At 39.0% G+C, this 71,112-nt stretch overlaps 4 protein-coding genes, 2 long non-coding RNA genes and 3 pseudogenes across 7 annotated transcripts; 7 read left to right on the top strand and 2 right to left on the bottom strand.

Annotated features, from left to right (window-relative positions):
* The first annotated feature begins 19,220 nt into the window (after positions 1 to 19,220).
* On the top strand, positions 19,221 to 29,917 carry chrnb4 (cholinergic receptor, nicotinic, beta 4 (neuronal)). Of its 2 annotated transcripts, XM_075464048.1 has the most exons (7): positions 19,221 to 19,481; positions 23,893 to 24,038; positions 25,045 to 25,089; positions 25,337 to 25,446; positions 26,766 to 27,523; positions 27,611 to 27,819; positions 29,215 to 29,917. In XM_075464048.1, exons 1-7 carry the CDS (start codon positions 19,433 to 19,435, stop codon positions 29,377 to 29,379), a joined length of 1,482 nt encoding a protein of 493 aa, XP_075320163.1. In that variant the 5' UTR covers positions 19,221 to 19,432; the 3' UTR covers positions 29,380 to 29,917. The 2 variants fall into 2 exon arrangements, with proteins under 2 accessions (XP_075320163.1, XP_075320154.1); XM_075464039.1 differs by having other exon boundaries at positions 26,766 to 27,819.
* Positions 29,918 to 31,792: 1,875 nt separating this feature from the next.
* chrna3 (cholinergic receptor, nicotinic, alpha 3) lies at positions 31,793 to 40,204 on the top strand. Its single transcript, XM_075464025.1, has 6 exons — positions 31,793 to 31,918; positions 32,294 to 32,433; positions 34,987 to 35,031; positions 36,428 to 36,537; positions 36,711 to 37,911; positions 38,047 to 40,204. The coding sequence occupies exons 1-6, from the start codon at positions 31,858 to 31,860 to the stop codon at positions 38,173 to 38,175; spliced, it is 1,686 nt and encodes a 561-aa protein (XP_075320140.1). The 5' UTR covers positions 31,793 to 31,857; the 3' UTR covers positions 38,176 to 40,204.
* Positions 40,205 to 42,548: 2,344 nt separating this feature from the next.
* Positions 42,549 to 42,963, top strand: LOC142385337 (uncharacterized). The gene is made up of 3 exons (XR_012770160.1): positions 42,549 to 42,619; positions 42,712 to 42,747; positions 42,836 to 42,963. It is a non-coding gene; the product is annotated as an uncharacterized LOC142385337 (long non-coding RNA).
* Positions 42,964 to 42,978: 15 nt separating this feature from the next.
* Positions 42,979 to 44,159, top strand: LOC142383734 (uncharacterized). The gene is made up of 5 exons (XM_075469418.1): positions 42,979 to 43,138; positions 43,217 to 43,555; positions 43,646 to 43,738; positions 43,915 to 43,942; positions 44,027 to 44,159. Exons 1-5 carry the CDS (start codon positions 42,979 to 42,981, stop codon positions 44,157 to 44,159), a joined length of 753 nt encoding a protein of 250 aa, XP_075325533.1.
* A 178-nt stretch (positions 44,160 to 44,337) lies between these two features.
* LOC142385334 (uncharacterized) lies at positions 44,338 to 45,764 on the top strand. The gene is made up of 3 exons (XR_012770159.1): positions 44,338 to 44,417; positions 44,644 to 44,714; positions 45,522 to 45,764. It is a non-coding gene; the product is annotated as an uncharacterized LOC142385334 (long non-coding RNA).
* Positions 45,765 to 47,095: 1,331 nt separating this feature from the next.
* LOC142383733 (UDP-glucuronosyltransferase 2A3 pseudogene) lies at positions 47,096 to 48,586 on the bottom strand (annotated as a pseudogene).
* A 3,458-nt stretch (positions 48,587 to 52,044) lies between these two features.
* Positions 52,045 to 61,700, bottom strand: chrna5 (cholinergic receptor, nicotinic, alpha 5). The gene is made up of 8 exons (XM_075464013.1): positions 61,459 to 61,700; positions 61,003 to 61,143; positions 56,446 to 56,597; positions 56,201 to 56,245; positions 54,475 to 54,584; positions 53,364 to 53,541; positions 52,595 to 53,281; positions 52,045 to 52,439 (listed from the first exon to the last, which is right to left on the bottom strand). The coding sequence occupies exons 2-8, from the start codon at positions 61,091 to 61,093 to the stop codon at positions 52,281 to 52,283; spliced, it is 1,422 nt and encodes a 473-aa protein (XP_075320128.1). The 5' UTR covers positions 61,094 to 61,143; positions 61,459 to 61,700; the 3' UTR covers positions 52,045 to 52,280.
* Positions 61,701 to 62,840: 1,140 nt separating this feature from the next.
* On the top strand, positions 62,841 to 68,753 carry LOC142378961 (UDP-glucuronosyltransferase 2A2 pseudogene; annotated as a pseudogene).
* On the top strand, positions 65,033 to 70,665 carry LOC142378969 (UDP-glucuronosyltransferase 2A2 pseudogene; annotated as a pseudogene).
* The last annotated feature ends 447 nt before the right edge of the window (positions 70,666 to 71,112 follow it).

The following is a 71,112-nucleotide window of genomic DNA, read 5'->3' as shown; positions in this document are numbered from 1 at the left end:
GCCCTGGATTTAAAAACCCAGCCTTGAATACGGGATGATTTTCCAAATTATTTGAATGATTATCTTATGATAAAATAATTTTATTTTTAACATTATGCCATATGAATAATACTTATACTTTCAAATTATAGTTATAATAAGTAAAACTTACTTTTAGGCTACTCAAGTTGCCTACATTCTTGAAATGGGACTCTGTTTTGAGTATTGTGTTTTATCCAAACTTTTATCAATATATGCGGTGGTCAATTAATTTCCCACGGATATATTGCGCACTACTCCCCAACATTTATTAGACAGCATACCGTCTATTTTAGAATGAACCCAATTTGTTAGCTTTGCATTGCTGAATATGAAATCCATGGCTTCCGATTGTTTGGCTTCTGACCTTTTACAAAATACAGTATTTTGTTTGGTTCACATTCTATGTGTAAGCTGCCTACTCTCAAATGTCAGTTGGTCCACCAAATAATGAATTTTCCCTCTACTGCCTCACTGTGACGGGGTTCCTGGTTTGAATCTCAGTGTGGGATTTGCCTGTGATCCCTTCCAGTACTCAGGCTTTCTCCCACATTTAACAAACATACATGTTAGGTTGATTGGTGAGTCTAAATTGACTGTTGGAGTTAGTATGAACTCTGTGGTTGTCTTTTTTGTCTCTGTGTTGGCCATGTGTTTTGTCCATGTGACTTGTGTGCCTGGCCTCTCTGCCAATGGTAGCTTGGATTACGATAGAATAATTTTTATCCTTTGTAAGCTCACATTATCATAATAATTTCTACTTCTGTGTAACTGCTTATGTTGCAGATATTGCACCTATGCAAAAGAATATCTGCACTCAGAGGTCGCCATTGTCTGCTCTCAGTGCTCTCAGAAGAGAATGTCCCACAGCCTCGGTGGTATAATGTCTGCTCTGAGAAGAGGATATTCCACAGCCTCGGCATAATCAACACCACTGTCGGCTTCCAGACGGGCAGAAGGGAATGTCTTATGACTTGCATAAACAAAATGCAAGCCTCTGCCTGTTTACCCTATAGAAGCTTGCTTAGAACTTTGTATCTTTGAGCATTTGCATCACAGCCTCTGTATGTAGATGTTCCCTTGTTGAAACATGTTTTTTTTTTCTCATATTTCTCTAATGTCCCTGTATATAGAACTTTACTTCTCGCAGGTACAAAGGTACCATGCTACTTACATACTGATGCTTCAGTTTTACTAGGCCAATGATGCAACTTATATTGGTGAGGACGACCAACCAGAAGTTTTCATGCAGGATTTTTACCAGTATCAAATTACTTTTACATAGCTTCATTGATATTTTCATTCCAAGAGAGTCTACAGAAAAAGGATAATGATTTCACCATCAGTTACTTTACAGACCCCTGATCAAAAAGTACGTGCAGCTAATTTATCCAACATTTTCAAGTAGGGGGAGCACAGTAATGTTTTTACTTGGCATCTTTTTTCTGTTTGAAAATAAACATGATGTCAAGTGATTATTTTTAATAGCTTTTATCAATGATTCATTTATAATTTCCCACAACTAACAAAAGCAAGTGATAAAAAAAAATTACCCTTTCACTTGGTTTAGTACGACCCCTTGCAGCATAATTTGGCCGTCAGTCAGTCCTTTGTTGCAATTTTTAGTCCAGAAACATGCTTGCTTTTAGGCGACATTGTCACAAAGCCCAATCACGTACATGCCCGTGTAATACAGCTGTTATCGCATTCCAGATGCTTTTAACCCTTTAGTTATTGACTGTTCCTTAATATATATTGTTTACCATCAAATCATTTTTACAAAATCTTAATTTCTTTGACTACTCTTTATCACTTGGCTGCAGTTTGAAGTTAACGATCAATGCTTAGTATGTGAGCTTGCTGACATAAAAAGGTCATCACTCTGAAAATGTGCCTATGAGCAGTAGTGATTTAAATATGGCAGCAATAAAAATAGGCTTTATGTGCCCAGAATGTGAAAACGTGAAGAATCTTTGATGGACACTTTGATACTCACAGCTAGATTTTGGACTGGTCGATTGAACACTTTAAAGAGGAATTGAGCCCTAATATTCACTTATATACATGTACATTACATTGATTATTACAATGTCACTGAATTTGCTGACAGTTTTGAGCATTTAAGTGTGATTGCCTAAACAATGTCATTATTGACTTTTTGAGTAATGCTAAACAAATAATGAGTCTATATCAGCCAGACCCCTAACCCTTACTGGAAAAAATACCTCTTATGTTTTGATTTACTCTGCATTGTAAAATGCTTTATCATGCACTGTTTTACTTGCTCTCCTTTACAACCTTTTAAGGAGTTCACATGGCAGATTGAAAAAAAAGAGATAGATAATATTTGTTGAGGTCTGTCTGGTAGGATATTTATAATAAAATTAAGTTGAATTATATTGCCTCAAAGATGATAATACTATAAAAAAAAAAAATCTGAATCTTAGATATTGTTTTACTGACTGCATCATCAAACCATTAGTATTAGTATCTGCAGCCCACTAGGGTGCAGTGTTGGCTCAACATCATGCCATAGACAAGATTATGTTATGGATAATACCCATAGTGTTGGGCAACTGTCTGTTACTGTGTATCAGGCTAAATGTATGTCTGTAATTCAGATCTCAACCGATATTTTATGGTTAAGCAAACTGGCAAAGTGTTTCTAGATTATATGTATCAAGGTAAGCTCTTTTATCACTGTCACTTGGAAAAAATGAAATCTTCCAAATATTTTGGAGTTTTAGGTTCAAAGCCAGATGGATTTTGATGTTAGGAAGATCACATTAAGCCTTCAACATTCAAACCTTTTAGTCCTTAAATATAGTTAGACTAGACAGGGTGGGTTGCCATCAGCGCGCAGCAGCTTAAAAGCAAACTTTACATGCCATCTCTAATATGAGTAAGTCTGTTATCGGTAGATATTTTGGAGCAGTTGACTGGTCCAGATTAGTGCTTTTCTGCAGCTTCTAATTAGGCTATCATAGAGTGTCGCCTTAAATACACTCAACCTCTCTTTTATTTGGCCTTCTGCAAATTAATATTCCATTATAGGCAGACGACAATGTAAACAGCCCACTGAAATATTACTGGTAAAAATTCAAAGCTTCATGTCAAATTTACTCATAAGCATGCACATCTTAGAACTGTTATTACCTATAAGTCAATTCAGTAAATATAATGTAAATTTAGTGTTCGTCTATCATGTTGCAGTCATGTTTGACTTGTCATTGTTGTTTAAAGGCCTATCAAAGAAGCTCGTGGTGTTGGTTGAAATATCCAAACCTGTGCCAGCCACTGATAAAATACCATAGACCTACAGCTTCAGAACCAGGTCTAATGTGAATGACAGGATTACAGAATTCTCCTATGAACACATCTGTCTCATTTTTCTCTAAGCCAGCTGCAGTTTTATTCCATTTATATTTATGTGATTGTTGACCAACAAAGTCACCATGGAAAATATTGCATCTGAGTGTGATAAACTCTAAGAATCAAACTGAACTCTCTGAGTGTGCAGTGAGGTCAGGGACTTTATTATTGTAATGGTTTTCCTGGAAAGGTCAGGGTTCCAGTCTGGTAAACATAATAATTCATTTGAAGGTTTTGGGTCAGTAACTGTGGAAGTCGGGCTATATTATCAACACAGGTGGGAGAGCTACCCTGCTCTCGTGGTCAAATGTGAAATAGGCACAAACAAAAATCCTTATCTGTATAGAGATGGTATGTTTGTTTATTTAATCATCGAGTGATACCCACCGTGCCTTTTAAAATACAGTCTTTCAGTGTCTACAAGAACGTTTGTGGCCTCCTAATGAGGTCGGAATTATCACCCAATAATCCCGAATAACATGATCTGTAACACTTAATAGATGCGATGAAAAAACAGATTGTGTTCAGTCAGAGGCTCCTTCAGCTCTGCTGCAACATAGAACTATACAGGAGGTCAGTCCAGCTTACAGCAACAGCCATAAACAATGACTGTTTACAGTGAATAATTCTGAGTTAATTTCTAATGAATAATTATGCACTCTAACACAATCATTTCACTGTACGATTAATTGAATATTTTTAATTAAATTCAGTTCAATTTAAAATGGGCTTTCTCAGTTAGTGACTTGTACTGTTTAATTTAAATTATAAAGGCGCAAAGTTTCTTGAGTTTTGTGTTTTCACATTCTAAAACAATCATATACTTTCAGCCTTTCCACCTGGTCGCATCACTTCATTTAATTGCCAGGGTAATTCCAAAACCGACCCTATGTTTACCAGGTTGACTTTTCATTTGCAGGTTTAATCGATAGTATCCGTTCTGGATGAGGGCTAATTACTCTACATTGATTGCTTATTATGGACACTGTGAGACACTGTCCTCTATATGCATTGGCTGTTAGAATGTCATGTTATAGCAGAAGGCAGATGTTGTATAACATTTCGCTAAATCCAATTAATCTATCCAGCTAAACAAGTTACATCCACTGCTGAGAGGGTGACTCCATGCTCCAATATCAATTATCATTGTCTTGTTTTTATAAGCAATCATTGTCTTGTGTAAAATACACAATCCACCTGTACGTATATTTCCACAGATGATAATAACATTTTTCATGAGCATCAATATTTCACAGCTAAGAAAAATATTGTATGCTGTTCTTTATTGGCTGCATAGACGGCTCCACATCTAATTCACTCAAGAAGAAGACAAATTCAGGGGGAGGACACAGGCGAGAGAATCATAGAAAGGGGCACCTCAGTGTTCTATATTTTAGGCTGAGCATATATGACATAATTCAGGCAAAGCACATCCGAAACTGTCACAAAGGCAAGTCCAAAGGCTGTCAAGTGTAAGAACACACTTAAACAAATATCTTCAATTGCATCCTGATTGTCTTTTCTCTCTAGTTTTATGATTGAGCGGTGGACATGTAGTTTGTCAAAGCATGGTTCTGTACGCACTAATAAAGAGGCAGATTGCTGTTGTCCTCTGTGATTTATCCCACTCTTCTGTCCTCCATCTGCACGAGAGGAAAACTTAATTAAAACCCTGTGTTGTCACCTCATCTCATCCCAGACAGCAAAAACAAATCATTTCCCACCATTTACAACCTTTATTATTTCTCCATGAAAAACACCACCGCTGACGTCAAAGGGGGCAGCATCAAGGCTCTAAATGTCATCTTTCTCGGGACGAACTAAAACTTAATTTTACGATGTAAACACTCAACTGCTGGCACGTTTTATTTTTGTCATCCCACATCTCTACAAAGTACAACTGTTGACAATTAGGTGGTAGTTTTCTAATATAAAAGAATGTCTATCTTGTTATTGGAACACAGAATTAAACCATGCCCTATTTAATGCCACGCCTTTTACAATTATCTTTGAAACAAATTCTAGCCAGGTTGAGCACTTGAAGTTTATCAATGCTAAAAACAAACATCTGCATCTGAAGCAGGTGGTGTTAAACCACTGTCTTATGGGTATTTGGAGGCACTTAGATGTTGAGCTTTGGATCACTGAAGCCATTCTTCAAGCGCTTCTACTGCTGATTCACCACATACAGAGGAGCTGTTTGTCAGAGGTGACAGCGCCATCCTCACCAGGGAGGAGCACTATATATCCAGTATTCCTCTGGGAGACAGTGAGCATTCGAGGAGAGGCAGAGAGGGAAGTTCATATCCAGGATGCAGGGCCTGGATAGTAAGGGCTGTCGACAATATGTCTTGGATCATCCACACAAGAATGAGATTTCAGTTTAATTACAGAGAATGTTTATCGCTTATATCTTTTATCCGTCATGTAAATACACAACTATCTGGACAAAAAGCCCCTTGGTGGCTTTAAAATGTTTCTCAGGGTGGGCAAATAATGCTTGCTGTACCAGGGGAAAACTATACGGAACACTGATATGTAGAGGGAGCCACTGACCCCCGTCCACTATCTTTCCTTAGAATGGGCATAGTCGAAGATGTGCAGATATTATTTTATATTCTTTTATCATTATAATTATGATCATATTATATTATTTTACATATATTTTCTAATTACAGTAGATATGGTTTTAGCTTATTATGTAAACGTTGTTCAGAATTCACTGATTTTTTGTACAGATGGTGTAATCATATGTGTGTTGACTGAGAGGTATTTTACAATGAAAAGATCATCAAGATTGAATGAAAATACACATTTTCTTTGTGCACCAGTGTCTCCAAAAACATAATTACTTTAAAAAGGCACTTGTCAATTCCATGGGTCTTAGTCAGTTTAAGTGTCTCTTTAATGAGGCCACGGAGGGTCATTATTCTCAAATAGTACCAAATAAAGAGCAAATGTCACCTTGAACTGCAGCAGCTTCACCAGAAGTGCCAGGGCACTTCATCAAAAGAAAAAGTTAAAGCTGTAGATGGAGTCAGGTTTGAAGGACAAGTGGAGAAGATTAAAATAAAAGTGCACTCAGAGGCATGTGGAAATGTAGAATGAGGTATCACATGGGTGAGCTGATCCTGATCCAGTGGTCATGATCACACTTACAAAAAAGTAGATTACAACATGAAAAGATGGAAAGATGGCTTTCACAATATTTCATAAAGTAATGTATTCTTCATGAGTTTTTCAATGTAATGGAAAAATGCGGTGTTGTGCCAGCCTAATTTGATAAGGGTTATCTGTGGAGCATCACTGTTCAGTGGGATCTGTTGTTCCTCATATGGGCTAACCAAGTAAACTGCTACCTAATCACATTCAAGCCAGAGTCTATTTACTTTCTGGGGCACTGCTGCTCTGGCAATAGGCAGAATGGGTAGGTGGAAGGGGTCTCATAAATGCGTGCACCATTGCCAATCTATCCATCCTAATGCAAATATAGTTTACTGGGCCAGAGAGAGACCTTGACAGGCTGACATGTGGGGGAGGAGGCACAGCTTAAATCAATTAGCTAAGAGGACAAATATACTCTAAATCATACTCTATCTGGCCCTGGCCAACAGGCCTGAAATGGAAGGCACATGAAGAAAGAGAACACTTCCTCAGTCCTGGCCAGAGTAAAGAGTAAAAGTACTGTTTCAGCTAACTCTGATAGGAGCATGTACTTAAAGTTGAACAATGGGTCAAGCTTAAAGAAAAACCTTTAAATCATTCACGACCCAAGTTCAAGCTCAACCTTTTAGGCAGTAATGCCAATTGGTTAAGGTTGGAAATTTTTTAAAATTTTTCGGCTACATTGCCTTCTTTTTACAACATGATGACACCCTTGTGGATTCCATTTTCTGTTTCCATGCCAGTATCTTCACGCGGTTAGACATAGAAACCAAAACTATTTGGTGAAGGTGAGAAAATGATTAATGGTGGGGACTACAATACTTCTTAAGATTTCAGCCGTCACCCTCACTAATGCCATTTTTATAATTCCCATGCAGTTTCTGTCACGACCACAAGAAATTGCACACGCTACAAATGTTTTTTATAGGCCCTTTCGCCCTGCATGAGCATACATCACAAGGGACATATTTGGCACACAATTGATCATATCTTTTGAATAATTTTTATGTAAATGGGGCACCTTGACTACGTTTAAGGCCGTGATATGTGTCACATTTGATCCTTTTTGTAATTCTATACATCTCAGTCAGTGGTGTATGACACAAAATATCTCACCTTGGCTTTGTTTCATTCCACATGGGCTGATAATGGCATTTCATGCCTCGTTCATGGCTACTATAAATGTTTCTTTGACCCAGTTCTTACTCTAACGTAACGTAACTTAACTCAGCCAAACACCACTGCAATGAGCTATTTAAGCAGCATATTACAGTTACATTTGTGTGAACCGCTGAGCTCAGCAATCCTCTCAGCACAGCTGCCAGAAGCATACGCTAAATTATTTATTGTAGGCGGAGTACTACAGTGAGTGAACAAATCCTACTCCCTTTTCTTCAACAAGTCCCTCCAAGCACAACCCATTTTGTGTCATCTCAACCGTACAATTAGCTACATAGTACGTTTCTTGACTGACAGAGCATGGCTGAGGAGGAATGCAATCAAGAAACTTTCTTTCAAGTGTCGACCCGTCTTCCATCTTGTCCTGAGAATATGGCAGGGTGTGGGGAATAGGGAGGGGTATCATACAGTGAGCAAACGTGGGGACATATGGTGGCTCTGCTGAGAAGCTGTAGGTGGTAGATAACATTTTCCACAAATGATTCTGATCACAGTGGAGACTTCGAGAAGGAGAGGGTCCCAAGGGGAGAAACACACCATCTGGAGTCCTACAGTCAGTGACACATCCAATTTACCTCGACCTGTGGACCAGTCAGTAACCTCTCTGTAGAGCTCACCAGGGCAGAGGCAAGAACTGGAGAGGTTAGATGTGGTCAGAACTAAGAAGATACTTTTAGGATTACTCAGGTTTTGCTCCAAAGTAGAAAAGAGCAGAATTAACATTTTGTGAATTCATTTTTTTTTTCTGTTTCTGAGCTGTATTTGCAGTCTCTTATTAGCTTGAGACCTTTTCAAATGGCAAACTTCTCCTCTAATTGCCCTCTTCAGCTGCCATGTTATAAATAGATTGCAACATAATTCATTTCAATATTTTGATTACAGAATAGATCTAATCAAGCCAAGGACATTGCCCTAATCTTGCTCAGTGGTCCAATGCTAAGGAGGGGCACTTGCTTTCATACCAAAACATAAAATGATTATTAAGCTGGGATTGAAAAAGTCATCAGTCACATTTGATAGCTGGAAGATTTCTCTCTGTAATTATTTCTCTTTCTTGTCAAATATCAAATAAATGCGTTAGTATCAGTCAATCAAAAAAATATATAAACAACAAAGTGCCATGTTAAAGACATTAATCACAGCCAAATTACATTAGATGTTCCAAAACATTGAAACTCAACATCTAAAGTAACTAAGAAACAACTTCTAACCAAGTGTTCTAATGTTCGGAAACAGAATCTAGGGATACATAATCATCCCCACCATACAAAAATAGGTACCGAACCCCATTAGAAAGCCTGATAACCTCAACGCGAGGAGAGCTGACCTGAGATTGAACATCATGGATTACCTGGATACTTGGAGTCTGCGTGGCCCTTTGCCAAGGCTAAGAGACAAAGTACCTTCTGAAACTCTTCAAGAAGATGTGAATGCAGCATTACATACTATACCTACGAGGACCATCACATGTAAACACGTGTACACAACAGCTGCAGTTATTGCACTTTGAGAAATTATGATGACGATTCTACAGAGCGGTGTATATATATCTATAGATATATATACTGCCAATAAATACATAGATTTTGAAATAGACCTTAATGGTTGGATATAACGTATCTATCTATACTACACTGCGGTCTGATTTCTATGTTAATGTCTTCCTTTCTTTTTTCAGGAAAACCCCAAACGATGTGACATTTATGCTTGCTCCTTCCTCCCCTACAGCACAAGTGGAGTGGAACACAAAGCCGCTACTAGCTTAGAAAAGAAGAATGCTAATGTCGACAAAGATCAAGCTCTATAACAAACTCAATTAAAAAGACAAAAAGAAAGAACGAAAGAAAGAAAGGGGGTTGATAGCCCATCACAAAGCTTCCTTTTTGTGGACTGAAAACTGAATAGCAATTGATCAATACTGTTAAAAAAATGACTTCATGCCCAATAAATATGCAATTGTTCTTGTTTCTGCTTCTTGTTTACCAAATCATAATGATGGGTCAGTTTTCCTCCTTTTTCGGTCATTGTAAAGCCTGCTACTCCTCTTGTTCACTGCTTTTAAAGTTGGTCCGAAATGAAAGAGGTGATACAATAATGATGAATCACCAAGGTTTTCACAAAAATGTAATGACAAGCAGGAGAAAAATAATTCAAATCAAGGTTAGTCTGTACCATTCTTAACTGTCAACAAGTTTATTTTTGCTGTTTTTACCATGAGACAACAGTTGATAGAGTCTTTCACCAGTAGCCTACAGCTTGCAAGGTGTATTTAAATATTTAATTTGCCTTCTGGGTTCATAGCTGCAGGTACCTGTGATCTGGCGCAGAGGGGTGGATGTTCCCAACAGAGAATCAATTGTCAAGCGTTTTTCAGAGAGGGCAGAATTAGCGACCCTTTATGCACGTTATAGTGTGGCACCTGCAGAGGAAAAGCTGGAACTCCAAGAGTAGATGACAGGGTTAAAGGGGAACTCCGGGGCATTTGAAGCGCAATCCCATTGCTAGAGGTTGTCAAATACTGACGGTAGGACACAGACCGGTGCAAATCGGCGCTCCCTGTGCGGCGATTGTGCTGTTTGCACAGCCTGTTATGCGAGGCTAATACGTGGTGGCCAAGGGGCAAATTCTACACCTTCCACGTAAAACAACAACTTGCACACTGCAGAAACGTCACACCACTTTATAAACCATCCGACAATAAAGTCACAAGCCTTACCATCAAAACCATATGCATGGTTCTCACATTACTGGCATGGGGACGTTACAAAACAACTTTATAAACAGCATGTCACTTACCGCTTGTTGGTATGCGCGCGCATGTGAAAGCCCAAAAGAGTCAATGGACGATAATCCCATATACAAAACAATTATCTTCTCTAGAAAAACTGCGTTCAAGTATTTAAAACATTACAACAATATTACTGGGCATGTATTGTTGGTTTTGATGGTAAGGCTTGTGACTTTATTGTTGGATGGTTTATAAAGTGGTGTGACGTTTCTGCAGTGTGCAAGTTGTTGTTTTACGTGGAAGGTGTAGAATTTTCCCCTTGGCCACCATGTATTAGCCTCGCATGACAGGCTGCGCAAACAGCACAATCGCCGCACAGGGAGCGCCGATTTGCACCAGTCTGTGTCCTACTGTCAGTATTTGACAACCTCTAGCAATAGGATTGCGCTTCAAATGCCCCGGAGTTCCCCTTTGAGAATTCGGGCAGCCTATTCAATTTATGAGCAAGATGCCAGTGAGTCACATTCAGTCTTCCTAACTCTGCTCAAGAAGTTATCAAACTTACATGCAAAAATGACAATTGACGTTTTATTGAAAGTTCAAATTTTTCAGTAATTTCTTATCAAGCTAATATTGAGATCTAGAGGTGAAGTACAGTTGTTTGGCTACTGTTTGACAAAGTTGGGCTAACTGCTTCCCCCTTTACAGTCTTTCTGCTTTGAGCTTCTTATTTTTTTGCCAAACAGAGGAAAGGCGTATTTTCCAAAGGGGAAACCGTACTTTATTTTAACTAGAAACTGATTAATGTGCAATTAAAATAAGGTCAACAGTGAAATTTGCTTTCAATGTTTTCACAAAATGGAAGTTGCCATTCATGGACTTTATATGAGATTCAAAAAAACATTTTATTCTTTCAATAATTAATTTGAGTATGGTTTGTTACGGGTGGGAATGCAGCATCCTTTCAATGTTTACTTGTTACTTGCTTCCCAAGCAGTACATGCATTATTTGTTGTGACAAACAATTTTCTATTTTTCTCTGTATACCTCATCTCATTTCTGACACAGACTAGATGATCCCATAATTCAAGATCACAGTATCTGATGTGATTTGCATGACAGACACAGCATGGAATGCAACAATGTTGGTACACTTCAGAGCTAATACTCCACCAATCCACCAATAACAAACTAACCTCTTCCACCTTGGAGTATTTGCTTTCAGCTAATTGATGGATGGTCAGATTTCCATGTGGGAACTACAGTTCTGTATCCAATCTGTTTCACTTATTTTCGAGTAACTACCAGCCACACTGCCAGCGGTTGGCTGATTGTCTCTGCCCTGCATCATTAGCAGCAAGTCCAGGCAGACGTGCTGCAATCAGTCACCATACCATCTGAACCCAGCCCCCCTCAAGGGGTTCTCCGGAGTGATGAGGGCCTCTGTGGTCCCCAGGGTCCTATGGATGACAGAGACGGTTTGTCCTTTCAGTCTTTTCCCCCTGAGAGTTGGTTTGATGGTAACACAGACACCCAATTGAATCACAGAGATACAATCCTGGCCAAATGTACAGACACCATTAACTCAAATCCACTCAGAAATGTCTTCAAGGGTAAAGTTACGTCATGAAGGCTCGAGTCGTATACAAGTTAGTCAAATCAATCACACAGCTATTTCCAGGTAAAACGTATTACAAAGAATATGTCACTTGAAATTCAGAAAAAAATATATAAATCTTTGACAGAGGCCTGAACATTTTAACTCCAAACTATTTCTTTAAGATTCCTTTAAGTCATGTTTGTTTACTTGTTTGATTTCAGTCATGTTGAACTAATGAATAATAACTTCATCCCACTTCATTCAGCAGTGGACATAATCTTGTAGTCCTCCCACAGGGACCGCCTTTCTAGTGGGGCAAAACCCATCTGACACTCCTGGTCAGGCCCATGTGTGTCATTTCCATGTGCAGCATTGATAGACATTGATCGAATCTGTACAGCTCTGACCCTACTATGAGCCCCAGGAGGTCCATAACACCGGAGTACTACTGTCAGTCCTACTCCATCATAATTATGTTCAGCCAGCACCAATGTCTCCCGTTCTTCCTGTTTAGCACAAATGAGTTCAGGGGATTGAGTTTTGCATTAAGATTTTTCATGTTGTTATATCAATGGCAGACAGGATATTGCATTTCCAAAATGAACAGAGTGAACCACAATTGTGAGCAAAAACACATTCTCCACATACGACTGGCTATGTTTTTTTATAAATACACATTTTTATGTTGTTTGTTTTGCTTAATGTTCGTTTGTGTTAAATGTCTTATGTTGTATTTTCTGAATGTTAAATCTGTGATGCTTTTTCTATACAACACATATATTGACTTATCTTATACCTATAAAATAAAACGTATTCTGAACGTACATGGAATCTAAATGGATCTTCAGCACATTACATTTTACTGGTCACTAACTAAACATTTGTTTTTCTGCCTGCATATGCACATTTACGAAAATGTGGTGCATCCATAAATATTATTTTTAACCAGGGTTCTTCTGTACTAGAATTATACATCAGGTATTTTATGACAATATTATTATCATTTCTATTTTTCAAGTTGTCGTACATTTAATTTTGCCATGCCTCTGTGCTCTCTCTCTACTGAATGAATGAGGACAGGGTGGACTTGAAATAATCAGCGTCTTATGGGACAGTGACATCCTCTGATATTTAAGGTTATGCAGTGATAACCCTGGGCATTCTAACACCACTATCTCCATCTTTCAACTCAAGTAGTCTTGCTATTTTTTAGTTTTCTCTTACACGATAGTGACTTTTGTCTCTTTATTAGTTTTGTCTCACTCTTGCCTGGCTTGGTTTTCTCTGTGGTCTCGTCTCGAAGCTCTTCGGCACACCTTTCTAAGCACATTAAGATCTCATCTAGGGCAGAAAGAATTGATTCCAGTCAGTTACAATTGTGGGGATGGATGTCAGTAAATTGTGCCTATGTAAACGATCCCACAGTGACAAATGAGTTCAATTTTACAGTTCTCTTCACATAGGAGAGCCATAGATTACTCACAGGCAAACAAACTGATGTTTTACTGCATGTACACTTATTATCATGCATACTGCATATGCAGATTTTATAATGTTCAGTGAGACTGTCAAGAGCCATTCACAGTTTTTTTTTTTTTCTCAATCTTTTATTCATTCTGTCTTGGGAAAACCATTTAGGGAGACGTAACTAATTTATTTCCTGCAGTTCCTGCTCTGCCAGTCTTTCAGTTAATAATGTTTGACGTGCAGTTTTATAAGCCAGGCTTTCAACTTCCAGTCTTCTTCAGAGGAGGCTTCGATGGCAAAAAAATAAACAAACGAAAAAAAAAAACCAACAACAACAAGCTCCTTGATTGTGGACGTCGGGAGAAGGCTACCTCTAAATCACACTTCTTGGGGTGTCGGGGGAGATCAGAGATGGCCCGGACCAATCGATCAATATGCGGGGGTGTGCCTCGAGACAGGTGTTGTTTAACACCTCTCCATGAGTAAAAAAAAAAAAATGGTACTTGCAGAGTACTTCTGCAGGTGTCACCTAAACAGCCTCTATCTTCTTCAATGTTGTTGTATGACACATGAGACTCTGAACACGGAAGTGGTGTCACTTTCCTGTCTATCACTGAGAAGCAGGATACATTCATGGATGGATAATATGTCCTCTCCAGCGAATACTCATTACTGACTGCCTAGTCTAATGAAACAGATGTGGACCACGGAGATATGGCTTTGCGCTGGCCTTCCATTGTAGAGCTGTACTCTCCCATCCAATATTTATTATCCACTATTTATTTGCTTCCTTAAAGAAACAAATCCCAGCCATAAGGTATGTACAAAATGATATCACCTGTCAAAATGTGGCCCTATTGAGGGTGCGTGTTGCTGACTTTCACCTCGTAAAAATGCCCTCAGATAGGCCTATGCATTTATGCATATGCATTCATTATTTATACCTGTTAAATGCAATATGATCCCACGCAGCATCTCCACCATTAATGCATATTTTTACATAGCCTTGACAATGTCAAAAAGATTAGATTCTATTCTATGATTATTTTCAAAGACATAATGGGGGGTGGACTGTACGATATTGCATCCAGAGGCGTTTCGTGTTATACAGGATTGGACAAGAAGCACTTATTTTTACCTGCCAAGTTTTATGGGGTTTTTTTTGCAGCCACACAGAGTTTGTGGATTTGTGGTTCAGGCCAAACAGAGGCGGAGATAACTGAGTGTCTGCCAGTGAGCAGGTGCACTTAAAGACATGCCACAAACCATCAAAGAGCTTGCATTGATTTGAGTGTAGAGATATCAAATATACTGTATATCATGATATAATACAGTATATGCTATTGCAAAGGTATGCATCTACAGCAGGGAGTTTGACTCTTGGGAAAATAAACATGAACTAAAACTCCATCGGCTTTTGAAGTCCAAAAAAAAGTAAATTTTAAGAACCAAAGTTTACCAGATAGAGAGATTTCTGAGGACCTCAGAACAAAAAATGGTTGACATTCACCTGACACAAAGTTATCACGAATGAGTTTCAGACGGATTGTTTACAGATGGAGGAAATTCAAGGCGACTATTACCCTCCCCAAGAGAAGTGGAAAAACAAAGATTACTCCAAGAGCAAGATAAGCCTGAGAGGTCACAAAGGAACCCAGAGAAAGGACCCTCTCACATTGGCTAATGTTAAAGATGCTCATTAGTCTGTCAACAGGAGAACATTGAATAGAGATGGCAGGGCTACAGTGCAACTATTGGGACTACAATCAAAGTTGTTGTTCAATTAATTTCTAAAACTCTTAGTAATTATTCTTTCCATGTATTCTTTTTTAGGGTCTTCAGATTTTAGTTTTGAAATGAATTAAGTGGGTATAGAAAATGGATGGGTGGAGTAACAGTCTTACTCTAGTACACTCAAATGCTCAATGCCTAATGCTTTCCAAATGAACTCACACTTAGACAAGTCAAAAACGTTCGGCTGCGTTAGTAGATTATAACACTTAAATATCCAAAAAACAAACAGTGGGATGGGCTGCTCTTCCTGCAGGCGATGGGACAGTGCAGCAGGTGATCAATATCTACACATGAGCCTGAGACTCTCTGGCATGGGAGCCAAGCACTTCAGGTAATGAACTGCCTGCTTGATATATATCCCTCAAAGGGTTGGATTGCAGTGGAGCAACATGGTACTGCAACAGCAGCAATTCTTTGATTAGCCATTTCTCTTCCATCACGCTTCTCTGGCACAGAGAAAAATCTCTCTCACACACTAACCACCTGCCTGTGTCACCACACCCTCTCCCACAACCTTTTACATATGATTTGTGAAGACAGGCAATGGGTGTGTGTCGCTTTTCAAATTTTGCAGCTTTTATCTAGACAACAGGGTTTCTGCATAGAATTAAATTCTCCACATGAAAACAATACATCCAAATGTTCAACATCTTGTGATTCTTAAATGTCTCTTAGGGTGCTCACTGTTAAGCAATTGCTTTCCTGTTTTAATGAATAAAAGTAGCTCTGGAATGGAATATTAAAGAAGATACCTGGTACCTGGTCTTATTTCACAGTTGCCATGATCATAATTGATATTTTTCATGCATCATTCAAATATACAGGGAGATTTTACACTCTTTTTACTTGTACATAGCATGTATTCAACAATTCCATATGATTCAAGTCATTGTCTCATTTAGGTACAACTTAAAGAGTTGCATTTCTAATATATCAATCAATCAATCATTACATTAACTTATCTTTTTTCATAATCATCTTTGTTTGCCGAGCAATCTGTAATTACAAGTAAACAAAACAAACTCAGGCTGATGATGTTGGGAATTTTATTTGTTTCAAAATTTGGTCACGAATTAGACTATTGACCAAAACTTTAGATGTGATCCAGGTGCAAGCTCATATATCTGCGAAAGCGTTACAATTCACAATGACTTGCACAGGCAGAAAAATGTAGCAGCAAAGTTGTTCTGTGTTCTATATGTTGCTACACTTTCAAAGATCAGATGGACCAGGGGGAATGTTTCCCTGGGGCCTCATCACCGAGGTTAATAAAACAGTGTGCTGCCAATATCTCACTTGATTTCCTCAAATAGAGTGTCCGCCTGCTATACATGAACTGCAATATGTGTGGGTACACGTGATCATTTACAACACGTTGTAGGGGATTGAAGCAGGATTAGCACATCATAAAATTGCTTGTTTGACATTTAAATGTATGAGCAACTGTGGCCCACCAAGCTGTTATTATGCACCTTAAATTCAGTTCACTCTTTCAGAGTAAACGAGAATTTTTCTTAGTAAATAAGGAAGTTAAGTTATTACCTGGGATGGTGCTAAAAGCTTTCTTCTTTTGGAATGAATAGTGTAATTATCTTTCTGCCAATCAATTAAGATGTTTTGGATGAGATCCTATTACTGATCCTGGGCTTTAATCCAATGAACAAACAAACTTCCTGCTTTCCAATTAGTAATTGTATTGTAGATATTGAGCATGTCACAGTATGAGTCTCTGTAAATTGCCACCACTAATATAATGAAGTATGCAGCCATTTACAAAATGAACTGGCTCATGGTTCATTGAGCAGTCATGTTTCACCACTTATGACAGTGCAGTTGTTCTCGGCATTTTCTGAGCTGGCTGTCAAGTCCTATGCAAACAAATGGTTTATTGAGGCATTTTGTCAATGCTTATTTGCTGAATAAATGAAAGCATGATGTAAAAGAAAAAAAATTACTCTTATCAAAATTGGAGATCTGGGGTTACAGATTAGTATACAACAGGGTAAAAGACGGTTATTAAATTATAACACTGTATAAGCAACTCAGTTTCAGCTAGATGATTCTGAGACTGAACAAAAAATGCTTAAGAATTATTATTTGAACCATTTTTTAAATGTCAGTCAAATGATAAACGGATTTATGATGACTGCAATGTGTTCATGGAAAATTCTGTAGCTGTAAGTGAATTCAACTTGAATGGCATACAATTGTTCAGTTTGTGCTCAGTCGATCAACATGGAGGGGAAAAAAACTTGAGAGGTTTGCAATGAATAACTTCAATTCAATTCAGTTTATTTATATAGCGCCAAATTACAACAAATGTCACCTCAAGACACTTAAATAATATAGTTCAATTCAAGCCAATTGGAGTTCAAGTCATTGTAATCATAATTAATTTCAAAATAGTCCAGTTCGTTCATATAGAGCCAATTCAAAAACAATTTCCTAGCTAACAGATTGCACCGAAACTTGTCTTCAGTCCAATCTCCCGTCCTGAGCGTGCCTGACTTTGGAAAGGAACGACTCCCTTTTAACAGGAAGAAACCTCTGGCTGAACCAGACTCAGGAAGGGTGGCCATCCGCCTCGATCAGTTAGAATAGGGAAACACAAGTTAATGACCACAATAATGTCACATGTACATAATATCATTTGAGAAATTAAACGGGGGGAAAACAGAGTAAAGTGAGGAAAGGTGTGACAGATGAGGCCCCCCAGCAGATTAGGCCTATAGCAGCTTAACTATGGGATGTTTCAGGATCACCTGAGCCATCCCTAACTATTAGCTTTATCAAAAAGGAAAGTTTTAAGCTTAGTCTTAAAATTTTAAAGGGTTTCTGCTAAAGGACATTTACTGGCAGCTTATTCCACAAGAGAGGGGCCTGATAACTGGAAGTTTCAAGTCTTTGCCTGTGAATTCAAAGTGATACAAAGGGATGAATGGCTCTAGTCGAGTTTAAAAAAAAATCAGTGTCATATATGTGTCATGATTTTGTAAACAAATAAAGAAATTGTTCAGTACGTAGCTCTGTCAACTCAAGACTGATTAAAAAAAAAACAAAAAAAAAAAACAATACAATATGAAAACCTGATCAGCCCCTATTGATCTGCTTGCAATGATCCAGATCAGAGGTCTTTGGGGTTCAGATTTAAAACCGCAGGAGAGTCCTTGGGCCTGCTCTCAATGACTGATACGGGTCCTTCACTGGTCAATATAATGACGCTTTTTGCAGCTTGGTGACTGTAAATCTGCTATGCTAAGATTACTCTGCTGCTGGTCTGACTGCTTGGCCCTCACCATACTAAATCTCACATCCAGAGAATAATTTATTGTCTTCCTCTGAGGAAAAGAAAGTCAGCAAATGATCTCAAGCCACCAAGATCGGCAAGTTGTGTTGGCTGTCTGGAGGAGAAATGAACCCAAATGTGACAACAGACATCTGTACCTGGATACTTTGGGTAATCTTACTGAGGATACTGATTGACCAAATCTGTGGAGGATACTTGTGTCATGCTGACATGTATATAAATGCTGAATTCAAGATACCCTAATATATTGACGGAAAAAAAGTGTTTAGGGAAGCCTGACATGAGCTTTTGAAATGACTTCTTGGGGCATTGGTAGACGATCCAACCATTTATTGGGGGTGTGGGGACAACAGAGGTCAGAGAAATAAAGATGGGTTGCGGAACCACTTTGATAGGATCACCTCATTTTCATTTCCTATTTTCAAAATAGAGCGAACAGCATATTTGATGATAGGCTACCGTTTGACGAACCTATCATGTAAAACCCATCATGTAAAGCAGCTGCTGCGCTGGTGTAAACTTGCTGTAACTGATCACAGACCCGGGGACAGGACCTGAACAGAAACAGCAGCGAGCCAGAGCAGGGTCCTGCTCTTCTGCTCTTTAGTCCCGTGAGGTTAGCGGAGGATCGGTGAATTCCACAAGGTGGGTGGCAGCGAAACAAGCCCACGGTGGGGCAACAGGCATCAGCACAGTGCTGCTGAACCTACCCAACCGGCATGTCCGATGGGAAGACTGCTGAATACCGCAGCTTTGGGGCTTCGTCACTTACAACTCCCGCGGACCAGATGATGCAGTCAAAATGAGTCGGGCTCTCCTCATCCTCGCGCACTTTTTCGCTTTGATTCACTGTAAGTATGCCTTTCTTTTCTTTCCGTGTCTGATGCAAAGAATGAAGGCAGATGCTTAGCGTGCGCCTCTGTCTGCGCGTCAGCGCCTCCTTTAAAGTGTTTCTGCAGAGAAATGATTTATCTTGGCGTGATGAAGTTGAATTGCAGGTTTCGAATAAGAGCTAAGTTTCCAATGTAGTGGCTGGAATGCGTGGAGAAAATGATCAAAGTTGCAACTATTCCAAAGTTCTTTGGTGATTGTTGTAATAAGAAAAACGAGATAAGATTAAAATGATTTATTTCGATTATAACACTTATTTTGATGAGTCAGTCATGCCAATGCCATCAAATGTGCTGTAGTGACCGAATAATCAACTTTCATACGACCGTAACATTAAATGTACCCAACATTCAAAGTTAAAATGATCACAGCTTGGCATTCTTCCTTCCTGTTCTTTAGAATTTCACATTACCCATTGGAGTGCACTCGGTAAAATAACATAGTTATTATTACAGTTTGCACTTCCTCACAGGATAGGACTAATTCATGAAATGGAGAAAAAAAAAATACCCCAATCTAAAACTTTTGTCATCAGTGATGGCATTTATATGATGAGTCCTCTTTAGTATCACAGAAAAATATCTTTGTTCTCAATATAAGGCATTAAGAAAAACACAGAGGCATAGATAAATGCCCCAGTTTTATTAACTCAGATTATTATAGGGAAAAGAGGAAGAGGGAAAAGGTTCCATTGCACACGTCATTATAACCTCAATTATCCAACTGTGTAATATTTTCGCGGAATAATGTTTGATTCTTCAGCGTGCTGTACAAAATGAAATTATCAACACTAAAATGGCTTACTCTGGCATTGTTTTAACACGCCTGTCCTCACTCTCAATCAGTATAACGTCAATGTAACATTTGCAAGAGGCTGGCTCTTTTATTTTGCACGTCAAACCTGCACACACATACAAACAGGCATTAGGGACTGTATACAGCAGCCGACCTCTGCCAGACTGGTTGTCCTGCAAGTGGCCTTCACCTCCGGGGAAAGAAGAGCTTGTTTGACTCTGTTTTCCAAGAGGTTTGACAACTCACCATCTGTTGAATGGTGCCGTAGAAGTCACATTTGGTGGGATCTCAGCCAAGTGACTGAAAAAGCCACAGTCGTGGCAGCATGCGCTGACCTGTGGGGGACGATGCTGCTGGTACGCCGCACACTGCAAAGCTGCAGGAGTCCACGGGCTCATAATGACACGCACAGTTTGATTCTTAACAAGACCAGCGCTGAAACCACAAAGCAACATTACACAGCTTTATGGAAGACACATTTGATTCATTTTTGTAGCCATAGATACTGCCTTGCTGTATGGTGATAGTCGTGGTTCTTCTTCAGTGATCCTCTTAGCAAGTGTCACTTCATTTGAGTGTTTCCCCTGACTTTGTCGACTCAGCTGCTGCTCTCCACAATGAATGGGGGTATTAATATTCATCTACATATAAAGACGATGGAGAAGGCAGTGCCACATACATCCATTCTGCTCCAGATGAGAAGAGCCAGTCATCAGTTTTAATCAGGCTTGTCCTCACCTGTGACTTTGGCAACATTTATCAGGAATGGGCCTTTAGCTGTGTTTTGGAATTTATATTCTCATTTAAAAGACAACATGGTTTTGCTTTAGGCATATATCCAGAATTATTCACAGCTGTGATAATATCTACCCAAATCCCACATTTGATTACTCATTTGGAAATTACTTTGGGGCCTCCATAACATTTCAGTTTCATTTCCATAAAGTACAATCACAGGCCTTCTTAATTGACAGCTGCTGCCGTCCTTAAAGGGGATATATTATGCCTTTTTCACAAGCTGATACCGTTTCCTGAGGTTTTAAAGAAATGGCTGTTACATGTTTTGCCAACATGACACAGAGAGACACTAAAGCAACTCCTTTTTCTTCCATTATTTAACAGCTTTATTCCAACAAATCATTTTTGGGAGAAAGGGCATGTACAGTGACCCACACAACTCCACAGGGCCCTTCTCTTCCTCAGGGTCTGCCTCATTTCTGTAGCACTCAATAACCATTGTTATGGTATCGGAGAACTTACAGTAAATTGCCTGAGAGCTCAGACCACACACACAAATGAATTTGAATAAAAATTCTTGGCTGACATTTTTGTTCTCTAATACTTTTCACATACATTTCCCTTGTCTGTATGACAACTATGGACAGCTGATAGGGTACTGTTCCCTCTGCTGGACACAATCTAATAAAGAGTCAAGTGTTTAACAGCTCAAGTTGTTAAAATATGCACTGCAGAACATAACAGCTGCTGGCCGCTTAATGACACCATTGAGAACTCATATCATAATTCTTTCATCACATGTCGGCTCCATAAACTCTGGACTTCACTGTTGCTCTGTTCCTTTGTGTTTTGTCTAAGGTTTAGTAGTTAACATTAGGACTAGCATATTTGGATGACATATTACCTGTGTTTATTTTTTGTAACAACTGTTACTAATGCTGTACAAATGGAACATTCATTGACAAATGGGAAATCAGAATATATAACTTGCAACAGGTAAGAAGTGAAAGAACACTAATTAGAAGTCAGATTGCTGTTTCAGGATATAAAACATTCAACAAAGTTGACAAGCATTTTTAGCTATTTTATTTAATGAGTTTAGTTTAATATATAACTAATGAAATCTGATATTACGAGCAAAGCAAAAAAGCAAGAGCTGAAGAGTGCAGTGCCATCTGAAGTTGAGTTTAGGTGGAGATACAGCATGAGGAGGCTGGATTTGTACACTTGTAGAGTGTATATATATATGAAATATTTTCACAATCCACACTTTAAAAATTGTGAGTTGACCATGTTTTGGTAGGTAGTTGTTTTGAGTACGGCAGCATCATATCACCTAACAGGAACAATGTATGGTTTTCTATCCCCAAATATGTATTCTTTTACATCTAAACCTAAGCGTGTTCTTTAAAATCCTACAATAATATAACATTTTTGTCCTGGTCAAGAGTTACAACTGTCAACATCATTACCTTATGAGCATTAACATTGTTACTACAACAAGAGTGAAAAACATCATTAGTCGCACAATGGGAGCTGTATTGCAGTAGAGAACTGAGGCTGGAAAATATAGCTACTGTATTGAACTATTTTTTAGCGTTTACTGTGATAGTTCTACTTTTTTTCTATGGACACACATTCGTATTCCACAATTATGAGATCTTGTTGCATTATCTGATGTACTGAGCTGATAATGACATAGTGTGTTTCAAACCTGACTAAGGTTTTTTCCTAAATCTAACCGAGTTGTTTTAGTGCCTGAACCTATAACCAGGAAAAGAAACATGTAAGTGGTCAGTGAAATAATGAAAACATAGGAATGGATGAAAAGTTGTTTCATGTTTTTATGTCATGTTAACTCTCCTTCAGCCACCCAACAAGGACTTTGTCATTTGATCAGACGTAAACACTTAAAGGTGGGGTATGAGATCTTGGAAAAACGGTTCCTGCAAGCTATATTTTTGAAAATACACAACCTTGCCTCTCCCTTCAGCCCACCCCTCGAAACCACGCCTTCAAAACACATGAACGAGTCCCGAGTCTGTGAACGCGTAGGGGGGAGGGGTGAGGGGGGCTGACGGTTGATTGGCATGTCAGAATCCAATAGAAGTAACTCTCATCATTACTTCCATTGGTCAGACATTTCCTCTTGCTACACCCTCTACAATGGACTAAAAAATTTTCCAAACATTCTATTTTAGTGGGTGCAATGGGGTCGTGAGGAGGTTTTCAGACAATATGATAAAAAATGCTCCAGAAAACATCTCATACCCCACCTTTAATAATTATAGCTTTGTTTGTTAGTTGCGTCTAATACATGACCAATGCGTTAATACTTTGAACACCTTGTACATATCTTAGAAATGCCACAGACCTTGACAGAAGAGCAGTATTTGATATCTTGAAAATATCAAAAATGTAGTAATTCACTTTCAATTGACATTATTTCCGCGATGCTGTCATGTAATACACTACATGCCTCGTCCATCTAAGGTTGTGGCTTTTCATTTATTGTATGCAGGTACATTTTGTTATATTTTGAGGTTACCATGAGGAATAAGAAACAATTTATTTGTTTCTTTTTTTTTTCTCCCATACCTGATTTGTGAACTTACCCTGAAAACTATTGGTTGTATAAAAGCATAGCCATTAACCAACAAACTGTGTTAGATGCATATACATCGACAGCCAGCTGCATGTGCAGATACTAATTTCTCCACAGCTCTACTACTGATAAGAGGATTTGATGTTGTGAAGGGTTGTCTGGAAGCATATGTTTTGGATGTGCAAACATGACACGCCTGTGAAAATGATTGTTGAACAAAATTGTGTCACCAGGTAGCAAAAGTGCTGATTCAGAGGAGCGTTTAATGAACTGGCTGCTGGGAAAGGATCGCTACAACCCACTCATTCGCCCGGCTGTCAACAGGACCGAAAGAGTCACAGTGAAGATACAAGTGTCCCTTGCCCAGCTAATCAGTGTGGTAAGGCGGCGAATGCTCAACACGTGAAAATATGTACATATTTGTTTATGTTTTTTATTTTTATTTGTGCATCTATTAGTGTGTGAGAGAGGGAGCGGGAGAGACAATGTGCTGAGACAAAGGGGCAGGCTGGAAGTCATGGACGGGATGACACAAGGAGGATGATGGAAAAGACCAAGCAGGGGCCTAAAACCTTTGTGAAAGCAGTTAATTGCAAAGTGCCCTCTGCTTCAGAGCTGTAGTTCTAAATGGATGGATGAAGTGGAAAATAGATCTGGTCAGCTGTGACTTCTGTCTCTGTCATGTCTGGATAGAAACTTCAGCACATTGGATTAAAAGAGGCCATAAAGCTGTTTTAGCCGCAGTGATCTAGGCTTCCTGCTGATTTACGGTGGAGGCTCCTCCCAGTCGCAGACCAAGACAGGAGGCTCCTTCACAGCTTCAGTTTATGAGTTTGCATTGCACCCCTTGGGGTAATTGCCATTTGGTATCACTTTATTGAAAGTGTACGTTATAGTTACGTGAAGGCAATGCAATCAAAAAATATGTTAACACATAAACTGAGAAAAAAAAAAAGCAAAACATGGACCCATTGGTTTGTGTCTTTGCATTCTAAAGCCCCAAGTCTTGTATTTTCATTGTTGCCGGTCTTCCCTTGAAACACGATATCATGAACAGTTGTTGGAAGTGATTAAAAACTGCAGAAACTACATATACCCAAAAAGTTGATGTTTGTCAAAAGGTAGCCCCACCCTAAAGCAATTCCTTCTTAATTGTATGTTTTATTCCAAATTGGACCAAAATAAATGCAATGCTGTGAAAGAGGAAAAAGTCAAGCTAGTCCATAAACTCAAAATTCACAGAATTCACAGATGGGCTACAGTGGTACTGAGTTCCAATAAAAGAAAAACATTGCACATCTTTGTTATTCCCTCTGGATTGATGATTGTATTTGTGCTTTAAACCTGTACTGAATATAATTTTTTCCGAATATGTATTTCTTCAGAATGAAAGAGAACAGATCATGACCACAAACGTTTGGCTCACACAGGTAAGCATGATAGAACACAGCTTCAAATTCTCTGAGAAGCCTCATGTCTTTTAAATGTCCTTCCCCCTGAACTTGAATTAAACCATATCCATTCTTCCTCCCTCAATGTGGAACAAACTGCTTTGGTAATTGTGCTTCAAACATATTTCACTGATAATGAGGCATGTAATTAGAAATGAGCTGGTACTGAGGAAGTGCACTGAATCCAGAAATAAGACTTGAGGATCAAGTCCCTTTGTCTCTCCAGCACTGGGTTGATTACAGGTTATCTTGGGACCCTGCAAAGTACGAAGGCATCGACAAGCTGCGTATTCCTTCCAGACACATTTGGCTGCCGGATATAGTCCTATACAACAAGTAAGCTTCCACATGATGTTGGTATATATGTTTTTTCTGAAGGATTCTCTGAAACCTCTGCGCTCTCAAGCATAATTAAGGTTTCAGTCTTTACTGTATGTGCTAGTATTTTGGTTTGATTGATTAATTGGAGTGTCATTAGCTTAACCAGTACTGTAGTAGGGGTTACCTGTCATGCAGATGACACGCAGATATATATTTTACAATGTCACCAGGAGACCGAGGCCCTGTACAGGCTCTTGGTAAATGCATTGAGGAGATTAATGACTGGATGTGCCACAACTTTCTCCAGCTAAACAAAAACAAAACTGAGGTAATTGTCTTTGGAGCCGAAGAGAAACAATTACAGGTCACCACAGAACTTCAATCTATACACCTAGAAACTACCAACCAGGCCAGAAATCTGGGTGTAGTGATGGACTCAGACCTAAATTTGGAAAAACACATTAAGGCAATAACAAAGTCAGCCTACTATCACCTTAAGAATATATCAAGGTTAAAGGATCTGATGTGTCAGCAGGACCTGGAAAAACTAGTCCATGCATTCATCTTTAGTAGGCTTGACTATTGTAACAGCATCTTTACAGGTCTACCTAAAAAGTCAGTTGGACAACTGCAGCTTATTCAGAACTCTGCTGCTCGAGTCCTCACTAAGACCAAAAAAGTGGACCACATCAGTCCAGCTCTGAGGTCTTTACACTGGCTGCCTGTCCATCAAAGGGTAGACTTTAAAGTTCTGATGCTGATCTATAAAGCTCTGAATGGTGTAGGACCAAAATACATCAGTGACCTCCTGACCCAGTATGAGCCTTTCAGACCCCTCAGGTCATCTGGATCCAGTCTTCTATCAGTTCCCAGAGTCAGAACCAGACACGGAGAAGCTGCGTTCAGCTGCTATGCTCCACATGTCTGGAACAAACTCCCAGAAAGCCTCAGATCAGCTGAAACACTCAGTGTATTTAAGTCCAGGTTGAGGATACACCTATTTTTAGCTGCATTTGAATAAATATCCAAATCTGAAGCTTGAGTTTCAAAACTTAATTATATTTTAACTACGGATTTCATCTGATTTTATCGATTGTTCTTATTTCTTTCTTTTTTGTTAAAAATTTAAATCGTGCTTTTTATTTTTACTGTTTTAATGTATCTGTAAAGCACTTTGAATCGCCCTGTAGTTGAATTGTGCTATACAAATAAACTTGCCTTGCCTTGCCTTACCTTTCTTCCTATCTTCACAATGATTGCGGTGTAGACAATACTTGCCTCAATGGTCAATTAACAAGCTCTTTAAAATGTCTTTCTTTTTCCTTTGCCTGCAGTGCTGATGGAACATATGAGGTAACAGTCTTCACCAATGCCATTGTCCTTTTCAATGGCAGCATCAACTGGCTTCCTCCAGCCATCTATAAAAGTGCTTGCAAGATTGAGGTCAAGCATTTCCCCTTTGACCAGCAGAACTGCACCCTCAAGTTCCGCTCTTGGACTTACGACCACACAGAGATTGACCTGATCTTGAAGTCTGAGATGGCGAGTATGGATGATTTCACTCCCAGTGGGGAGTGGGATATCTTGGCACTGCCAGGCAGACGAACCGTCAACCCTTTGGATCCCACTTATGTGGACCTCACATATGACTTTATCATCAAGAGGAAGCCCCTTTTTTACACCATAAACCTTATAATTCCATGTGTTTTGATCACCTCTTTGGCCATTCTGGTCTTTTACTTGCCTTCAGACTGTGGAGAGAAGATGACCCTTTGCATTTCTGTCCTCCTGGCTCTCACTGTGTTCCTGCTTTTAATCTCAAAGATAGTTCCTCCTACATCACTGGATGTGCCCCTGATCGGCAAGTACCTGATGTTCACCATGGTGCTGGTGACGTTTTCTATTATCACCAGTGTTTGCGTGCTCAACGTCCACCACCGCTCCCCAAGCACCCATTCCATGCCCTCCTGGGTCAAGTTGATATTTCTTGTGAAACTGCCTGCCTTACTCTTCATGAGACGCCCTCACAACTACTCTGCACGTCAGAGACTGCGTCAACAGAGATGCCTACGGGCCAGGAGAGCCATTTTGGGTCAGGGTTACCCAGTTGACTCTAAAACAGGTTTCACTTTGTCCTCCTCTGCCCTACTATCCTCTGACTCTGCCTTCTCCACTCCAGGACACAAAAATGTAGCTGCTCCGATGGGATACGGCAACACCAACAGAAAAGGTGACTTGCGCTCCTCAGATTACCTTCACAGTGGCTTCACTTCCACACAGGACCTCCATCAAAGAACCAACTCAAACTGGGCTGCTGATGTCCAGGAGGCGGTCAATGGGGTGCGATTTGTAGCTGAACACATGATGGGAGATGATGACGATCAGAGTGTATGTATACATATTCAGACCAAATTGTTTTTTGAATCCTTTTAATTCAGTTTTAATTATATAATACCAAATCACAACAAATGTCATCTCAAGGCACTCTCATTCAGGGTTGTGTTAAAGTCAGATTTATTTTACAACTTGATTATTTAAAATTAATTCATTCATTCACATTTATGAAGGACATGAAGGACAATTTTTCATTGATTAGGTAGCTACAGGTTTGAACATTTTCTAGTTATAACATTTATTCCTGTAAATGGTTACATTTGTTCTTTTCCTTATTGGATAACAAAAGATGGTAGTGGATCTCAGTGGAACTGGAATAGTCTTCTTGACCATAAAAGCAGAAGTAAAAGCAATACCCTGCCAGCTAAATGGCTAATGTCACTATCTGAAAGTGAGCAAATACCTTTAATCATCTGTTTAAATGGCAAAATCAACGACATTGGGCTGGAGCCACGAGGTGGTTAGCATAGCTTAGCACAAGGCTTGGCAACAAAAGTTAACAGCTAGATTGACTTGACTCTATCTCGTTAAAATATCAAACTACCAATTAAGTTTCTAATAAAAATGTTTCTCCTTATTATTTTAGCAGCATGTATTAATATAAAGAACTCATTACTGTAAGAGATAGTAGCATGTGATGTTTTTTCTTCCTCCATTCTTTGTACTATGATAATAGCAAATTTCCTAGTTATAAAACTGTTGTAAAACTGCAGCAAATAGAATATTTTTCCATTAGCACTAACAAGACTCTCTCAAATATTTGACATCCAGGCCCAGCTGGCAGTGCAATCCTCTTTCATTTCTGGCTTATTTATTGATGTAATGTAATTTATTGTACACTCTGTGACCCTTTAGGTGTAGGAAGGAATACTACTAACCTCAAATTGTGGTTATGTCCTATGCAGGCAGACTTTGGTTAGTCGATTGCTTTGATGACAAATCAATCAAAAAGGGAGGGAACCAAGAAAGAGAAATTACTTGTCTCAAAATCCTGGGAAAGTAATTACAATGGGGTGAAAAGGTCAAACGCTTGTCAATGTAGATCTCAGCAGTGTGGAGATGGGACATTTCAGAATGTTTACAAAGTGCATATCCAAGTCCAAGCTATTGCTATAACTGGATGAAACAGACAAAATGTTATGTAACACTGTCAATTCAGTTAAATAAGAAATAAGCTCTTGTTCAGTCATTTATTCACTCTGGCAGTGTGTTTTGAGATGTTGTCTTTACATTTTTATTGTTTTATTACTCCCCTTAACACAGATATAATCACAGATGTACTTTCTTGCTGATAGATATCTATGAGAGGTTTGCTGTTAAAAACAAAAAAAAAACAAAAAAAGAAGAACAAACATACTGCTTATGAATATGACCTTTGTGTTTTTGCAGGTGATAGAAGACTGGAAGTACGTGGCCATGGTGGTAGATCGTATGTTCCTGTGGATCTTTGTGATAGTTTGTGTGGTGGGCACCCTGGGCCTGTTTCTCCAGCCTGTCTTCCAAAAGCAAATTATTCCCATCCAGCAGCCTAGCTCAGAGACCCCGCGCATCTGATGAGCATCGAGCGTAACAGAGTACCTTGTGGGCTTTCATTAAAGCTGTTGGGATAAACAGTTCCGAGGGCATCCAGTTCAGTAAAAGTTTCTTAATGTTTGCTGACAGCTTTTAGGGAACAGATGCTGTGACATGATGTCCTTTTTGCCAAACCTTCCCAACACAACACCATAGGGGATTTAATCAGAGTTATAAACAACTAATGGGTATATCAGCTGACCAGACAGTATGTTTGAAAATATATGATATAATATATGATATAAAAAGAGATCAGGATAAAGCAATAAAACAGCCCCTGTTTTTAGAAAATGGCACACCTGCAGAGGACCTAATTGAGCATCACTGCAAAGAGGTCCTGTGAATAAAGTTTGTCACATCTACAAAGGGCAGCTGCAGAACTGGACTGAATGCGGCTTCCACTGCACTGAGATATGCTGAACTGTGGTGGGAAAAAAACAAAGAAACAAAGAAATCTTACATGACAAAGATATGTCTGCTGTTGTTGATGTTGTTTAACTTCTTATTTGTGTTACCATGTCACTGAAATATAATAAAGACAAATTTGTGTCCTCTTTTAGTCTGATTAAGAATATATCAAATGCTCACAAAAGTCTTAAAGTTGTCAGGGTCTTGCCAAAGTGCTTTGTTAATCTGTTTAGCTAGTGATAAAATTTGCTCTCTGAGCCAATATGCTCAGTGAAGATGTGCCAGGTAGGACATTTTATCATATAGATAAGACGGCCACCCATTTTGAATATGAGAATGTGTGACCAGGCAAAAAGAAAACTGTTGATCCAACAAGACTGTTGGAGCTGAAACTAGTGTTGATTATAATGACTCAACTGCTTTCAGAAAAATTTGTAGAACTGGCACAAATATACTAAGGTTTTCAAATGATGAAAAAGAGGGAACCAACTTAGTTTATTTACTCTTGCGCTGATCCTTGATAAGTGCCCATTTTAACAGATGATCACAGGCACACATAAATTGAGCCACACAAAGTAGCAAACACACACACAGACCCACTCAAGGTTTACTGCTCAATAAACAGTGCTGAGTAGGCTCGTTAGAGATTCTGCAGAGTGTTGGTTCTTTAGAACTTCCTTTAAATCAACAGATAGCAATCAGTACTTGTGTTAACAGACAGAATTGCTGTCTTTGACTCTTGGAGTTTACAGTTTTCAAAATCATTTATTCCCTTTTCACTCACCTCATAATGAAGACAGACGTTGCACTGTTACTGCACATATCCTTCCCAAATACATCACTTGCTACAACACACACAAATCTGGTGGAGCCTTACTTCATCACTCAATAAAAGTTTAAATTCATCACAAGCCCTGAGTCAGCAGCAGTACTATGTCTTAACTTAAACCGTATGTCTCCAAGAAGGACTTAAAATTTAGCATAATTCAGTCCTCTGAGGATTTGAATGGCATGTTTAAATCGAACGGATAAACTTTGAAACAAGTTAGTTGGAAATTGTTTATCGTGAAAGACAGTTTTGTTGAGTGATTCAAACACCAGGCAAGTATAGGTGTATAAACAGTCTAAATTTCATTCTGTTTTGTCTGAATCAATGAAAACTTCCTGAAAGGGAAATTAGTCACTTTTATTATATAACGCAGACCTTTATAAAATCCAATGTGGCTGCTCTCTTTTCACTTCCCCCTTTTAGAGGAGTTTCAGTGCTGCTTCCCTGCTTCCAGAAAAGATTTATTTATCATCTAAGGACGCTTCAATGGATGTCAGCTGAAAAATACTTGACGTTCCCTTTCTTCTTGATAAAGGACAGACCACTGGGCTGCAGTGCTGTCCAACAGAGACAAAAATACAACTCTGGACAGACAAGGACAGAGAGGTCATGAAACACAGAGCGACATCCTTACTGATGTATTTCTAAAAAAAGAAAAACTCGTTATAAAAGAGACGAAAAAAGAAAGAAAGAAAGAAAAATATGTTATGCTGCGGGCCATCAAACCCCAACCCGATGGCATAGTAGCACATTATCTTGTTTGAAGTCTACATCTTAATTTGATGTTTGGGAGTGAAAACACAAGTATATACCACCTAAGTTAAATGTCAGTAAAAGAAAAAAAAAAGGAAGCTTATTTGTTTTCCAGAGCTCGATGAAAACTTAATTATTTATGATAACATTTCTGTTGTAAATCAGCGGAAGAAAAACCTAATTTTAGTTGGATTTCATCCACCTTTTTTTTGTCAATTTCAACTCATTGGTGACACATCCTATTATCACATATGCCAAGGAGGATTTTCACAGAAAAAGTCCTGTTTTGGGAAAATCAGTCTCTGACTGGCTGCACGCCGCGGTGTGGCTCTACCTCCCTCCCCCTGCTCTCTGGTTCTGTCTGCAGCTGCAAACGCGCTTTCACTCTTCCCACTCTCTCCCTCTGTGTGCTTCACGGATCTCTGCTGTCACTGACCCTGGATTACTTGGCATCTGTCAGTTGGGACAACATGAATGGCAGATTCTGGTTCATATTTCCTTGCTGTTTGTTCCTTCTGTATCTTCTATCAGGTGAGTAATAGCTGGATTTCTCAAAGATGTAGTCTTACTTGTTGCTTTACATAAGACTGTTCTATATTTGTCTAATTAATCACAAATAGGCCTGATGGTGACAGTTCAGGTAGATTACCTTCAGAAAATTCATCACATTTAATGCATGAATTAAATAAGAACACATATAAACCTTTCATTTTAACTATGGTAACAGTAATTTCATATAATTTTTGTTGCTATTCATTGAGAGAGACAAATTGTATTTGTAGTTGTTCCAGATGTTATTCTTTGAAGCACTTTAGCAGCTTTCAGAAATAACTTGAGAATGTGAAATTTGCCATATGAACAATATAGCAGTAAATGATCCAAATCTGATATTCTTTTCTGGTGCAGGAGGCACGTGTTCAGAAGCAGAGCATAAGCTCTTTTCTGTGATATTCTCCAACTACAATCAGTACATAAGACCAGTGGAAAATGTGTCTGACCCAGTCATTGTGCAATTTGAGGTGTCCATGTCACAGCTGGTCAAAGTGGTAAGTGGCAAAAAGGTTTTTCCTCTCTTCTGTGCTGATGTCTTTTATTCTTGTTATTCACGGGGCACCACTGTGAAAGATATTGTACATCACTCTGCTCAATCAGCATGACCTGGAAAAAGAAAAAAAGCAACATAAGGAGTGTGAGGAGAGTGGGAAATCCAAGCTCAGAAAAAGGCTCTGATTGGTCTGCTTTCACTCCTCAAAAGACTAGCTAGTGTATCCATTTGTCAACTTATGTAGACAAAAAAAATATTACAAAAAGACAAAATTGGGATGCTGTCTCAAACACCTGCGACACTCCCTGCTAATGCGCAGTACCCCCCCCCCCCCAAAAAAAAAAAAAAGAGGGGCTGAGTGGCAGTCTGTCTGGCCAAGTCAAGATGACGAAATGTCAGCTGTCTGAGCGACTCTGATGTTAGGCAGCCTCTATCACTCAGTCACTGCTGGTTAAGATGAGCAGCCCTCATTTTAAGGGTGGATTTTGCTGTAATTAGTTGATTGCAGACCAGCCGGCTAGTCAAAGGAACACAGACTCAGTCAGATCCAGAGGGTGACGATAATTAGGCAAAAATGATTTTGTTTGATGGGGAAATCTGGCTTCATTCACAAAATGCACAGCCTCAGATATACTTTATATTTGCTGTGTCTGCTTGTGTTCTGCTTCAGCATTTCACCAAATTAAATATTGAAAAGACAGTAAGATAAATGTTTATTGCCTCTCTCAAAATCATTTAAACTTAAGTAACACTTACACATTTTTTGTAATTCACGGCTAAATAGAAATAAGTAAGACTGCAAATCGTCATTTATCAGTCTTTTCTTTTTCTATTGTTTAAACAAGCAGATAATAGTTAGTCAAATAATGAGTGTTCATTTAGTGGTGGCTGTTTCATTCATGATATAGTTTGCTAATATGTCATGTACAGATTGCTGTCATCTAACTATTGGCAAAAAGCAATGTGTTAGAGAACACAATAGTATTTTACTATCTGAAATCACAACCGCAAGGTTTCTGTAAGACAGTTTTATTCGCTAATGGGAAATTCGACACCGTATTGCTCATCTATCATCTGTTTTTCTTTATCTGTGAATAAGCAATATGAGCAATTTTCCCGAGAGACTAAAGTCACAAATAAGGATCTGTCTTTCTCAAAAGAAGAAAAAGAGACAAGAGAAATTCATATAAATAGTAGTAAGAAACATTTTTCAAATAAACCCAGGAAATATTACTGATAGTGTGTCAAGGTGCAACAAAATGATGTACATTGCTTTATTTAGCAGGTGATGGATGAACATTTTCCCTCAGCAACACCTGGTGCTCCTAACCGGAGGCTGTTTATATTAGTCGGCCTACACCAATTACAACATGGCTATATGGGTTCATTTAGACCATCAATAGCTCATCGGCTGGGCTGCTTGAGTCATTATCCCACTATCAGGGTTCAGATTCTCTGGGCAGTGACAGTGTGTGTTTTGTTACCAGTGTTTGTTCTTTGAGAGAAAATGGTTTGTCATTTTGTAAAAAAAAGATTTATCGACTTTATTTATTAATTGATAAATGTATTTTTGCAAGAGTTGTGCATGTTTGTTAACTAAGCATATATCATATTTGCAGACATGAGAGTTGTATCCATGTATCTCTATTATTCTTGTGAAAAAAAAGGAAAGGGAGAAGAAAGAAAGAAAGAAAGAAAGAAAGAAAGAAAGAAAGAAAGAAAGAAAGAAAGAAAGAAAGAAAGAAAGAAAGAAAGAAAGAAAGAAAGAAAGAAAGAAAGATGCTTTTCCAAATATTTCAGGACAATAAATTCTTGGTTTGATCATCACATCTGATCATGTAGTCAGCCAATGTCTATAAAAGAAAAGTATTGCTGTTTTATGACTTTCATAAAAACACAAATAAAGACAAAATTGAAGTGCTCTTTAATTCTACACCATGTAAAAACTAAAAACTGCAAAATACACACACAATTCAGCTGAATCAACTGATTCAAATCAATATATATATTCCCCTTATGTCTTTGCATTCTGACCAATTTGGTGATGAGGGATATGTATGTTCGCTATAAAAGTGTGATGAAACTTCTGTTCTCCCAAAGATAATCAATATAGATTAAGCTTGGGCCGTATGTCCACCTGTGCTTACCATCGAGCCAGTGAGCTCTCCTGGATAAAAAGTGGTCACATGAATGGTTAATGTTATGCACTGGGTCATGAGATTGGTTCATTCACGGTCTAAGTCACACAGAGGCCTGACCCTCACAGCTTCTTCCCTCCCCTCCTTGGTTCCTTTGCTCCAGCTTTACCAGTGAGCTGTTAGAATAAAAGTTAAGACTGTGCTCCCACCTCCTGGCTCCAGCTGTCAAGTGTGCTATGCGCCAGACATGGAGGACTCATCGAGGCCTGACCCCGCAGAAAGCACACAAACAGTCCTCAGTGGTGAATTGCATGATCACCTGTGACAGTAGTCTTCCGGTTTTGACTGAAGATGTTAACATTTATCTGTTTTTCTTTGGTTTAATGTCAGTATAATCAAGTTTACTCTGTTTTCAGGATGAAATCAATCAGATCATGGAGACCAATCTATGGCTGAGACATGTAAGTTTACGGCCCATGACTGTTAAAACAGACCTTGAACAAGGGCATCAAGTATGGATCCAGACTGCTGTCATACGTGATTCTTTGGGGCCAGACTGACAGGATGAATTATTCATGGGAAGAAGCTGTTTGAATACATTGATCAATGTGATCGTACTTATGAGGAAAAATATCAAGCATGTGCACTTAGATTCAATTTCATTGTGTTTTTTAAAAAATTTGACAGCAGTTTAGAAATCCTAGAAAGTCAATCAAATATATTTCGGTTGCGTGATAAAAACCTTCTACATCAAGCTGAACCTGGGGTTTTTAACCTAAGTTCAAATCATTTGGATTTCATCATTTTAAAAATCAAGGCTACCACACAATAAAAGCTAGTGTACACACCTAGGTAAAAAAGATAGCATCAGGCTTTTTACCACGTGGTGCCTCTGAGCACTGAACCAGGTCTGAGAAAAATTATGCAGGTGTCCATTTTACAAGCTCTCAGCTAATAAACCGCTGTGTCAAAGCTGTGATAACTTTTTGGTGTTCATAGGAGGGACATTTATTCTTTTACTTTAAAATCAACCTTTTTTCTTTGTTGCTATGTCTTTGGGGGTTGCAAAAAGTACCCCAGTGGGGAATATTGCATTTCCCCTGCCGCACATCCCAGTTTGACAAAATACTCTAGATATATACAGTTTTGTAATTAAGTGAATTATTTATAGCACTCTGAGGCTGCCTTGACATTGCTGCTTCATGAGTCTCATGAGGATCACTGGCTGTGCTGAGCAGTGGGTCAATCGCAGTGACCAAAAGGTCCATAAAACCTACTATAAACTATAATCTCATTGATCTTATCACACACACATTACGGTATAAGCTCTGTTTATACGTGGCAGGAGGAGATGATGAGTTTTAATTGCTTTCATGTGGGACATTTTACAGAAAATGCATAAAAAAAAAATCAATCAAATGAGATAATCACAAGAGGAAGCCAATGGTGACTTGTTTAATTTTAAGAGGTTTTCAATTTAATGCCAAATTGTTTGAATGGTAAAAGACTGTTGATACAGGAATAAATGTTCCCCTCGTAATAAATTGTTCATTGGTGTTCCCATAACATTGGATCTGACTTGTGGGGGTCAGAATTTAAATTTGTCCGACACTAAAGTATATGAGTGCAATTCATTGCTATCAAAAGCATGTTAAATTTTTAGTGAGCATTCAGCAACCAAAAGTAAGTACTGCCTCACATGCACGTGGTCCGTTCTATCTGTTATATTATGGACTGCTGCTAAGACATTTTAGCTTTATTTAAACTCAAACTGAAAACATGAACTGTTATTGTTGCAAAATTCTGCCTGACAATATAAATGTTTTAGATAAATTGATCATTTGGATTGATTTTCAGATCTGGAATGACTATAAACTCAAATGGAACCCAAAAGATTTTGGAGGGGTTGAGTTTATCCGAGTACCGTCTGACAGGATATGGAAACCAGACATTGTCCTGTACAACAAGTAAGTTTACTAAGTCAGTTTCCATTGCTGATTTGGGGTGCTTTTTGTTTTGAAGGTATACTATTATCAAGTTTATTTTACTTTTAATTCAATCTGACCCTGCCCTTCCTGTTCAACTTTCACCGTGCTCCTGTTGTCACGCAGTCTTTCTGTCTGTCTTTCTGTCTATACAGTGCAGTTGGGGATTTCCAGGTTGATGACAAAACAAAGGCCCTGCTTCGCTACAATGGTGATGTCACTTGGATCCCTCCTGCAATATTCAAGAGCTCCTGCAAGATAGACGTCACCTACTTCCCTTTCGACTACCAGAACTGCACAATGAAGTTTGGCTCCTGGACCTACGACAAGGCCAAGATCGACCTGGTGCTGATTGGCTCAACTATCAACCTCAAGGACTTCTGGGAGACTGGTGAATGGACGATAATTGATGCTCCTGGCTACAAACATGACATCAAGTACAACTGCTGTGAGGAGATCTACACAGATATCACATACTCTTTATACATCCGCCGCCTGCCTCTTTTCTACACTGTCAACATGATCATCCCCTGCCTCCTCATCTCCTTCCTCACAGTGCTTGTCTTCTATCTGCCCTCTGACTGTGGTGAGAAAGTCACATTGTGTATCTCCGTCCTGCTGTCTTTGACTGTCTTCCTCCTCGTCATTACAGAGACCATTCCTTCCACCTCGCTCGTCATTCCTCTGATTGGCGAGTACCTCCTCTTCACCATGATTTTTGTCACCCTCTCTATTGTCATTACTGTTTTTGTGTTGAATGTCCATTACCGCACACCAAAGACGCACACCATGCCCTGCTGGGTACGGAGTGTGTTCTTGGGAATGCTGCCTAGAGTGATGTTCATGACCAGGCCAGAGAGGGACCCGGAGAAGGTGACCGTGGCTGGCAGTGTTCAAGCGATGCATTCGAGAACCTGCGCCGTTCATTCGTCAGGTACCCAACAAAAGCAGCACAAGCCGCAGGCTCTTGCCTCCAGTGTGGTGTCGAGCCTTACAAACCGCCAGCACCATTTTAACAACACAGAGCTCTCCAATCTCAATAGTTTGAGCGGAGATTCAGCCAAATGTGCTTGCTCGGGCTTCTTGTGCTGCGAAGGGCGGTGCAACTGTTGTTGGCAAAAGAGATCTGGCAAACTGCCTTTAGACTCTGGAGGAGGGAGCGGAGGACTCGGTAGCCTGGGGACCCTCACCGGTGGCGGTGCTGCTGGGGTCGGAGGGGAGAGTCAGTGCTCCAGCTCTGAGTCTCTGGATGGAGGTATAATGGCCCTTTTGCCGCTCTCCCCTGAGGTCAGGGAGGCCATCGAGAGTGTTAAATACATAGCAGAGAACATGAGATTACAGAATGAAGCAAAAGAGGTGAGGAGATATTCTAAATATGTATGTTTATATGCTATGTTTGTATTCTGAATATTTATTGGGCAACTTGCTGTCAAGGAAACAACGAAAATGTCACTTTAACACCAAAAATGCCTTACTGTGATCCTCTCACAGGTTCAGGATGACTGGAAGTATGTTGCTATGGTTATCGACAGGATCTTCCTGTGGGTTTTTATCCTCGTGTGTATCCTGGGAACAGCTGGTCTCTTCCTTCAGCCTCTACTACTTTGGGACGACATTTGATCGAGTTTAAAAAACAATTGAATACCAAAGTTCTGAAATGCACAGAACCTTTTTCTCATTTGATTGTAGCCATGCCTTAGAATAAGTAAAAAGAGAAGATCTAGGAGAAAAAAGTGACCATGGATCAGTGATTTTTGTTTTGTCTGTTTGTATGTGTATTGGTCCGTTGGCTGAAATATTTGAAAGACTCCTCAATTCTGAGAAGATGGCTTAAAAAATGGGTTTGCTCTAATTAAATCTGAATAGGCTGCAACCTCACAGGAAATCCCATAATCTGATCTTTCAGTGTGGAGGCATCCACCACCAGGACACGATCGGGAATAAAAGAGACAACGTACTTAACACACACAATGTGGTGGCTATCTTTGCTCTTTGGAGAGTTTGTCTTCATTCTAAATATTTTCCGTCAATAAACACTTTCCATGGATGACGAGGGCTGAAAACAAAAAGTTGTTCTGAGTTAAAGATTTAAAAAAAACAGAAGAAAGAAGTCAAAAATCAAACATACACAATAAAATTACCTTTCTTACTAGGAGATGGTGCTTCCACATAGCATCAGTCACAGTTAATAGGCCATTGTGTGAAATTGTATGACTAAACTGATGTGAAAGATAACATGCATCTAGTAAAGCTCTGTCATCCATCCTGATTGTTTTCATTTGGCATAGTGAGAAAGTTTCTGAAGTTTGACTTGAATGGAGGACATCATTAGACATTCTACTATGTACAGTTTCACTCAGGATTGTATGACACCCCTTGCAGCATTAAAGATCCAACAAGTCCTCTACTCGAAACACCAAATAGATTTTTTTTTTCTTACCCTTCAATACAACCTATAACAGCATCTCTAAACTGTTGGCACACATGGCAGGTGGTGAATACACCTGAGGAATTGTGATTTTTATTTAAATAAAAAAAAAGTAATTATTGCATTCACATGGAGAAAGGTTGTAGATGTATTCATAAGTGCAACCACACTATTAGAAACCTCAGCATTTTTTCTAACATCATTTTCCAAAACAGCAAAAGTCCGCACAGATGGTCTTGCTTCAAATTTATGATTTTTAGTTTGGTTAAGTTGAATTATCCTTCATATTTCCCCAAAGAAATATAGATTTGTCATTATGTGAAGTTATTGCAGTGGGCAGGATTGACTTTCTGTAGTGATTCTTATTGCAGTTGTGCTGAAGAAGCCTCTGGCTGAAGACGCTATGTTGCTCAGAGGGTGTACAGTGTTGTTGTTCATTGTGTTGTGAAGCTTGTGCAACATTCTTCTTTTGACAATCCTCTCCAAGAGCTCCAGAACAGTACGCAGCACACAACCAGCTTCACCCTATGAGTTTATTTACTTTTTAAAGTCACTGGGTCTAATGTTTTAAAAATGCTGTAATGCTGTTTTCAAAATTATTGTCATGAGCAGTTTCTAATAATCTGTTTTCTTCATATAAAGAGACTAAATACTTTTTTTTGTCTAACATTACCAGGCTGGTTGGAGTATTTTGGAGCATTTGAAATCTTTCTTTCCGGCTGTCTCAGCTGCCTCTCAGTTACTTTTGTCTTGGCTCCATGATGTTGAGATTGGGACTCTGTGGTGGTCACACCATCTATTGCAGAACTCCTTGATCTTTTCATAGCTGAAGTTGGTTTGCTACAACTCTGGCTGTATGTTTGGGATCACTGTGATGATTCAGACTTTATCTGGGACTGCTTAAAGGCTTCCTCAATAGTATATGTATGTTGGATAAGAATTTAAGAATACAGTGAAAACATTTGAAACTAAAAGATATTTGCAACTATGCTAATGTTTGATTCATAGGTATGTTTTGAATTGGCCATTATGTTTCATCTGACTAACTAAACAAGTGATAAAAGAAAAAGCTAGAAGGCAGGAGACTATTTGGGTTATTTATATCTCAAGCACAATGCCTCCTACCTTCTGCCTTTTTCTTTAATCCCTTCTTTTTCGTGTCTAGGTTTTTTGAGTTTCATTGGAGTTCCATTAAAGAACATCATGTTCATTGTTTTTCTATATATTTGCCAACAAGTATTTACGTGTTTCTACTCAGATTTTTTGACCACTCCTCTTTGGCAACATTCTACACGTCCTTGAGGTAGGAAAGCTCCCTTGCCATTACAGAGGTTTATTGTTTCCTCAACAGATTCTCTGTGTGATTCAGACCTTTACTCTTGACTGTGAAGACGGTGCTCTTGGGAGCTGAAGGCTCATCCCCCCCCTTTTTTTTCAGGACCATTTGAAATCGTGTGGTGTTTTGCTTTTTCTTATAGTTAATATTCTTTTTTTTTTTTAGATAATTGAAATAATTTTGTCATATACCATACATGTATTCAAATATTTATTTATAATGATTTTTTTTTACATTGAGCAATAAAAATCTCTAGCACAGTATAATTAATCATAATATTCATCTATTTTCCAGCCAATAGAAGTCTGTTAAAAAGAACACTTCTTTAATTCTGGTATGTGTTTGAATAATTTCAGGCTTAGCATAGTGGTTAAAACATTTGCACAGTTCTTTATAAAACCATTAGAATACCATTACAGCGTGAAATTCATCACTTTAGTTTGGATTTTTTTTTTAATAGGCCAATACAAAAATGGGTGAATAGGATATTTCCTCCCCTGTTTAAAGAAAAGTGAACCCCAGCAATGATGTGGGCTGTTAAAATGGTGACACCATGTGGTAATATTTTGTTACTACAAGTGATTTACAGGTAGTTTTTGAAGGGATGAATCGACCATGGGGTTGCGGTGAGAGAAAAGACACATTTTAATAGTCACAGAAACAGAAGCTCTATAAATCACATTTTTCCACATCCTCTCTCTCCACCATGTGAAATTCCATCCAGATTTGAGCAGTCTAAGTAATGTAGTTTCCATACAGGCCCCAGTTCAGGGTGATCAGAATGCAAAAATAAGCAGTAAAATGGCCCTATTCTGCATTTTCACAAATCAGAAAAAGGTTTCACAAATCCCAAACAAGGTTTTAATGAATCTATAGCCTCTTTAGAATAATTCCATCCAGATTTGAGCAGCCTAACTAATGTAGTTTCCATACAGGACCCAGTTCAGGGTGATCAGAATGCGAAAAAGCAGTAAAATGGCCCTATTCTGCATTTTCACAAATCAGAAAAAGGTTTCTCAAATCCCAAACAAGGTTTTAAAGCTGCAGTCTGCAGGATTTGTTGTTGTCATACGTAAAGTCCTACTTTTTGGCATTTTAAGAGTTTACATGATCTATCAGAACGCTGTTGAAAACGGTGACCTCCGTAGTCGCAAAATGCAAGAAATGCTTATTTTTTAACCGAAAAATAAAAAGTTATTCAACTTCCTGTCCCGCCCCTTCAAAACACATGAGAACTCGTGCACGTCTACGTGCATACCAGATGCGCCCACACGACTCCTCATTCATCAACTCACCTGTCATTTGCGATCATGGAAGACACAGTAAGTAGACAAGCCCGTAATGAAGTTCAATAGTCCAGATAAATAAGCGTGGGGACGAGCCTACCTTGTATCGCGCGTGCACAATCGGTGATTGACAGGCAGCAGAGCCCAGCTCGTAAACGTGATTGGTTACCTTTTACCGGTCCGGTCTGCAATTTTGTAAACAAACCTGCTGGCTTTGGAGGGACCTAGCGGGACATATAGGGGACCTAGAGAATTATTTTTTTTTTTTGTATTGGGGTATTTAATGTACTACTTTCAGAATCCCCGGACAGTTCCAGGCATTATGCTTGAAAAAGAGTTGCAGACTGCAGCTTTAATGAATCTATAGCCTCTTTAGAATAATTCCATCCAGATTTGAGCAGTGTAACCATTGTAGTTTCCATACAGGACCTTGTTTTGGTCGATCAAAATGCAAAAAAAAATGCAGTGAAATGGCCCTTTACGCCCACCCCTTTAAAGCTGCGGTCGGCAACTTTTTTTTAGTCGTGTACGCGCATCTGAGGAGTCGTAGACGTGCACGAGTTCTCATGTGTTTTGATGGGGCGGGACAGGAAGTTGAATAACTTTTTATTTTTCGGTTAAAAAATAAGCATTTCTTGCCAGCCTGTAAAAGGGCTGTGTGTGCGCTTACACTGGTGTGAGCTCACGTGCACAACCTCGTCCACAGAGGGGGAGGGGTTTGGGGGGCGATACGGAGCTTGTTAGAGGTTGGGGGAGGGACCTGAAAGTTGTATTAGTTCGAATTTTCCGACTTTAGACTCCTAATTTTGAAAACCTGCCGACTGCAGCTTTAATTCGCGAATCGGATGCCAACTTCAGCATCGTCACAGGAAGTAGTTTGATATAGACTCACATTGTGGGTGTAGACGAGAGTTTAAAAGTTGCTCCTACAAAGCATCACAAGGTCTGCTGGAGAGGCTGTGTATGCGTGCCATAATTCTTATATCATGATGAACACATTCACCTTTCTCCTCTGTAAGTAAATGTTCAGTTTGTTTCAACAGTTCTCTCTGCAATCTAAAGCTGGAAAAAAAATTCATGTTATTTTGTACTTTTTGTCTTTTGAGGTGCTTTGGTAACAGAGGTCATAAGCCAGACTAAAGGTGAGCAAAATCCCAAACACTTAAAGGAGAAAGTCTGCTGTGTTTTTTTTAAATTAAATAGTTCAGCAGTTTTCATTGTGTCATGCAGATATTTCTCCTGCAAAGATCCTGGCCCCGCAGAAAACTGTAAGCGAGAACGACGACCTTTACTTAACCTGCAGCACATTCGGGATAAAAAAAGACTCCAGGGTTTTTGTTTATTTGTTGAAAAATGGACGTGGATTCAAGAAAATGACACAGAAGCAAGATCAGAATGATGTCATCTTCAAAATTTCTAAAGTTGATATAGTTGATCACAGTGGAAACTACAGCTGCGTGTATTCCCCCCAAAATTACACACTCTCTGCAGTTGCTGAGAGAGGAGACAACATCATTCAGATTCTGGTCATTGGTGAGTTTTTCTCTTCTTATGAAAATTTGACGAGGTTGTAATTTCTTTATACTCATTCATTCTCCTACTGCCATGCAGCCAATTCTCTTCCAGCAGACATTTCAGTAGCTAGGCCGCCAACTGTTTACGAGGGAGACCATGTTGAATTCAAGTGTACGCTTTCCGACACGCTGCATACACTCAATGAATGTCAGCTCATCTACTCTTACCTGTGGAAGAATGAGACCATCCTCCAAGTGAAGGCATTTGATGTCGCTCAGATGGAGGCCTCTTTCACTATCGATGGCGCCGTCCTGAGGGATTCGGGTCATTACAGCTGCACTGTGTTGCCATCTGAATGCATCCAAGAGCATGAGAAGAAATTCTATGGAAAAAATACAGTGTTTCTGGAGGTCAACAAAGAGGAGGAGCCACACTGTCTGTTTGCCTTTTTTTTCCCTTTTTATTTACTTTATTTATATTTAATGTTTTGGGAAATATAGCTCATAATATCCGTTGGTTTTCTAGTGCTTTTGCGTCCCCTGGTGATTGTCCCTTGTGGATTGACAATGCTGTTGCTGCTCTTTGGATTGTTTCTATGGCGCATCTCAAACAAACAAGGTCAGAGGAGTCCAATAAAACAAAAAAAAAAACAATTTTACATTCAATTTTAGAAACATTATCATTTAAAGTAGTACTAACTTCTACAGCACACTGTATCACACATCTTATCGGAGCATAGTGACCTTAATCTGTGTGTCGTTTTGACGCGTTACATTCTATTTGTTTTGTGTCAGCAGGCCACACAGTTTCTTCAGATCCACGGTGAGCTCTGGTTTAGTCTTTTGGATGTGTCCAAAGCAGCTAAGAAAATGGCAGGATAATGATTAAGAATCTGATTTCTTACAGTGAAATGAGTTGGCAGGCAAATTCAGACGTGCTGGAAGAGCAAGAAGATGTGGAAGAGCGAGATGATGTGGAAGCACAGAGTGGTGTGTTTACAGTAGAATCACACCTAGCTGTCCTGTTTTATTTCAAGTAAAAAAAAAAAAAGACTACATCCAAAATCCAGATTTTACGCCAATTTAAAAATGTTTTTAAACTACTTCCTGTAATCGTTACCAATCAGACTTGATAAAGCCTATTGAGACTTTCTTGGGACAGATTACTGTACACAACTACAATGAATAATTACTGATTGTCATATAATAAAAGCTATGATAGGCTTTTACTTATTGGTCTCATTCCTTTTTTATTATTCAGAAGAAGAGGATTCATTCAGCATGCAGGATGCAGCAGAGTAAGAATATGAATCTATTGCAAAACTAACTGTACCATGTTATGTTACCAGTGTATACAGATACAAATGAGCCACATCAGAAATCTTGAAAAAAATTTCCCTTTGACTTAAATTTACACATGCAATCACTTCTGATTTGACAAAAATCAGAAGTTCTTTGTTATATTAACTGTAAAATCTAACATTATTTTTTTGATTCCCCTTGTCAACCTTTTTATAAAACCAGATACGACCAGATTCCGACTGCTGAGGACTGCCCTCAGTATGACGACTGTGAGGGAGCGTACAGTCAAGTAGGTAAGACTGAACCTTTTAGTGTAGACCTACTTTGCCCTCTTGTAGAAGTCATTAATATCATCATTGTCCTATAACAGTCACATATATGACTTTAATTGCTAACATAATGATGAAGGTAATAATAAATTTGATGGCATTGATCATGTGTTCCACCGACAAAATTTGAGTACTAAAGGTACTGAAAAATTCATAGCCGTTCTAACAATCCCGTATTTACACAATTGGCAATGTGAGAAACAGGGTCATTCCCATTTTTTTTTGACAAGCAGACATCTGTCATTGAGTGGAGAAGAAGAATACTCTGTAGGACTAAGTATAATGAAAAGAATGTCTTTAAAATACTAAAATAAGAGTACCAAAAAACATGAACCCTGTTACTGGTATACCATTATACACTATACCGCCTGCAATCTTGTCAAACCAGAATTTCTAACATTTCCAATTGTACCAATCATATGGCAATGTGGATGTTCAAAGACTTTTCATTTGCAACAATTTAAAAAAAGCTGTGAAATAAATGTTCCACTTCCAAGAAGAACCATGTTTTCCTGGGAAATTTAGAAGAAGTAGAAAGTGTAACAGATAGACTTGGTTGAAAAACAAAGCTGTTCTCATGTACAGCCTTTTGTTATAGTTTATAGATAAAAATATCTCAGAGGAAAACCACATGTGCATTTTCAGCAGCCAGGCAGATGTGAAAGATGTTGTGTCACATGATTTTTGACTCACAGGAGCTAGATCTGACCATAAAATGCAGCAACAGAAATAACTACTTTGTCTGTTAAACCGTACACTTTGTAACCACAGATGATGCGCCTGTGAGACGAGATCCACCGTGTCTGTTGTACGCTACATCCGTCAAACGTTAAAAAAAAACATCCCATCCAGCGTTCACCGAAGGTAAATACCTACATGGAACATCTGGATGTGTTGCAGCCCTGTTTTGGAACATTTCTCAGCGACTTCATGAATATAAATCAGTGGTTGATGTTCAGAGTGAATGTTATCTATTGTCGTCTTATATGAATATTACAAAGACAGGAATTGGGATGCACTCTGATCAAGTAATTGAACTATTTGATTAAAAGAATTGGTGTGTTTCCCATTTTCAACAGTTAGTGGGGTTTTGTTTGTTTGTCCTCATGAATGTCAAGATTTTTCATTCATTCATTTTGAATTGTGAAAAACAAAGTAAGCCATATTTACTGTTTTCTAATTACCATTATTTTGTCTTATATAGCATAAAATTATGTAATGATGATGTAATGATATAATCGGTGGCTGATATCAACAATACATTTTGATTGTATTCGGATATGTCTTATTGTATATACTGTACATCACCATTTAAAGTTAGACCCCATTTTTAGACTCAATCATTTGTATTTTTATAAAATACATCTAATGTATTTACATGTCGCAAATAGGTGAGCAGGGATTCTACTTGAAACCATTACTTATATCTAATGACCCCAGCTGTGTTAAGTTACTACAGACATTTTCTGCTGTTGCTGCGTCACATTAAAATGACTCAAACCGCAAAATGTGTTGCTTTCTTTGTTATACGTTTGCCAAGAAAGCAGTCACCAATGTTACCTCTGACATCATCAACCAGAAAGAAAACCTAGATGAAGGAAATAAAAAAAATTCTTGTACTGAGGCTGAAAGTCAATGTTCCATGTTTTATCTCATCATCACAGGCAGGAGGCTGCGTGTAGGCCTCTTGTGGAGAGTTTTACTTATATAATACATATACATATATATGTGTGCAACCTATTTTTAGTGAAGGCTGCTTTGCTCCTCTCTCTAACTGCTGCTGCAACTCTCTCGTTGGAATACATTTAGGCAGCTGGGGAACAACTGGAGTTACTCTGTCATCAAAAACTACTGGGCACAAAATGCATTGGTGTCTGCCTTGATGTATTTTAGTGCGCACTTTAGGATGGAAATATAAACAAGTTTTTCATTCAGTGAATGAGATGGCCCTAAAAATCAGAGCGACTTTTGCATTCATTGTCAAAGTGTGACTGAATTAAGTAAAATGAATTATTCAACTAAGTAATGATAATCTAACATAAGAAATAACTGCTGGTCTCATTGTTACACAGCTTTGGTAAAAACTCGATATTTCCAGGGATGTATGAAAACAAAAATGAAACAAGAAAAGTTGAATTTCATGTTCATCTTTGTTAACAATTGACTTACAGCTGAGTCTAACATGGCATCAAGTCCACCACTAGATGTGTTAAAGCCTGTAGGCATAGGGCTGCCACTGGATGGTTGAATTTTGTTTGATACAATTAACTGATTTTATTAAATTAGACTTCCCTTTGAATTTAGAAATACTCTTAAGTTCAACTGACAGAAGACAGATGACAGTTTCATTTATTTTTTTTATTTGTTTCATTATGTCTTCTTTTCAGGCATTTCTTAAGGCATACAAACCTGAAAAACATAACAGTTACAAAAGTAATCGCTGTTAAAAGCGTCAGAATAAACAGCACTACATCTACAGAATAATAGGAGTACCAGGGCATTCTGTAGGATTGCGCTTTCAGGTGAGCTGCACCTTTGTGTCTCATGACGAACTCTATCCAGAAGAGGGCGGCATCCATCGGCCTCATCGGCTGATCTCTGTGCAGCCTGGAGAGTCTCTGCATGTTCATCCTGTAGGACGGCTCGTTCAGGACTTCTTGTATGGCCTTCAGGAAGTTTTCATCTTTGTCTACTGTGGCTAATGTTAGCATTTTAGCTGCTCCTCTCTCTTGCAGACGGAGCAGGTTGTCATACTGGTCATAAAACAAGGGTAGACCCACAACTGGGACTCCATGATATATGGCCTCTTGGACTCCGTTTGTTCCTCCATGAGCAACAAATAATTTAGTCTTAGGATGTCCTAAAAGGTCATTCTGTGGCATCCAGTCGACCACCAAAGTGTTGTTGCCCAGAGTGGACGGTCTGCTACCTTTATAGCTCCAGATGACTTTCTGTGGCAACTTAGCAAAAGCAGTAGCAATTTCATTTGCCATGTCATCAGGAAGTTCATTCACAAAAGTTCCCAGAGACATGATTATGACACCATGCTCTCCAGAGCTCTGCACAAACTCCTCCAAATGCTCAGGAAGTGGTTTAGAGGCCTTACACTGAAAGCCTCCAATATAGATAACATTAGGCATGGTGGGGCGAGGAAATTCAAACACAAAGTCCACTCTCATAAGCCACAAGTCTGCTCCCAGTAATAAATCACTGTATCTGACTCCTGGGCCAAAGAATTGATCACAGACAGCTTGATACTGAGGGCGAATCAAAAATGTATCCTGTGCTTCCCAGATGGCGTAGAAAATGAGATTTTTGACTCTCTGTGTGAAAGTCATTTTGTCTGTGAGTCCTGAACCTGTCATTGGAACATAAGATAAAGGAGAGGGTGCAATTGCCAAGTGCCCCTCCCCACTGGTAATCCATCGCACATTATAGACAAGAGGTAGTTTGAGAGCATGAGCCAACAATATACCTGCACCCCATGCTGGATCAGTTATAACCATGTCGTAATTCTTTGTCCTTAAACTGTTCATCAATTCTTTATCCTCAAACATGGTGGTAGCCATTTTGCACATCATTCCATGGACGTCAAACATTGCATCGAACATTTCAGCCTGCAAACTCACAAAACTCACAACAGGGCTCTCCCCCCTCTCTATAGCTATGATCTTTTTGAGGATGGGGCGAATAAAATCATTATTAAAAGCTTTAAAGACAGGAACTGTGATGGTTTTGTAGTGCGGGCAATCATCTTTGATGTACCAGCTTTGATTGGTCCGTATCACATCGATGGAATGTCCTTGCGAGTGGAGAGCCTTGATCATGATGTCCATGTTCACCCAGTGGCTTCCCTCCAAAGGAACAATTAAAATCCGGCCTCCAAGACCACCTCGCCATGACAGGAAAATTGCAGTTAGAAAGAGAAGAAGGGTGGCTGCATTTCCACTGGAGGTCATGTTTAACCTGTAAGGAGGAAAAAAGCTCAGGATGAGTCAAAAAATAGCGATAAAAGTATGTTGATGTTAAAGTATTTTCCATATTCAAGCTTTACTACGAAAAAAGTGATACTGAATTACACACAGGACAAACTGGAACTCACCTGTTTCAAATGGAGTAGCTGCCCTCTTGCAGTTCCCCAGATGCTTGTGTGAAACTTTCTGAGTGCTGCACCAGTCAATATGTAACTGCACATTCTGAAAAAGCTTACATAAGCCGATTATAGATTTACTGTTCTTTGAGGTTTTTTTCCGTTCAACTGGAATGGATAAACAAAGGTGGCCTCTTTGTTGAAACCATATTGCACAGGCTTGTGTTAAATCTGCTCAGGACTTTATGAAGTTTAACTCTATGTAGCACTCGTGCTTTTTGGACATTTAATATCTGCCGCTCAATTACAACTTGGATTTATGCACTTTTAACACTATTTCTTTTAATCTTCAGAAGTATTTCGTCTTAAAAGTATATTTTCTGTCCACTTATTGATTTTAGTTTGAGTAAGTCAAAGTAAATATTAGCCTATACAGTCTGTGAGAGAGGGACATCCTGCCCAACCTTCTCGTTTCACAAATAACCTCTAAAGTCTAAAACGAACTGAAAATGCATAAAGAAAAAAAAAAAAATAGGCAGCACATTAGTGTATTGGTATGAGGGATTTCTCACAAAAAATCTGAAATACGTATTCGAAAGCCAGTGGTTCAAAAACATCTACCTCTCATTTTGGCACGTGTGGTAAAGGTTTATCACCACCTCTTACACAACTGTGAATCTCCGCTTTATGTAACTTTTTGACTGGATATGCATAGAGGTTGTTATCTATATGTGATGTAAACATGCATTTCTTAGAGAAATCATTAACACTGTTAGTGTTAAAGTCTGATCTTCAACAGTAGTTTATGGAGTATTTCTGGGGTCTTTCATTGAAATAAATGCATTTTGTTAAATAATACCATAAAAAAGTCATTCTAAAAGTCTTAGTCTGCTTTATTCACTCGTGAAATTGTAAGAAGTGGCATTAAGTTGTTAAGTCCCTCAAATGCCACACTTCATTGCTCAGTGGGATTTAGATTGCAGAATGTGTTTGTTTCCGTGTCATTCATCTGTACTCTCCACAGTATGACTGATCCACATAAACTTTAACTGACATGATCTTGTTGGGACTTAATTTAGCAATCATGGGATGTAAAACTTAAGTTGGATTTATCATTTAGGGTTTTATCCGCGTTGCAAGATATAGATGGTTAGGTTGGTGACATACAGCAACTTATCTCATTAAAAATATGAACTAACAGATGCTTTAAGGTGTGCAAAGGAATATATTCAATAAAAAGGTGTCAAATGTCAGCTGCCACCTTAAACCTCTCCATGTTCTCTGTACTAAACCGTCTACGTTCTTTACAAGTGCAGGATCGTGTTAATCAGTTGTACTTTTAACTTCTGTATTTAGTGTAGGAGGTTTTAAAATATCACTGTCATCAACAGTAGACCCAATATGTTCAAGCTTGAGAGGCCTTAATGTTTTCAATAACGTTTTATTTCTTTTAGATGTAGTGTGGATATATGACCACTCAGGGGCAGTGCATGGTCCATTTAAGCCTGAAGCACAGCTAATCTTCCACACTTTCTGAGTTATCTACCTGAAGTAAGAGAGATTTATTCCAATCCGTGTTAAGGCCTATTTTGTACTTGTTAATTAGAACTAGGTATTTTGTGCTAAGCTATTAGTGAGCATAAAGCATCCTGGACCTATGCCATTTCATTACAGAGCTGTTATCACGGATTGTTTCACAGTTCTAAAAGAATGCAGGATGTGTCCTCAGGCTGAAGGGGAGTGCTGGGAATTTCAAGTCCTGACAAGAAAATCTGAAAAGACTGGTGTTTGTTATGTCTCCCTCAGAGAATTTTGTTTTCCCAGAAAGTTTAATGACTATTCAGATGTGCCTGACTCCAAGACAAATCATGGTTAGACTTGCCGGAGACTTCCCTCTACATTGAGATTAACATGCAAAAAAACATCCCAGTGCATTAATCGGTTGTGCTATTTCTCCAAGGACCATTCTCAATATATTGTTTGAGTCTACTCCTGAAAGAATTAAAATGTAAATCTCCACTCCATGATACCAGTGAGAACACAAGGCCAAATGAATGTGTTCTATTGTACTGCCATTTATTTGGGTGGACAGTTGACTGGAACAAATGATCTTAAAATCATCTTTACTCTCAGAAATTCACATTCTTAAAACAAATCAAAACTTTGTTGTAATTTGCAGTGTCCTGTATTTGCTACACATATATGTTGTACCAATTGTCTCTGTAGATTGTTTGAACTGTTAAGCTGTCGTGTTCCTCATATTTTTGTGTTACATCCCCATGAGCATATACTGCCGAAGATCTTTAAGCTTTGTGCAGCTCGTCTTTCTCATCTGTGCATTGATTTTTTGGAGAATATTGTTTATTGAAAGCTCACTCACAACGTCACAATATTTTGCATGCAATGCTGTTTGCCTTGAACATTCTTTAATTTGTTGCATTTCCAGTCCGAATGCAATCTGTAATTCTGCTTAAAGGATAACTGCAGTATTTTCAACATTAAGCCTCTTTTCTGAGTCGTCTGCAATGTTTTAGAACCCCCCTCACCGCTTTTTTGATGTTTACTGCTGTCTCCGGTATTTGCCCAATTTTGATTCATCTCAACCTGCTTCAGAACGGCAAGTCATGCGCATGTCTACAAAGGTCCGTAAAAGCACCATAAACGTCCGTTTTCAAAATCATCAACTCCCCGGAGTGGTTACTGGTGTGCACTGGTAATCCATATCAAATTTCGTTGCGAAAAGTTGCTTCTGTCGTGTTTTATTTGACATTTTGTATATCCCATTGAGTTCTATTGAAGACTGGATGTTCGTTGATATTACTCCGCCATCAAGTGGTGTGGAGTATAGCAAGTCAGATTCAACTGCTGAGCGGAAGTTTATCCACGGCTGTGAGGTGGCTAAGAAAATAGTTCGAGCATGAACGAGCGCCCAAATAAAACACGACAGAAGCAACTTTTCGCAACGAAATTTGAAATGGATTACCAGTGCACACCAGTAACCACTCCGGTGAGTTGATGACTTTGAAAACAGACGTTTATGGTGCTTTTACGGACCTTTTTAGACATGCGCATGACTTGCCATTCTGAAGCAGGTTGAGATTAATCAAAATTAGGCAAATACCGGAGACAGCAGTAAACATCAAAAAAGCGGTGAGGGGGGTTCTAAAACATTGCAGACGACTCAGAAAAGAGGCTTAATGTTGAAAATACCGCAGTTATCCTTTAAGATCAATTAATAATAAGGACTTGGGACACAGTGTGTGTAAGTTCCCTCAGCTAACAAGGTCCCCCACACAGTTGTAGCCTGCAGACTGACGATGAATGTCCAGAGTAGGATTGCTCTGGTATTCTCAGTATCTTGTTCTTTCAACTGTCAAAAATGGCCATGAAGGGATGTTAAGGTGTTTGTGTTCCTCTTCTCGTTACACAAACTGTGGCTTTCAGAGGGTGCTCCCAGCATGGGTTGGGACAATGATGCTCGCCCATTTGTAAATAACTGGGATGAAGAGGAGAGCAGAGCCAAAGACAGAAACCAGGAGGAAGGCCCACAAAAACATTCGATCCAAAACCTGGGCTACAAACTTCCAGTCCCGCACCACCTATAATAAAAGTGAGGCACGTGTCAGATAATCAGTGGGAATGTGATGAGTTTCATTTTATTCACTTTGATCATCAATTTGTTTACATGGTTTATTGTCTTTGTCACAATCTGTAGTTTTGTTTCTTGTCAAACAAAATACAAAGTCTAACTCACCTCTCTGACCTGATTTTCTTTCACCACATGCATGGTTATGTAGCGAATAGAGTCCAAAGCGGCTTGGAGGTTGTGTCGAGTGTAGAGAAGAGAGGAGAGCTCAGGCACTGAGTCCTTCACTGATCCTTGTCCGACAGCTCCCCCGACTGCACCTGTGACGTAGCGGTCCACGTGACTGCGCATGCACAGCAGTTTAGGCAGTCGATGCAGGAAAATCCTCCTTACCCACGGTGCCATGCCATGATGTGTAGAAGAAGAGCGATGGTGGATGTTGATCGCAAAGACTGTGATGACGATGGAGAGCGTGACGAAGATCATGGTGAAGACCAGGTACTCCCCGATAAGAGGGATTGCCTTTGAAGAAGAGGGGATGATCTCCTCAATGACCAAGAGGAAGACAGTGAGCGACACCAACACTGAGGTGCAGAGAGAAATCTTTTCACCACCGTTCGAGGGCAGATAGAAGACGAGAATGGTGAGGAAGGACAGGCCAATGCAGGGGATGATGAGGAAGAGGGTGTAGAAAAGTGGCAATCTCCGGATGATAAAGAAGTAGGTGATGGTGGGATAGGAGCTGCTGCCATCGGTCCTCAGACTACGGCTGCCGGTGGCCTTCACTATCTCCCATTCTCCATTGTCAAAATAGTCCTGCTTGTCTACGTGGAAGTCCTCCAGAATTATGTCCACCTATTCAAATATGGGCATGAAACCTCTTGTCACTTATGATCATGACTGAAATGTGTGCTCATACCACGGAGTGGACACTCACCTGGGAGCCATCGTAGGTCCAGGATCCAAACTTCATTGAACAGTTCTGGAGGTCAAAAGGGAAAAAGGTGACATCGATGGTGCAGGCTGATTTGTAATTAGCAGGAGGAGTCCAAGATATGGTTCCATCATACTTAACAACAGCCTTGGTAACAGTTCCTTCAAAACGTCCATCTGAGCTGTTGATAGAAATGAGTTTCAGCAAACAGGTTATTTTATATAAACTATAACAATTCCTACTTCAAAGAAAGCTGCAGGTTTATTTAAAAATTAACATAAAAGTTCCTTTGTTTTCAGAGGTTTCTTCTGATAACCAGATTCCCACATGAGACCTATCAGACTGGATCTTTTTCAGGGCATGGTTCCTGATGTAAATCAGAACATGTACTGGAACCAACCAAATGACTCCTGAAACTCTCAGTTCCTCAGTCAGGAAGAAACCCGCACATTGAAAGGGGTTTCATAATCTTTCAGAGTAACATCAGAAGAAATCCTGGACAATATTTAGTTAAATAAAACTCATTTGATGAGGCATAACCCTGACCTGAATGTGCATCTGACAAAAAAAAATCTATCTGGGAAAAGAATAAAAAAAATCTTCTAAAAAACAACCAGGAAACTGAAGATGGAGGGGAATTTTGCTTTTCAGTTAGACGTTCTGAGAAAAAAGTAGACAAATATTGTCAGATCAACCAGTGCCAAGCTAACAGACACCCAAATAGACTGAAACATGTAAAAGGATATAAGCTTCTTTTTTTTCTCTTTAAGGTTCCTGATTTTTTTTCATCTTCTTTGCATTGGTTGCAAATTCACAAGTAACAAAGAAGTTCTGAAATGATTTATTCTAGTTTTATTTTCAAACATCACAAAAGCCTATCCTTTTAGAAAGTGTGCAGGGATTGTTTGTCACCGATTCTGCTTTATTACATGCAACCTCATGAAATGTATGCAGTGCCCTTGAAAAAAAAATATTTGGAGGAAAATGGTCAAGTGAAGTGGTATAATATTTCTTAATCTTGTTTTCTGAATCTATTTGAGCACACTAAAAAATTCTATTTGCCTTAAATCCTACAGTACAAATTTTTTTTTATTCTATAAAAAATGCCACATACTTGTCATATAGTACAACATCGGGGAGCCAGATCCTGTCAGATGGGACGCGGATAGTTGTGATGCCCAGGTAGTCCTCAGGGTTCCATCTAAGTTTCATGTCAATCCACTCCTTCGTGAAGGAGAAAAACTCAATTCAATACGAAATGGGTACATTTCTGTTTCCAATTACCCTTTACAGAAAACATTTAACAAACTAAACTCATTTGCTTTCTTCAGACTTTCTTGAGGCAATGTTACTTATAACCCTTTCGTATCTGTACACTTGCAGTTGAATGACTTGGCTTAAAACAAAAGAGTGAAGTAAGGGGGAAACAGCTTGCCTTGTCTTACGGTAAAAATAAAAAATAAAAACTACAATAAGGTATACGTGATTTTGCATAGTTTCCTGAGGAGCAAATGAGAAACAGATGAGGAACTGCTTGATAGTAAATGCTTTGTTCATAGAAATATCCAGGACCTTACTGTATATTATCATTAACTAGCTAAAGGAGACTCTATATTGGTGAATCATTTTATGATGGGGAGTTTATTCATCTGGAAATTGATCACACCCCAACTTTTTTCATGGGTTGATTCTGATTATCTCTGATCCAAATACTGAGCAGCTCAGAATGGTAAGAACTCATTTATTACTAACCACTCCACCATTACTTACTCATTTTGTTTCCCCCTGAAGAAAAATGATTAGTTTTTCCATGATTCCTCCGTAGTTTACACTTATTTCCTTAAAAGCAAATTGGACTGCATGATTTTCAACAAGTATTAATCTATTTGATCAGTTATCATCAGTCCACATATACAGTAATATTCACTTTCTGTCACTTTAGAGATGGTTTTAGAGTTAAACAGTAACAACTTATTAAAAAAGGATGGGTATGATTGGAGATAGTCGCAGATAAATGTGAATTACTCATTACCTAATGATTTGCTAATATTTGATCTCCCAGCAAGTTGTGACGTCGTCATTATCTACAATTTAATCCTAAATTGGGCATTAGCAATAAAGCTTTACCTATCAAGCAGCTCCTCATTTATTATTGATATAATTCAGTAATAATGTGTGTATGTACCTTAATGTAAAATGTTACCATTACTAGATAGCAAATCTACTTGATTTGGAATAAACTTGCTATGCACGGAAATTATGACAGAATAGATGATAAACCAACGTCCCTGAAAAATCTTCAGCTCAGAAAACATGTTAATAATTAAAAAAAGGTTATAACCAAGGTTATGAGATGTGATTACAAAACATAAATCCTCTTTCACGATACAACTATGATTGACTGATGGACATCTTTGACAGGCCACTGCCCTTCCATTTCCTGTTCTACTTGACATAATCTATCACTGTGAAAGGAAGTAAATGACGTGAATGGCTCAGCCTTGTCTGTGGTAATAATTCATTAGATGCATGACAGACAGGACACCAGAGACTATGAATAAGGCTGACAGTAGCAAGGACTTGACATGTGGAGGCAGGTGCATAGGCGCAAGCCCAAATGATGAGAACTGTCAGTGAAATGCCACAAGCCCAAATTAAAAAGCCCTGCAGTGGGCTAGTCTGGTTGTCCCTTCATGCCGTGTGAGCTGAAGGCTGTTTCAGAGTACCTCTACAGCAATAAAGTGACATGGACAGCCATACAAGTTCCGTAACTGCATGTTTACTGATACTGACGTGTGATGCTCAATCAGTTAATCATGTTATAGTATATCTGTACTTGCCTGTTTAATCCACACATTGGTTGTCATTTGCTGGTTCTTCTCATCCTAGAAGTGTAAAACAAGATAATGATTTAAAATGAATTTGTAGTTGTAAAAGAGTCTTGCCATCTTCATACGGTAATGATTGAATTAACGTTCTGTTTTTGATCACAATTACTTTACATCCATCATGTTATTTTTATTAAATCGCGATAATCTTAGAAAAGCATTCAGAACCATTATGAATAATTACTATTTTTCCTCACCACGTCAACTAGTTGGGAGATAGCCAGCCCAAACTTCACACAGATCGTTTGGTTTAGGTATTCCACAGGACGAACCCATTTCTGGTAGTTTCCAAAGAGGTATTTGAACAGCATGTCCTCTTCTTTTGCATAGGAGGACAGTTTTGGAACCCCTGAAAAGTGTGTAATGACAAAAAAATAAATCTAAGTAATGCAAAGTTCATTCAATAAATGCAACAGAACCTTTGAACTGCTGAGTCATCTTTCAATCAATTCAATAATGACTTAATTTACTCCTCAATTTCTGATTCTGGTTTAAAACTGTACTGCATTCATTCAAAAAAGACCTGGCCAAATTCCTGAAACCTAGTTGCAATTCAGAGTTTTGTGCACTAAACTTTTGTTTTTTAGAAAGGGCAAAGAAAAAAAAGCAATGATACAAGCACATGCTGAATATTTAATACAGTAGTATAAAAGGAGCAGTGAGCAGGATTTAGAGACATGTAAAGTACCACAGACAATTAAAACCCTCTGGTTTACTCTCCCCTCCCTTCCTGTGTCAGAGGAAATATGCTGGCTCCTAAACAGAGGAAGTACAAAAGACCCCCTGTAGTGCCAGCTTCTGGTTTGACTGTTCTGGCTTCAACTATAGGTGGCTTCTTGTAATGTACCTAAACACAACAGTCTTGGATTTCACTTAATTCTACACCAATGAAAACACATTTAAGAATACTGTTTTTCTGCCAAGACATGCTACAGACTGTAACTAAAACCATGCTAAATACATTTTAAGCTTCCAATTAATGTCCATTAACTATTTTCATATATATTGGGTGAAAAATTTGTCAGCTTTCTATCTATTATGTTTGAACTGTTATGTCTGTTCAACTTACTCAAACGCATAATTGGTAGTTTTAGAAATTGCGGGCAGTCTTGTTTCTTGGTGCTTGTTTTTCATTACATATTCACTGTTTACAAATGAATCTTTTGATCGTTGTAACTGGTGCGTCACTCAGAGAGCATCTATCTGGGATTTCACTCAATGAGATCCAGATCCACTCCAGCAAATAGGTGCGTGCTTTGACTCTAAACAGCTTCTCCACTAGATTTCAGGAATTCGGCATGGTGTTTTTTGTGTAATGTTGCTTAAAGACAAGCAAACAAAAACTGAAAACATGCATACAGAATCAAAGGTTCGTCAAAGGATGAACGGGACAGTGGAAAATATTGATACATCTAAAACATCAAGGGCTACTGGTGAAAACATGACTTGTAATTGGTGATGGACAGAAAACTTCACCCCAAACTGTGTGCATGTATTTCTGTATAAGCTGAAAAAAATAAAAATACATTTAGTGCCAAATGTTTAAGCATGCCCTCAGAAGTATGACATGCAGTGATGGCCTTAAGTGAAGGTCACATGATGGATGCAACTGCTTTGCAAAGCTACCATTTCTTGGAATAGACAAACTACTGTACTGTTTAGCTGAAGCAGACCTCCACTGCAGCGTAGAGGATATTGATTACATTGAAAATCCCATTCAGTCACAAGCTGCAGCAGGGAACTTTGACCAGCCAAGGGCTACCTGCTCAGATAGCAAAATACACATACGATACCACATAAGAATAACTCCACTTTTTGGACATACCAGCTTTTACTTAATGTGTCTCTGAGAAAAACGTCAGAACAGAGTCACAGATGTGTGTGGGTCAACTTTATGAAAAAGCATTTTGACCCCTGTCCTCTTTGATACCTTTGATGGGACACTGCAGTGTCTCCAAACCTTCCACTTCTTCTGTAATTTAACAGATTTGGATTGAAAATGAAGACTTTCAAAATATAATTTTGTGTCAAATGTATCATCTTAGCGACGATAAGAAGATACACCAATAGCTTCTCCACCTTGCTCGTGTCGGTTTCTATAACCTGCCACAGCCCCACCCAGCAAGTAGAACAGTCAGACTGTCTGTCTTGAGGTCAGCACAAAGCCACTCAAAGCACTTTCACACTACATGCCACATTCACTCATTCACTCACACAGCACGTCTTAGCCCATATAGGCTACATAGTGTTTTTTTCTAAACATTCACACACATTTCATGGATGCATTAGTAAGCATCATGGGGTTGAGTATCTTGCCCAAGGACGCTTCAACGTGTGGCCCGTTGAATCAAAAATACCTCTTCCAATTGGTAGGCAACTGCTCTTACTCCTGAGCCACAACCACCCTGTATCCATCCTGCATTGTAAACCAGCAGTGCAATAAATTTAGTTTGTAGATGGAGAATGATGCTGGAAACATATTACAAACATGACCTCCAGTATCACTCTTTCACTGTGTGGATCAATGAGGTAAAGGCTTCAACACCCTCAATCAATGACTGTGCAATCAGCAAATTCATCATCTCTTTGTCTTCTCCTACACTGTCAGCAGCATCCTGCTTGACTGAAAAGACAGCTCCATAATCTGCTGTTATGTACCTTAATCAATGCTGATTCACTAGCTTATAAGTGGAATAGATATAGCCAGAGATGTGGAAATATTCAACATATGTATTCAACATAAAAAGTATGTGCTAGGATGGATGGAGGGAGCCCAATTAAACTCGGTGGAGTCAAATTTGTAGAGATGATACTGAGTAAAATTGATATTCAACATTCAACAGTGGATAGGCGGCAGTCCATGAATCGCTTCCCTTTGTTTGCACTACATTTTCGCTTCCACTTAAATTAAGCCTCATAACATTACCTTTAAAATTTTGTGTTTCTTATGGAAAAAAAAAAGTATTTTTTCACTTGACCATCTCTATATTGAAGAAGGCACTGAAGCCCTTGCATAGCAAGTGTCATAATACTTCAATGTGTTCCTCTGTAGTTAAAGGAAGCCTCCTCTAAAAACTATGGCTCCATACATAACCTCTCCTTGTGAAGGTAAGCAAAAATATACATGGTGTTGAATAAATGAAACACTATTAAGAAAAATAATAGTTAAAGCATGGTATCTGGTCCTCTCTAACTGCACCTTTTTTTTGTCAGATGTGTTGATGTTTTTGAATTTTTAAAAAATCCATCTTGTAGGTCTGTCACTGGCATGTAAAAGGGGTCAAATAATTATTGCATTTGGGCCAAATTTGTATTCACAACTAGAGATTTATTAGATACATCAAAGGATAAGAGAGAGCCAAGACGACAGGATGGGGGTATACGTTATCATTCTCACTATTCGAGAATGGGTATCAATCTCCATTCCACAGCCCAGATGGACAAAAATTGCTTACCTGAGATAAATAAACTAGATATTTGGAGCCTACATTGCCCCTTGCCATGGTTAAGAGACAAAGTACCATCTGAAAGTCTGCTAGAAGATGTGATTGGAGCACTACATACCTACTAGTACCATTACAAAGACCATACCAGCTTGTGTACACCATAGGAGCAGTGATCCAGGAGATGTTTGGCTACAAGTTCAACAACACAAGGAGGTTAGCCAGCTATCACAGCAGCAGAAATGTGCAATAAAGAAAGAACTTCCAAAGAAATATATCAAAGTGTCTGCTATAGTACCAAGGCACTATAAACTGCCAACCAAAGACTCACAACTCTTGCTACATGTCCAAGAAGGTACTAAAGAAGCAGAAGCCAGGAGATCAAAAGTATATCCTTAGTGGAATGGTAATACGTTAATAATAAACCCACCAAGAGCAGAGATTGAACAATACTAGAGAAGCATGTGGGAGAAAAAGGATAAGATGATCATCACAGCAGCAGAATACAAGAAAAAGACTGTAGTATAGAGAGTTTGACTGCACTCAGCCTGACATGACCTCTACCTAGCGGTTTAAATAACCACAGTCCATGAAGATGAGAAGACACATGGCTCAACACATCAGCAGGGTTAAACACCAACTACTGTTCCATAGAATCCTTACTTTAGATTGTAAGACATACAAATGTGTGCACTGCCTGAGTTGGCAACAAAGTTTCCAAAACTCAATGGGACAGTGGAAGACAGTGGAAGAAGTCAATTTAAAGCGAATTGCACAAGTGACCATCAAATACCAAGGAGGTGTTCTGTTCCTTCTACCTTTCTATATAAGTCTGAACCCCTTCAGCCTAATCATCACAAAGAGTGACTGTGGATACCACTTCTGAAGTGAAGCAAGCATCTGCGACATGGATGACATATCTGCCAGGATGGAGCAAGTTGCAGACTCACTGAGGCAAGTGACAGTGTCACTCGTACTAATTAAATGTAGCCAAATGGTATAAAAGAAATGCAAGACAATCAACTATTTTGCTTCACGGACTTTAAAATGAGTTTACTTTAATGTAAAAATGACCACCCAAGAAGCTACTGTTTTCACACTTCCAAATTTGTTTTTGCCAGAGAAAGTTGCTTCTTGGTCTATAAAACTATAAAAACACTTTTCACTCTCTCATTGACGATTTCTGCACATCTGCGTCTTCTTGTATCTTCTAGAGTTCAGTTTATACTTGACTGAGCAGTTTTCCCACCGAACCTTTGGTATTCTACAAGAGTAATTTCATTAGGCATCCCTTTTCATTAAAACACTCACGCAACGAGTGGCACAGGTGGGACCAGCTCAGCAATGGCAGCAGTAGAAGCAATGTGAGAGAGGTGGATGCCCTCCCTGCTCTCAGCATCATATCAGAGTTGGCACTGGATATACACAACTGGTCCCTTGGGCATCTCAGAGCTGTAAAATATTAAAAACAGTCGTTTCAAAAAGATATTGTGTGCAGAAAAAAATACAACAACACTTGAGTTATTAGGATAATAGCTTCAATTATGGCTTGGTTTTAAGGTTGATTCAGTCACTCCTGCTATGTAAAGCAAGTAAGCACCATTTACACTCAAGAGCAAACCACACTGATAACACGTATTTAACACACAGAACAACACCCTGCACAAGCTAAGAATGCCCTCTACCTTCACCTTGCTAACATGACCCTCTCAAAGGTACTGATTACATTCCACATAGGAGCACGCAAATGCTGAAAGCAACACATACCTCCTCTGACACTCTCCCATTAACACAGAAACTAGTAAGGCAATGGTTGAGGAGGTGGTGGGAGTCTTGACAACAGCGACAGTATGCTGCTCTAGTGCTCCTCCATTCCAGGCAGGTTCCTTTTTCTCGCCTCTCACAGACGTTGCTGCACTCCCTGCTGCCTCCAATTGTGCTCAGCCAATGCATCCTTCTCTCCACCTCCTCCTCCTGCTCCCCCTGCAGAGTCCACAACCAGCATCCCTCTCCTTCTCCGCGCAATCCGGTGAATTATCACAGGCAGGAACATACGCCCCCCCCCGTCATACAGACCCCTCGCTGCCTTAATCACAGCAACAAGCTCTGATCTGCTTCACATATGCATTACCACTAGAACTGCTTGTGTTCAAGCACAGTAATTCTACAGGTTTTGGTTACATCCTTACCTCTTGCTTTATTTTACTCTATTCAATTCTTTGTATTTGACACATTTGAATTTCTCAAACCCCAAATTCCCGTTTGATTCATTTGATATAATTTAGCTTATTTTTGCTTTGATGTGTGCAGGTACCTTATATTCCAACACACACACCTTGTCATTCTAAACAAATAGCTTTTCAAGTTTTCTCCTTGTTATCTTGTAACAGAAGCACAAATATTCATTATTAACACATATATTCAGAGGCTTAATGTAATTTTTGCTATGAACTATGAAGTGCAATTATGCAAAAGCTAAAAAAAATATATATTTTATTAAGCTTTTAGAAAATTAATCTTTAGACTAATTTTTGCCCTCAATCCAAAACAGAGACTATGAATATAGTCACAATGTATACTATATACTATGTTAAGAGAAATAAACAGTTAACATGAAAACTGTTGAGAGTGGATAAATGTATGAATGCATGTTGACTGTATTTGTTCAGGGGGAGACGTTGTTTCACCAAATATGGCATGGGGTCACGTGTGACTGATGACATCACCACTACCTTTATAAGACAGATGTTACCTCCATCTCTCTCTCTCTGTACCTGGCTAACTGAGAACATTATATGCACAAAAGGAATAAGCCTACATGCAGGATTTAAAAAAAAAAAAATTAAAACTGAGTTGAAAGTATGTGAAACTGCTTTTTTTTTTTTTTTTAAGAGAAGTGTTTATTCAATCTGATCACATCATCTCAATGGCATATCAAGCATCTTTTTGATTTGCTGATCCTACAACACCTTCCAAACTGCAGTAACAGGTTGCGTTCTTCGGGAAAGTAATCCCTCTGGGAGGAGAGAATAAAAGGACTAACTTTATTTTACTGTGATGCTGCCACAACACTAACAAGTTCATCTTGTGCTTATGGAGCAAAACCAGCAGACTGATGGCAGGATTAAAACGCGCTGCGTGCCAAACCAGTCGCATCGTCCTTGAATCCTCACCAAGTAATACCGTGGCAAAAGGCAGATCTTTGTGTACTGACGTTTGGATTACACCTTAATCATAATGAAGGCATAGGCTAAATAATGCAATGTAGCTTAGGTAGCCACGAAAATACGTATTACTGATGAGCAACGAACTTTGATGTCGGTTTGCCTGCAAGCGAAAGACTAATTGCAGGCTAAATTGAAACACAAACATACACTGCCTGTAATATTATTGGTCCTGTTGTGAGTATTCTCGTTATCACTGCTATTCGCACTTGGATCGGTCGTTTACTGTATTTGTTCATCGATTGCAGCGACAAGTGGTCTTCGGTGCAATTTAGGTCCTCCCCCTGAATACGGGAACACGGAAAATAATTCTCAGGGTTTGGCTTCCTGTTGAAGCACACAACAAGACGGACCACTGTGAGTAGAAATGTCTTGCATTAATAATGTATAATCATACTTGATGTTCATGGATTTTACAAGATAACTACTCAGTCGGGACAGACTGAGTAGTTATCTTGTCGGACCTGCAATGCTCAAATGCAGCTGCAGCTGAAATCGGGATATATATCCCGATTTCAGCTGCAGCTGCATTATTCCGTTTGAACCGCTTTTAAGGAAGCAGGAGAGTGGGAATAGAGTAGGAAAGAGTAGAGGCGTTTTATTGGAGCATGTCCAAGCATACATGGAAATACAAGATAGGGCAAAAAAAAAAAAAAAAAAACAATTATACTGTTACCGTGTACAATTGTAACGAGCTTGAACATCTATATTTGGCATGACCACCCTCATTCTTAGAAAAGCTTTCTTGTGAAAGCTTTCTTTTTTTTTAAGTAGTTCTCAGGAATAGTTGTCCAGGCTTTTTGAGAGACATTCCAAAGCTCTTTTTCGGATGTTGGCTGCTTTTTGTTTTGTTCTATGTCAACTTGATCCCACAAATATGTGTACATATATCTATCTCTCTCTCTATAGGCCTACATATATGTCTATATAGCTATATCCAGAGTGGTGTACTCTATAGCTCTGGCTATACCTAAATATATGTATATATATTACACACAGACCCACACACACATATATATGTGTCTGTGTGTGGTGTGTATTGTATTGGAAAAAGCAAAAAAAAAAAAAAACATTCCCGATGAATAATGGTAAATTTCAAAGACTGGACTGTAAATGAGTGAAACAACCAATGTCCAAAAAATACCTTAGAAGGAAACCACAGACAGCCAAAGGAATTACCAATAACATACACTATATTGCCAAAAGTATTCACTCACCCATCCAAATAATAAAATGTAGGTGTTCCAATCACTTCCATGGTCACAGGTGTATAAATTCAAGCACCTGGGCATGCAGACTGCTTCAACAAACATTTGTGAAAAAAATGGCTCGCTCTCAGGAGCTCAGTGAATTCCAGCGTGGTACCGTGATAGGATGCCACCTGTGCAACAAGTCCAGTCGGGAAATTTCCTCACTGTTCCACAGTCACTACGAGTATTGTATCGTAGACTTGTCTCAGCATTTTTGGAGCTTCTGTTTTCTTTGACTGCTGGCTTTCCTTCTCCGGCCTATTTCCTGTGGAGTTTACTGCCTGCTTGGATTGTTAATCTGGTTTGGAATTGTTTTCCTGCTCCCTTCAATCAGAACTGTTGTCGGCAATAAATTATATTGACAAATGGACCAACTTGGCAGTGTACTGCAATTGGGTCCTAACACCTCCCGTTACAACATATTACCACATAGTACCATGTATTACAAGAAAGTCTGGCTCCTAAGAACCACAATGTGCTGTAAAGAAATTGGGGTCCGCTCAAGACTTTTACACAGAAATGTGCAACTTATATAACTTATATAAGTTATAGAAATATGTAAGAAGTATGAAAAAAGTCAAAATAAATTTTGTACAGATGACACAGGATTGCATCACTGTTAAAATGTGTTGCAGTTACTTAGTACTTACAGTACTAAGTTTGAAATGATAACTACACATATCCTCTGTAATAACTAAAAAATACACTTTATTTGAGTCAGCTATTTCTTCCATTTCAGATGAGGCTGCTGTATTGCTGCAGTGCTTTGCTGCTGCTTTTCCTTCTTCCCGGAGCCTGTCAAGGTGGCAACATCTTGGTCTTTCCAACTGAAGGAAGCCACTGGATAAACATGGAAATTCTGCTTAAAGCTTTACACTCCAGAGGACACAATATAACAATTGTGCATTCCAGCAAAAGCTGGTACATCAAGGGTAACTCCACTTATTGCAATACCTTCACAGTTCCTGTGGAGAGAGCCCCAGATCAGAAATTTCTCACAAAAATTGTAACTGATATCATACAATTTGAACGGGGGGCACTCCCCTTGACGACTTTCCTTCACGCAACTTTAGGCATGTTTAGCACATTTATTGAAATCCATACAGCTGTGGGTGAATTTGTCTCTGCCGTACTGGATGACACAGAGTTGATCAAAACCTTGAACGAGAGCAGGTTTGACCTGGTGCTCACTGACCCCTGCTGGGGTGGTGGGGTTATTTTGGCCAAATATCTTGAACCTTCCTATGGTTTATAATGTGCGCTGGCTAGTACCTGAAGAGGCTCATTTTGCTATTGCTCCATCACCCATATCCTATATTCCTTTAACAGGATCTGGTTGCACTGATAAGATGACCTTTTTTCAGAGAGTCAAAAACATGATTTTATATTTAACAGCCCAGGTGTATGATATTCTGGCAACTAACCAAGTATACCAGCCAATATGTGACAAATATCTCGGATCTGATTATGACTTTAATCAGATCATGGTTGATACAGATATATGGCTCATGAGAGTGGACTTTGTCTTCGACTATCCACGCCCCACCATGCCTAATGTTGTGTACATGGGAGGCTTTCAGTGTAAACCTGCAGAACCACTTCCTGAGCATTTGGAGGAGTTTGTGCAGAGCTCTGGAGAGCACGGAGTCATCATCATGTCTCTGGGGACGTTTGTAAATGAACTTCCTGATGACATGGCAAATGAATTTGCCTCAACTTTTGCTAAGTTGCCACAAAAAGTCATCTGGAGGTACAAAGGTAGCAGACCGTCCACTCTGGGCAACAACACTTTGGTGGTCGACTGGATGCCACAGAATGACCTTTTAGGACATCCTAAGATTAAATTATTTGTTGCTCATGGAGGAACAAACGGAGTCCAAGAGGCCATTTATCACGGAGTCCCAGTTGTGGGTCTACCCTTGTTTTTTGACCAGTATGACAACCTGCTCCGTCTGCAAGTGAGAGGAGCAGCTAAGACTCTCACAATAGCCACAGTAGACAAAGATGAAAACTTCCTGAAGGCCATACAAGAAGTCCTGAACGAGCCGTCCTACAGGATGAACATGCAGAGACTCTCCAGGCTGCACAGAGATCAGCCTATGAGGCCGATGGATGCCGCCCTCTTCTGGATAGAGTTCGTCATGAGACACAAAGGTGCAGCTCACCTGAAAGCCCAAGCCAACAGAATGCCCTGGTACTCCTACCACTCAGTAGATGTAGTTCTGTTCCTCACCGGAGCTGTGCTGCTCATGCTTATAACAACTGTTGTCTTCATCAGGTGTTTATGCAATGCAGTGTGTAAACATAAAGTGAAACGTGATTAATGGGTCAAGAATATAAATTATGTACATAGATCCTTTTTGCCATTTAGTGTAACATTTTTTAAGCCCTTGTTTAATTCATATAGATATGATCTGCACTATGTCATTTTAATTCACTTAACATTTTTATTCAAATATTTGTTTGGATTAAATTGATGTAGAGACCCTCTACATTTGTTTCCGAGTAAAACACATTTGTATTTACCTCATTGTGAATATTTATTCTCTATATGTTGAAGCCATTTTTGAACACATGTTTAGTTTGTGTGTGTTTGGCTAAGGATATTGTTAGGGTGCCCCTACCTTTGGGTATAACTGTGTTTTAAAAGAGAATATTGGATCACACTAGAACAGGAAATGGCAACGTTGTATAAAAATGTTTTTAATTCATGACAATTTATAATTTAGTAAACCAATTATTTAGCTACATGCAGGTATCTGTCACAGTCTAATCACTCAGTTTAAGCCTCTTTGTGAAGTATTATTGATTTCAAATTAACTTTGATAAAGCCAATGGTTTGCAGGTACCAGCTGCAAATATGGGTCCAGATAGATTGTCTGGTTCTGCCAAAGGTTTCTTCCTGTTAAAAGGGACTTGTTTCTCTCCACAGTCGCCTCATGCATGTTCAGGACGGGAGATTGGATCAAAGAGAAGTTTCGGTGGAATCTGTTGGTTTCTGTGAGGGACCGAGCCGGTCAAACATGAGGACACAGAAATAAGTTTCAAGAAAAATGGGTTTATTCCCAAAAAATAACAAACTTTAAACAATAGTTACAGGGCCCTTAAAAGAGGTCAAATGAGGAAACTAAACTCAAAGCCAAAAATCAAGATTTTAACATTACGGTTAAAAACAAAAAACTTACCTGACACACAACAAACAAAGGGGACTTAAATATTGACTGATCAGACAATAATGACACTAAGGAAGAGGGAAACATCAACACAAATTTAATTAACAAAAGTAACTAAAAACAGTTAGCTTAAGAATCAACTTAAATGACTAATAACTACACAAAGTTAACAAAATAAGCAAATCACAAAAGCAAAGAGAATTAATACAAAAATTAAAATGAAGACTCCATAGTCTTGCCCCCTCTAGATGGTATCACCCAATCAATCTGGGATTGGAGTGTGCCAGCCAGAGTGCTTTGTTTCAGCCCAGTCCAAGGTACTCCCTCACAGCACCAACAAAAGAAAACACAACAAATTAAATATTTGACAAAATTAAACATACAAAAGATATGCTCAATGAAAGACTAATTCCATATCTAATTAGACACACCCATTGCTTCCAAATGCCACAGTACTGGTTCCATCAATCATTAAACATGTTATCGTTGCTCTTTGCTCACAGATTGATTTGCTATCCTGTTGCCTTTAACTATCCTGGACAGGTTTCACTAGGTTAAAGAGCATACGTAGCTATGGTTCAGCGACACACTCCTGCATTTCATACATCTGGATTTTAACATTCAACAAAATTCAAACAACGTGGCCTTTCCTGACTTGACAGCCAAGACTGACCACAGTAAGCAGAAAGCATGTGTGTTATGAATGTGAATTCATATGCCCTAATATACATGTTTGTGGACCTTAAGGTAACGCTTCTGTTCAGCCATCAGATTTGTGCTAGGCGTGACCAAGGGCGCTGTGATATTTTAGTAAATCTCCTTCACTGCTCACTTGGAAGAACAGTAGTCGTGTTTAAAATGAGAACACATATGTGTGTACTGATTTATAATAGCATTGACATTAATCTATAAATTTACATAGAATTCACTAAGCTACGTTCATGAAATCTGATTAGAATTGCCCCTTGCTGAAGACAATCTGATCATGCTGTATCAGTTTGTTACAAATACCTTTTGTTGAGATATTCATGTGTTTGAACAAATAAAAAATGTGTCTGTCATGATCAACCATAAAGACCGCTGACAACGAAAAGGGATTCAACACTGAAAGTGTCCCGTTTTATAATTGGTACTAACATTGGTTCATGTGACTCAGGAACAATCTACAAAGGAGCCATTTTGATCTGAAATTTAATTTAAACACACTAATCAATCAAAATAATGAAGGCGCTGTACATAGATAGCATGGTGAAATCATTAATAACACCTTTAACCCCATTATTTCATATTAAAATTGTTGCTCTAAAAATAGCCAATAGTAAGAGAGTGTTTTTTTGTTTTGTTTACATTACTTAATTTGGAATGACCACTTTTTACTGCTCAAACATCTGTAACAATTTTGTATCAGTCAGGTGTTTGTGAATTTCTTTCATTTCAGATGAGGCTGCTGTATTGCTGCAGTGCTTTGCTGCTGCTTTTCCTTCTTCCCGGAGCCTGTCAAGGTGGCAACGTCTTGGTCTTTCCAACTGAAGGAAGCCACTGGATAAACATGGAAATTCTGCTTAAAGCTTTACACTCCAGAGGACACAATATAACAATTGTGCGCTCAAGCAAAAGCTGGTACATCAAGGATAAGTCTTCGTATTACAGTGTCAATACAGTTCCTGTGGAGAGAACCTTCGATCAGGAGTTCATGAAAAAAATTGTATCTGAGCATTTAGAATATGAACGAGGGGCACTCCCCTTGACAAGTATTCTCCATTCTACTGTAGGGATGTTAAGTACATTTGTTGAAGCTCACAGTGCTGTAGGTGAATTTGTCTCTGCCGTACTGGATGACACCGAGTTGATGAGAAACTTTAATGAGAGCAAGTTTGACCTGGTGCTCACTGACCCCTGCTGGGGTGGTGGGGTTATTTTGGCCAAATATCTGAACCTTCCTTTGGTTTATAATGTGCGCTGGCTAGTACCTGAAGAGGCTCATTTTGCTATTGCTCCATCACCCATATCCTATATTCCTGTTGTAGGATCTGGTTGCACTGATAAGATGACCTTTTTTCAGAGAGCCAAAAACATGATTTTATATTTAACAACTAAAATGCAAAGTTACCTAGCAGTTAACCAAGTATACCAGCCAATATGTGACAAATATCTCGGATCTGATTATGACTTTAATCAGATCATGGTTGATGCAGATATATGGCTCATGAGAGTGGACTTTGTCTTCGACTATCCACGCCCCACCATGCCTAATGTTGTGTACATGGGAGGCTTTCAGTGTAAACCTGCAGAACCACTTCCTGAGCATTTGGAGGAGTTTGTGCAGAGCTCTGGAGAGCACGGAGTCATCATCATGTCTCTGGGGACGTTTGTAAATGAACTTCCTGATGACATGGCAAATGAATTTGCCTCAACTTTTGCTAAGTTGCCACAAAAAGTCATCTGGAGGTACAAAGGTAGCAGACCGTCCACTCTGGGGAACAACACTTTGGTGGTCGACTGGATGCCACAGAATGACCTTTTAGGACATCCTAAGACTAAATTATTTGTTGCTCATGGAGGAACAAACGGAGTCCAAGAGGCCATATATCACAGAGTCCCAGTTGTGGGTCTACCCTTTTTTTTTGACCAGTATGACAACCTGCTCCGTCTGCAAGTGAGAGGAGCAGCTAAGACTCTCACAATAGCCACAGTAGACAAAGATGAAAACTTCCTGAAGGCCATACAAGAAGTCCTGAACGAGCCGTCCTACAGGATGAACATGCAGAGACTCTCCAGGCTGCACAGAGATCAGCCTATGAGGCCGATGGATGCCGCCCTCTTCTGGATAGAGTTCGTCATGAGACACAAAGGTGCAGCTCACCTGAAAGCCCAAGCCAACAGAATGCCCTGGTACTCCTACCACTCAGTAGATGTAGTTCTGTTCCTGACCGGAGCTGTGCTGCTCATGCTTATAACTACTGCTGTCTTCATCAGGTGTTTATGCAATGCAGTGTGTAAACATAAAGTGAAACGTGATTAATGGGTCAAGGATATAGATTATACATAGATTGATTTTGCCAATTAATGAAACATTTTCAGAGCTTAGTTTCTTGAGAAATGTTTTGAGTTTTTTGTCATAAATTGCTAAGTGAGAGTATAATTTATTGGACTTGGAGAGATGAAGCACAGCCAAAAGAAGAACCCCTAAAATTTAACAGCGTTGCTTTGGTGGTCGATGTTCTTAATCAGCTCTCTTGTATTATTATTTTGATTGAAAACATCATATGAATTAAATACCCTCTTTTGTACATGAATGTTGAAATGAAATGAAATTAAAACTTGTTCAGCTGGTAATGTGGTTGTGGCTCAGTGCAGTTATGTGTGTACTGTAGACATGACAGTTAGTGCAAGACACTCAGATCAGAGTACTACAGATACTTTAAGCCTACTGGGATTTTTACACCCAGCCATGTCAAGGATTTTCATCAATAATCACAAAAAATAGAGTGTGAAACTCAGATAAGTGAGAAACTTATCTCTGGGGAAAAGAAAATGCATGTCAGAATTTGGGGTGAGCAAAAATCAGGCTGCTAGATGTTACAATGGGGTTCAATTTGGGCAACTCACAGTCAACTGAGCATCATTAAAAGGCTCCCACATAACAGAGTTCTGCTTTAAACAATGACTGGGCAATTTTGACCACTTTGCACTAACCTTCTAATAACTACTTTCAGCAAGATAACACACTACGTCACAATATGTATTTTCAGACTCCTCCACTGTACACTAATT

The sequence above is a fragment of the Odontesthes bonariensis genome, chromosome 1, assembly GCF_027942865.1.
Source record: "Odontesthes bonariensis isolate fOdoBon6 chromosome 1, fOdoBon6.hap1, whole genome shotgun sequence".
Classification (NCBI taxonomy): Eukaryota; Metazoa; Chordata; class Actinopteri; order Atheriniformes; family Atherinopsidae; genus Odontesthes; species Odontesthes bonariensis.
The sequence above is the reverse complement of the archived record's forward strand: the minus strand, read 5'-3'. Positions and strand labels throughout refer to the sequence as shown.

Excerpts from the sequence above, each read along its gene's own strand:
- LOC142383734 (XM_075469418.1), top strand. The coding sequence starts at position 42,979 with ATGACACAGAAGCAAGATCAGAATGATGTCATCTTCAAAATTTCTAAA. Across the intron at positions 43,556-43,645 it reads CAAAGAGGAGGAGCCACACT|TGCTTTTGCGTCCCCTGGTG; the intron begins GTCTGTTTGCCT and ends TTGGTTTTCTAG. Across the intron at positions 43,943-44,026 it reads ACAGTTTCTTCAGATCCACG|TGAAATGAGTTGGCAGGCAA; the intron begins GTGAGCTCTGGT and ends GATTTCTTACAG.
- chrnb4 (XM_075464039.1), top strand. The coding sequence starts at position 19,433 with ATGAGTCGGGCTCTCCTCATCCTCGCGCACTTTTTCGCTTTGATTCAC. Across the intron at positions 24,039-25,044 it reads TTGCCCAGCTAATCAGTGTG|AATGAAAGAGAACAGATCAT; the intron begins GTAAGGCGGCGA and ends GTATTTCTTCAG. Across the intron at positions 27,820-29,214 it reads GAGATGATGACGATCAGAGT|GTGATAGAAGACTGGAAGTA; the intron begins GTATGTATACAT and ends GTGTTTTTGCAG.
- chrna5 (XM_075464013.1), bottom strand. The coding sequence starts at position 61,093 with ATGATGCTGAGAGCAGGGAGGGCATCCACCTCTCTCACATTGCTTCTA. Across the intron at positions 56,246-56,445 it reads TCTCCCAACTAGTTGACGTG|GATGAGAAGAACCAGCAAAT; the intron begins GTGAGGAAAAAT and ends TTACACTTCTAG. Across the intron at positions 53,282-53,363 it reads GGACCTACGATGGCTCCCAG|GTGGACATAATTCTGGAGGA; the intron begins GTGAGTGTCCAC and ends ATATTTGAATAG.
- chrna3 (XM_075464025.1), top strand. The coding sequence starts at position 31,858 with ATGAATGGCAGATTCTGGTTCATATTTCCTTGCTGTTTGTTCCTTCTG. Across the intron at positions 32,434-34,986 it reads TGTCACAGCTGGTCAAAGTG|GATGAAATCAATCAGATCAT; the intron begins GTAAGTGGCAAA and ends CTCTGTTTTCAG. Across the intron at positions 37,912-38,046 it reads TACAGAATGAAGCAAAAGAG|GTTCAGGATGACTGGAAGTA; the intron begins GTGAGGAGATAT and ends ATCCTCTCACAG.